This window comes from Anomalospiza imberbis, chromosome 12 (genome assembly GCF_031753505.1).
Source record: "Anomalospiza imberbis isolate Cuckoo-Finch-1a 21T00152 chromosome 12, ASM3175350v1, whole genome shotgun sequence".
NCBI classification, from domain to species: Eukaryota; Metazoa; Chordata; class Aves; order Passeriformes; family Viduidae; genus Anomalospiza; species Anomalospiza imberbis.
This window is the reverse complement of record NC_089692.1, coordinates 11,829,946-11,900,972: the sequence shown is the minus strand read 5'-3', so window position 1 is coordinate 11,900,972 and position 71,027 is coordinate 11,829,946. Positions and strand designations below refer to the sequence as shown.

The 71,027-nt window shown below is 40.1% G+C and overlaps 4 protein-coding genes across 8 annotated transcripts; 2 read left to right on the top strand and 2 right to left on the bottom strand.

The window, feature by feature from the left end:
* Positions 1-15,555: 15,555 nt before the first annotated feature.
* On the bottom strand, positions 15,556-31,979 carry DUS2 (dihydrouridine synthase 2). 4 transcript variants are annotated; one of them, XM_068202759.1, is made up of 16 exons: positions 31,863-31,979; positions 30,727-30,866; positions 29,767-29,812; positions 28,988-29,079; positions 28,093-28,136; positions 27,357-27,421; positions 26,229-26,272; positions 25,564-25,629; positions 23,857-23,927; positions 23,367-23,453; positions 23,093-23,261; positions 22,004-22,125; positions 19,210-19,353; positions 17,961-18,048; positions 17,256-17,329; positions 15,556-16,061 (listed from the first exon to the last, which is right to left on the bottom strand). In XM_068202759.1, the coding sequence occupies exons 2-16, from the start codon at positions 30,847-30,849 to the stop codon at positions 15,824-15,826; spliced, it is 1,473 nt and encodes a 490-aa protein (XP_068058860.1). In that variant the 5' UTR covers positions 30,850-30,866; positions 31,863-31,979; the 3' UTR covers positions 15,556-15,823. The 4 variants fall into 4 exon arrangements, with proteins under 4 accessions (XP_068058860.1, XP_068058857.1, XP_068058858.1 ...); XM_068202756.1 differs by lacking the exon at positions 31,863-31,979 and adding an exon at positions 31,191-31,316; XM_068202758.1 differs by lacking the exons at positions 15,556-16,061; positions 31,863-31,979 and adding exons at positions 16,931-17,176; positions 31,191-31,316.
* Positions 31,271-33,583, top strand: DDX28 (DEAD-box helicase 28). The gene has a single exon (XM_068202755.1). It carries the CDS (start codon positions 31,296-31,298, stop codon positions 32,928-32,930), a length of 1,635 nt encoding a protein of 544 aa, XP_068058856.1. The 5' UTR covers positions 31,271-31,295; the 3' UTR covers positions 32,931-33,583.
* A 1,724-nt stretch (positions 33,584-35,307) lies between these two features.
* LOC137481209 (galanin receptor type 1-like) lies at positions 35,308-47,993 on the bottom strand. Its single transcript, XM_068202754.1, has 3 exons — positions 47,100-47,993; positions 46,133-46,198; positions 35,308-35,732 (listed from the first exon to the last, which is right to left on the bottom strand). The coding sequence occupies exons 1-3, from the start codon at positions 47,805-47,807 to the stop codon at positions 35,415-35,417; spliced, it is 1,092 nt and encodes a 363-aa protein (XP_068058855.1). The 5' UTR covers positions 47,808-47,993; the 3' UTR covers positions 35,308-35,414.
* An 11,818-nt stretch (positions 47,994-59,811) lies between these two features.
* LOC137481208 (dipeptidase 2-like) lies at positions 59,812-68,003 on the top strand. Of its 2 annotated transcripts, none has more exons than XM_068202752.1 (10): positions 59,812-60,081; positions 60,877-61,003; positions 61,461-61,590; positions 61,910-62,051; positions 62,491-62,560; positions 63,068-63,244; positions 63,763-63,850; positions 64,434-64,509; positions 66,156-66,291; positions 67,549-68,003. In XM_068202752.1, exons 1-10 carry the CDS (start codon positions 59,948-59,950, stop codon positions 67,732-67,734), a joined length of 1,266 nt encoding a protein of 421 aa, XP_068058853.1. In that variant the 5' UTR covers positions 59,812-59,947; the 3' UTR covers positions 67,735-68,003. The 2 variants fall into 2 exon arrangements, with proteins under 2 accessions (XP_068058853.1, XP_068058854.1); XM_068202753.1 differs by having other exon boundaries at positions 59,943-60,081; positions 61,487-61,590.
* The last annotated feature ends 3,024 nt before the right edge of the window (positions 68,004-71,027 follow it).

Genomic DNA, 71,027 nt, shown 5'->3' with positions numbered 1-71,027 from the left:
GGGGTGTATTAACTACAGATTTTTCTCTAACAATGTTTTAATCAATTTGAATAAATAAATTAATTTAGGCTACAAGATAAGTTATAACACCTAAGTCTCAAAACCTCCTCCCTTAAAATCAGCAACCTAGCCATTAAGGTAGATTGCAGTTATAACCACAAGTATTAGGAAATAAATTTAATATTTACATCTGTTTGTACTCTGAGGCTTATAAGAATATGGTGTTAGGCAATGCCAGTGTAATGGTTTGCTCCTTCCCTCTGTGCCCTGCGAGCATCCCATCTGCTCAGCTGCCTCAGCAGAAGCATTTGTGAGACCACCCCGTGAGCCAGGCCAAGGGAACTGACCCAGCTTCAGGCTTTATTTGAGGGGAGAGGGGAGGATTGTTAGGGCTGGGTGAGTTCCCCGATCAGATCCACAGCGTGGCCCCACAAAGAGCTGCGTCAGCACCGCCACGCGGGGATGGGGCAGTGGCTGCAGCAAGAACACAGACCAAGGATGTCTAAAGTTAGTACTGCTGCCAAGTGCTGCGTGTCATGAGACAAAACCACAGGAGCAGCCCTGGTCACTGGCCATGCCCACGGCAGGCAGCAGCCCCAGAGAAACGCTCCAGCCCTGAGTCATCCATGCACCCCACAAACAGGAAAAACCCCCTGAACGAGCGTATGAAGGATGAACAGATGGTATCTCCAGGATAAATGCTGAGAATACATTGCTGTACAGTGGCTTTAGAAGGAAAGCTGTGATGAGGCTGATCAGTAGTGAAACTTGGAGAAAATGAATCTGAACAGTAAATAATAAGGCTTATTTGAAGTGATAAATACAGGGCTATTGAATTGTTTGCTATAGAATTTCCTCATGTTAACCTTTGTTTTAAAGACATTTTGCATGCAGTAAAGAAAAGGACAATCACTTTAAAGGATCATTGTCAGAAGCATGTATATGAAATAGTAAATCAGGAAAAACAGGCTAAAGCTTAGTTCAAATAAGAAAGAATCTTTAAAACACTCACTCAAAAATTCATCAACGTTTCCCTCCTCACAATTCATAGCAGTAACTCTGAAAACAAACAATTTATCCACTAGGGATGATTGTTATTCCAAGTCATGGCCCTGACGAATGTAGTTTTTAGTCTCAGATATAAGGAAAGCTACAAAAGGTTAAAAAATGTGGGTATAGTTTAGATAAACATCTAAGAGTTTGGAAATCCATCTGAATGCTTTCTATCAGAAAAATTGAGCTTTAAGTCTTGTGAGAAAAAGGCTTATTTGTGATGTTGGCTCTTTTATTTCTGGTCTCAGTTGGAATATGATGAGAGTAGTCAATCTCACACATGGTGTTTTGTCTTCAGGAGTTGTGGGGAAAAAGTTCAGTTCTAAAAATAGAAGATTATTGTGAGACTTTCATCCTACGAAAACTCACTTTGCCTCTTGTGAGAGGGAGAGACAATGGGATAGTAATGCAAAATGTTGCTTAACACTAAAAAGTTGCATGCAGTTAAAGAAGAGAGAATTGTTTTCATTTTACAGGATTAAAAAGTCCCCATATATTCAGCTGGAAATACAACTTTTGTTCTGATTTTTAGTTACATGGCACAAAATCAAAAATGCCTCTCAGCTGACTGTAACTCTGACACCCACCAAGTTCTTATGACAGTGCCTAGAGATGAAGCTTGACCATACACAGCAGTAGGACTGGGTGTTAACAACAAATGGAATAAGTAGTCTACCATCAATAAGTTACCTCCAAAAACTACATTTCATTTCCAAAATGCCTTAGATATTTTAATTTTTTTCATTTTAAGTCAGTTGGATGTAGCCTCTAATATTAGTCATGAAAATTAAACTTGAAATTTTAAATTACTTTGACTTGTTGAAATTTTTCTACCAACAGTTTTATATGACAAATACACATACATGCAGGGAAGGGCCATGGTGTACATGCAAATTTTGAATGCTCTGCCTCACCAGGGGCTGCTGAAGAAATCATGTCTTTCATAATGGTAATTCTCCCTTTCAACAGAGCAGGGGGTTTTTTGTCCTGAAACAAATGGGTTTGGTTTATATTTCCTTGGACTAGCTCTGCTGGGAAGTCTTTAATATTTCCAATGTCACAGACATCCACATCAACAAAGGTAGGTAATATCTACAGTCTGATAATGCTGCTTTTGCCAGCAGTTCTGTCTTAAACCATCCTTGTCTCCAAGCTCCTTGTTCCTTCCTTTTCTTTCTGCCTTGTTGCCCTCAAGTAACTGTTTGGAGGGGGCTGGCAGCGATGTGGAGTATACAGGTTTTAACCTGCAAAAGCTCCCTGATCCACCTATAAATCAGAATTGCACTAGTAGGACCAAGGAGATACCTACTTAAAAAGGGTCACACACAGCCCTCCATGGTGTCTCTTTCTCTCTCCCACCCTGGATAAGGTTGCAATTTCACACTGCTTCTGTATGAACAAGCTTGTTGTTACTGACTCTTGCAGTTTATTGGAAAATTAAAAACTGAATTATGCAGACTATTTTATAACCCCACATGAATGTACAAACTTCCAAGATTCAGTATGTTTGCTGTCCCCAAGGCAGATACACAATACAGCTATTCGTATGTAAAAATTCATAGACCGAATTTTAAAGGCTCTATAATACACAAAAAAGAGCTGTTAGGCAGCTGCTCATTCCCCACTTTTATGAATAGAGGGCTGAGTTATGACTCTATATAATAGAGTACTTGTTTTTCCATGAGGTAGGAGGTAATCCCTAACACTTAGTCTTTTTACAGGTCATATCTGCCTCCCCAGAGATACTTCCAGGGCCTGGTATATTTTCTGAAGGGCAGTGGGACTAGACTAAGTACCTTTCACATACTGACCAGGCTATATGCTCCCTATTTAGAACTCTATAAAGAGATTCCAAAGAATATGTTTTTGTTGTAGGGAACACAGGCACATTTTTGTTTTGCTCCTCCCCTCCCAAATATTTTCCTTCAGAAATGACTCTTGGTAATCCTTCATGCTTGTGTTTTTTTAATCTATAGACAAAAATCTAGAGCCAGAAGAAAACTCAAATGCATAAATCCTTTTAAAAGAGCTTATATCTTATCTAGGCTTTTATAGATGTGGTAGGAACGTGGAGACTGGAGCCAACTGTATTATTTTTGCCAATCTGCCTTCAAGTGTGAATAATGTCCCAAAAGTTTATATGCTTTCCTAGATATATGTTACATAGCTCACAGATAACTATGTAGTTTGTCTGCCACCTATCCCAGCAGCTGTGAGAAATACCTGGACTCCTCAGGAAGGCATATTGTTCAAGATGTCATCACCTCATTCATTTAGAAAATAATAAATTCTCAGGAGCAGCATCAAAGAGTAGTGAAAAAAGGTTACTGTGGGTCCTGGAACAACTTTTTTTTCAATTCTCTCCCCTGGACCTTTCTCTTCCCTTTGGCTTTTTCATCCCCTATGCTCTTCGGGACCAGTTCAGTACAGAGGATTGCTCTGCAAACCTTGGCTTCACTCACAGTTAAGTAAAGGCAAAGGATCAGACTCATCTGCCTGTCTAGAGCAATCAGAACTTCAAGTTTATCATGCAGAAATCATGCAGAGCGTAAGCTGAACATTTATTTGGCCTCTGTATCACAAGGGACTTTGAGAAGAGAATCTCCATCTCCCCTGCCTTGATCTGAGATAGAGCATTACTGAATTTGAGGACATGGTCAGAGTTGTGCAGCTGGTCTCTATTAAGAGACGAACTCCTTCACACCCCCTATAGCTGCCAGTCCTCTCAGATCTGCTAGTCTGACTATACATGGAGCCACTCCCTACTCCAGTTCTGTCAAAATAATCTGATTTTTGTGGCAAACTATCAGAGAACCATAGGAAAGAAAGGAAAGAAAAATGTTCCTTTTTGTTGGCTCCTGTTACTCCCAGGACTGGACAAGGTTCTCACTGACAGTTGGTTACCATGGCTATTAATACCTTGATAGAAAGTGAATGAATACCATGATTTAGAAGAAGAGTGAAATCTCACTAGGAATATCATAGGAGTAGGCAACTGTTTCTTTAAAGAGAGGAACTGATGGCCATTTAGAAAAAAGTATTTATATTTAATGATCTGCAAAGTTTAGCCTCTGGCAGTTCTATTTTAAAGATAATCTCTTACAATTAAAACCAGCTAACTCAAAAATTGCTGCAGGATGAAATATATTTGTTCTCTTGTCCACACTTTGAATTGGCACACCTTTTTTTTTTTTTTTTTCTTTTCTGCAGACTAACTTCCCTCCAAGTATTAAATGCTGCTACCTTCCATAGCATAGAGAAGAGGCACAGCATCTGTTACCCAGTCAAGAAACAAGTCTGAGCACCTTACTGCCAGGAAAGACAACTCACTTTGTACAAGAATGCTATTTATCTGTTAGACATACAAGAATCCACTTAGCTTCCATTTCAGCTCATTTGTAGTTGCCAATATCTACCCTTTAAATACTTCCAGCTGCCATTTCTGTCTTGAAAAGGTATCTGTTTTCATCTTTCATTTAAGACTGAGACATTGTCCAAAGCATCTGGAAATGTGAACTGTGGGGCCCTGGGCAGCCCATGAACTATATAACCTGGTTCAAAGGCATCCCAGAGGGGAATAAAGGAGGTTCCTGAGTGGTTCTTCTGGCAGCAGTGGTCCTTTGTTATCAAAAAATTCCACCTAACAAACCCACTTTCTTTTGCAGGCTTGTTTTTTTACCCTGCATCAGCTCCCCAGTCAAGCTGGCCAGATAGTTGTACACACAGCTGCACTTGCAGAACTGAGAGTGTGATGCAGGGGCAGGAGATTTCCACTCTACTCTTCTAGAATTTCACACATTAAACTTGTAAAACTGACTTGACTACAGTGCATCCAAATCATAGACAGAGGACTTCAGCCCATACAGACATTAACCCAAACCTCTTCCATAGCACTAATTCCTCAGGCAAACTTTTACAAATAGGCTGTGGATTCAAGAATGATTTCAAAATGTTTATTTTCAAGAAACAGTAGTGGGAGGATAAAGGAGGTAAAACAAGATATTTAATTTTAGATTCTACACTTGAGTGAATTGTTTATCAGCTGTCATGATCCCTAATGAGAGCTAGCAAGAAGTAATAAAATGATTAGGCCTTAAAAGATACAGTCTTCCCTAAAATCACTATCTAGGCTCAGAAATGCAGATTTCCATCACAAACTTGTATTGCTGCCATATGCATAAAAATCAATGGTTAGTCCACCTGAACTACAACTACTTTAACCACTCAATAAGGCAGATGCTGGCCCAACAACTCCCCAGTGTGTCTGAGAGTATATGGACACTGTAGGCATTTTTAGAGCTACAGCACATGAAAGCACAGCCAGCTTGGCTGTAGAGCAGCTGTTGTTAGCAGAACTCTTGCAGCAGAGATTTCATTGCAGGGGTGCATGATGTTCTACAAAACTGAACAAATACTTGAGAAGTATTATTAGCCAGCTCAGAGATTTGTTTCAGTCTAGCTCTTCTGCCAGTAGCCAGTCATTTTAACTGGTATTTTAACAATACAACTTCAATTACATGGAAATAACATTTGTCTTAACTGCTCCCAGAAATCACAGAACTTACAAAGCAAACTATCTCCCAATGTACCATATCCTTGTTCAGAAGGGCTCTTTTGCCATGACCCTCATCAACTGTAGGGATAATTTGATGCAAACAAGTTACAAGTCTCATTTGACTAATATGAATGCTGCTCATAAACTGCTGGGAGGTATTTCTCTGGGCCTGAAGCTAATGAGGCTCTGGCTGTACTGACCTTTCCTAGGTGACTAATACTGGCCAACAGTCTCCCTTTTCCCTCTTTAGGCATTCTCCATTCCCAGGTACCATTTCTCACTGAGGTGCCATCCTTGCTGTTGTGTCACCACTAAGACTCGTTTGGTCCCAGAGTGAATCAAATCAGGGAATTGATTCAGCTGAAAAATAAAAACAACCACAAGCATCTGGGCTGGCAAAAGGGAGGAGGTAAGAAGCAAAAGAAGCTGCAGTAAGAAGCAGAAGGCAAGGACATGATAGCTTGATTTGAACCACAGCCTATTATGTGAGCCTTGATAACATAGTGTATCTATTCTAACAGAGGATCTGGAACTGTAAAGGCATGAAATTACTGCTGAGTATGAAAAGGTCATTTAAAAAGCTCAGAACAGATGTCAAGTTAGCCTTCATAGTCCCTTGCCTTAGTCATATCTCCACTTCCCTTTCAAGAAAGAAATAGTTTAACAGGTTTGAATTCAATTCTACAAGAACTTATTTAGTAGCTTTCAGTGTCTCTGAGAAATGTGCATTGTTTCAAGAAAAAAATAGTCCAAGAATATAATGGCAACATAGTTCAAACACAGTGTCCTTCCAATACATTTACAAGACTCAAGGACAGGTAAGCAACTTCCTTAATTGATGGTCATTCAGCACCCCTTTCTGGCATTCTTCAGTTCACCTCCCATCTCAGTTAAATACAATACATTTCATGAAAAATCTCATGCAGTCCCCATTAATTACTGCATATCAGTTCCTTCTTCTTAAGCACACAATTAAAAAATTTCAAACAGGAAAGAGCTTGGAGCAAAATTCCTTGGCTAAATAGCTTTTAAGTTTGTGAGAACTTAGATCCAAAATATGTTTCTGTAATCCATCTAATTCAACCAGTATTTCATCCTTTTTAAGTAATTCAGTCTAAAGCTTTATATTCAACTAGTGAAACCTGAAAAAATGCTGATTTCCATGTTAAACAATCTCCTATCAACAATCATATATAAGAAAGTACATCAATACTTCTCATGTATATAGTAGGTAGATCTGAATTTAGGACATCATCCAGGATCTTGAAGTCATATCTAAATTCCCATAAAAGCACTCATGGAGATGACAAATAATTTTCCCCTGACATTAATATTGCTTCATGTGACCCCAGTTCCAGATCCCTGACTATTTTAACTTTCTGTTCACCAGTTCATTCACAACACATTCTTTACGCTGCTTTGTAAAATGGTTTTCTTTTTCCTTTGTCTTGATGATACCATGAGGCCATTCTGAGTCCCTCAGCTTCCTCCCCTACACCACATCCATCCTCTTCACAGAGCACAAAAGGTGCAAAAATATGTACTCCAGCTTCTCCTCTACTCTTGTGAAAAATGGGTCAGTCAGCTTTGTGCTCCTCCCTACCTTTCACCCTTCGTAGTTATATCCTGTCTGCTCTATTGTTCAGATTTGTTCTCTTAGATGGTAAATTCTTCACAGCAGACACTCCATATACTCTTAACACTTGGCCTATTTTGGATTTTGCTACATATACGGGATAAAACTATATTCCACACAGACCTGAACTTTGTCTCATGTGAACCAAAAAAAACCCAAACCCTGTGCAAAATTGCTGTTAAATTGCTAATGTTTTTGAGTCAGAAAAGTAATGTTGGTGTCTATTTTTAGACACTGTGTTAAGTTTCACTCACTTTTGATAATCTGCATTTTCCTTTTATGGAGCTATGTTTTGTTTATGGCTTAGAAATTGTGCATGAGATCTCACATGATGACCTTTAAAGTAAACCAAGTTTAACATCTTGATATCCACAGTGGCGTGGGAGTCTAAAGATGTGGTTGCAGATACCTGTTTCTCGTTAGAAGGAAGCTAATGGCAGATCATGCCACTTCCTCACTTATCAAGGAAGATCCTCTTGATGCAAGTTTTGTGTTAACTACAGCAGTTCACCGTGCACTGGGGGTGTATTTCTGTTATGGATAAAAGTTGTTGACAGAGCTCAATACTGTACATCATTCATCAATTGATTAATTCATAGAAATGAATAGAATAAGTTTAATACCTATGCAAAGCTTACAAACTCATCTGTACAATACTGAGCAGTCAATAAATATGAAGTATAGTAGATAGAATTTCCAGACTTTTTCGAGTTCCATCTCTTCAATCCCAAGGAAGCATAAGTAAAGTGCATCTGTTGGTCTGTATCTTCTGATGGCACTAATTTCTCTGCTAATTTGCATAGATGTGCCAAAGAATGAAAATTATTACATTCTTTTAGGAGATGAGCTACATTACAGACATTAACTGTACAAACTCCACAGATGCCCTTATCACTGACCTGAGTCCTGATCTGGACATACTGTACTTGAAAAGACTAAGAAGTATTTTAATTGCCCTTTTCTTTTTCTGCCACTGATGTTTGTGCTGAAGTTGTCAACAGGATATTTTGTACACACGTGTTCTTGAGGATCCCAGCTGCAGTGTGAGTAAGCAATGTAAGGAAAACCAACACTGGCAGCAGTTGGATGCTGCCAACTGTGCCCTACAAACCTCAAGGAAGAAGCTGTGTAATGATCTCTACTACAGAAACAATCTTTGCAGACCAAAGACTGGAAAATAACTGATGTACTTTTTTGTCACCCCAGCTAAAACCCTTCTTAAATGGAAGTCAATACCCGCACAACACTGTTCAGGTGTAACAGCTTCATCCCAAATACATTTTAGTTCACCCAGAGATGCAAGAAAGGCTTGCAATGGAAATTCCAGGATAAACAAGGTGACTATTTATGCTCAGCTAAAAAGACTGGTGAGCTTGACATGCCTACTCTAAATACTGAAGTGGAAGAAAATAAATGTGTTTAAAAAGCTAACTTCAGCTTAGTAAAGCTAAGAAAACAAGTAAGCAGAAGCTATCCTGAATTACCATTTGAAAACCCTCTTCCCAACCCACACAGACCTGAGTGAAGTGTACCATCAATATGCTAAGATCAGCTCTTGTCAATATCCCAAAATCTGTTAAAAAGTTGCAGATGGCTTCTTCTCTAAGGGCTGAGTTGTATTTGGTGAAAATCAATTAAAGTCCCAGTCCTAAAACCGCCAATAAAAATTCCTAATGCAAGAAGGAATACAATTAGCTGCTCACAGTGAGTCTGCACTGTCAGTACAGTGACATGGGGGGTTCTGAAGCACAGGGGAAGTGAGAGGAGTGAGCTGAGTAGGTGAAATGTTCTCTCCGACCAGGTGATCCCATGAACTCACAGGCTGGGCTGAGAGGAAAATGGTACAGAATAGCAGTCAGGCAGTGATAGGTGAAGATGCAAGTTGTTTTCTAACAGGATGAGGTTAGCTCTTCCTTTCATGAAAATATATAAACTTTTTCTGTAAAACCTCCTCTTCATCTAAATTGATTTTTTTTTTAATGAAGAGGTATGAAGAAAATAAAGTGTGGGTGGATCAAATCTGTTTGTCTTCAGTGAGTTCCTCTACGAAGTTAAATGGAAACTCTTCCCTCCATCTTACTATGAGCTGTGTTTGCCTCTGCAGCATAAGGCCTCACTTTCAATAAACCCTGTATTACACATTTTCCTCTAACAAAGCACAGAGAATCTTACTACAAATGTGAGTTTCAATACTAAAAACGAACACAAGAAAAAGGAGTAAATATTTATTCTATGGGTAGATGCTGTACCAGTACTACTGCACAGAAAGATAGCAGTGACTAATCTTCTACTTTTTCCTCTCTCTATCCCTTCAGCCAGCATCACTGCCATTTTGGGATATGCACTCTCAGGTCATGCTGCACAGTCATGCATGTTACCCACACCAGTGAGCAAACTACCACTGATTTTACAGTCTACATTGCAACACTTGGCATGCTAATAAAAGTTAAATGGGAGAGAAGGTAATTTATTAAATCCCTATTAATTCAACATTCATAATGCAGTATTTCTATAGCCTACAGGCTATAAACTTTCTAAGAACTACAACTGTTTTCCATGTTCAGGCACTGCAAAATATGAAAGCTGCTATTAGCTGTAATAAGAGAATGTCACAGGGCAGCATGACATAATTACCATGCCACTGATGTGACAGGTAGGCATCATGATCTAACTGTACAGTGATTTACTGCCTGAATCCTGCGGTCCCACTATTGCACCTCTCTGAAATCCTATCATTCTCATGCCCTTGTGAACACTCCACCTTCCATTCCCTTCCACCTACAGATCTGAACACACAATGTTAACTTAACTTCTAAAAAAAAAAACACCTTACAAACACCCCTTTTGTATGCCACACAGGGGAAATAAATGCACACTTCTGCTCAAGTGAAACTGCCTCATATTGTTTTTAACACCCTTCAGATCTCTTCAGAGGGTTTTGTGGCTCGTGTAGGTGCCTCTACTCACACGTTTACTTGTGTTCTGTCTGGTGTCCAGGATTTGGCTCTATTTCAGCACAAAAGAAAACAATGGCTTCAGCTTTTAAACTTTTTGTTGCCTGGGATTTAGTATGGGTATGTAACTAGAATGGATGCACAGATGGTCAGAAACTTTGCTTTCAATCTTATAGCAATTCAGAGAGCTAATAAAACAGTAAACTACCCCACAAATAACCAAAAAAAACCCTCCAAAAACCAAAAAACCCTTTTCACTGCCTGAAAAATAGGAGAGGTCCATTTCTTAAGTAACCAAACTAGGTAAGTCACTGAGAAGCTTCCCAATGAAGTTCAATTACAGCCTGATTTTTTTTACTCAAAAAGATAATCTTTTACAACACTTAAGATTAGAAAAGGTAAAAATGTACTAACTTTAGTTAAATATTTTTGTAACGCTCACTTTTCTTTGACCACAATGAGGGAAACCACTTTATCAGTTTCTGTTTAAAAAGTTTAACATGAAGGCCCATGACCAGCTTGTGAAATCCATGTTAACACCTGTGCACAGGCATGCACAGCATCCTAACACTGCTTAGAGAAGTTTGCAAACTAAAACGTATTAGAAAAGGGAATGTGTTTGTACCGTTTTAAACTAGCTAAAAAGTACATTGAAGAACTGTATTCAAATCCAGTTCTGCCAGCTCCATGCAACAGAATACTAATTAAAAAATGCAGGTTCACAACTGTACATAGATATCCATTGGTTGCAATCACCAAGAAATAATTTTTAAAGGTAGTTGAACAGGAACACAATGACATACTGAAACATTAACAAACGTATGGAATTTATCAAGGAAAATTAAGTAAAAATGAATAAAGTATCAGATTTGTACTACAGTGCTCTTGCAGACAATAATTTTCTAAAAACAGAAAACAGAGACTCTCCCACCACACCAGGGCAAGGGAAAAGTATTTATTTGTTCAACTGATAGATGTTTAACAGCTGATTCACGTTAGCTCCTGCAACACCGTTTCATTTGGGAGCTAAGTGAACACCACAAGTGAGGCATATTTTAAGCCTCCTCTCACAGACCCCACTGAGGCTGGAGCTCCTTGGAATACGGGTGACTGAACCAGACTCCCCCTGGAGCTCAGCAGTTCTTCTCCTTAACTGACCTAGACAACTGTTTTTTAACAATACATGATGCACTCCCTTCTCACCAAAGGCTTGCTTTCCATGTTAGCTTTTAATGGTTTTCATCAGCATCTCTGACTCAAAGCCTCAAGCCTCGGCATCCTGCACGGTGGCACAGATGGAACTTAAGCCTTACAGGCCATCTCATCACTCCTTGACTCAAGAGTCCAAATATAAGCAGGTTCCTGTTTAAAAAGGCAATAGCTCTCATTATGTTGAGCTCCTAGGTTTGAGTAAAGAATGGCAGTAAAATGCTTTTGTGAATGACGACTCTTTCCAGCTACCACCTGTGTGGGACCTCTCACAATCTTGCCAGTTGACGTGTTTGAAAAGCACGTTCTTCTGCGTGTCATAACGGGTGGTTAAGTGAAAACCAAACCAAAACAAAAACCACCCCACCTCCCCCTCCTTCCCCAGCAACCCGAGGCATGCTTATTCTTTGACTTGGAGAGCAGCTGAGCTGACATGTGGCTCACTTGCCAGTTTCTGAAACTGCAGTGCTGGGCAACTCTAGGATTTTGATATTCAAACTCTGTATTTGTACCGCCAACATTTAACCTCACATTCCAGGGCGGGGCTGGGCTCAGAGCCTGGGACATTCCAAAAAGCATTCCAGCCAGCAAGGCCCTGGAGGTAGACCCTCAATGAGTGCATCCATACTAAAGGATGGTAAAAATATCTCTGCATTCCCATTCACATTTCTAGTAAGCAGAATACAGGGAGGACAAGTTACAGTTCTCCCCATACCCATGGACCACACTTTGGCAGGTATCATCACAAATACTCTCCGCAGCATCGCTATCAAGTAAAAAAACTACAAATGCTCTTTTGTCGGCTGATGGTACCCCTGGGACAAAAACCCCTCCAGTTGCTTCACAGAGTTCCACAGGATTAATAGTGAAACATTTTCACTGAGCAAATACTTAAAATAGAACACAGCTTTCATCAGTATTGACCAAGTATCATATTCATACTACATTAAAATTAAAAAAAAAAAAGTTTCTGAAAAGTGAAGCTAAATATCCTCCAACCCAGCTGTGGTCTCAGTTGCCACCCTATGCAAGAATGCTGAAGTGCAATGGCTGGATTGGTAAATACTGCAGAAGACAGCGTATTTTTGTGACAACAGTAAAAAAACCTGCCACCTTCTGTTTCTGGAAGGTACAGCAGGGAAGAGCAGCACGGCAGAAACTCACACAGATGTGAATGTAACGATTCCTAGGAGAAAGCACTGATCCCTGGAGTAATTACTTTCCCAGCAGCGCTGAGAAGGGAACACACGTGATAAATACAGTTATCCTAGCGGTAGAAGTGGTTAGGATGAATTGAATGATCAAAGTCGGCACACATTAGTTGTAACAGAGTTACAAAGAATGAAAGTATGTAACAGAAAGTCATTAAATCACAACATTCTGGCAAGCACATACATATATATATATATACAAGTGCAACATTTCTTTGGTTCTTCCTGAAACTGATCAAAGGTGTCAAATGTTACACTTTCTAACCATTTGCCAGAATTACGGTCCTTCTATATTTAGCATTAAAAGCTCATTCCAACAGAGTGACTCCTCACTCTCATTTTCACAGGCTGTTTGGCCTGTCCATAGCTACAGCACAGACAACCCATTACCGTATACAACCACTGCAGAGAGCTAAGAGGACTAAGTGAAACATTGGCAACCATGCAATAATTTCAGGAAGGATTTGAAAACATGAAGGTTATTAGAAATAGAAACACCCTCCCAACACCCCCCCCCCCCCCCCCCCATTTACCATCTATTTGATTGAATAAACACACTTTGTGCAGGCTAGTGTTAACACAGAATTTGTTTCACTCATGGAAAACGATGCAGTCAGTTTTATCCAACTCTCTCCATCAAGCAAGCCAAGGCACGTATTCTGTAACATGAGTAGTAAAGCCCCTCCAGGCTGCTATTCATGCAACCTGTGTTAAGGTATCTATCTTCAACTACAGTTACATGTGAATATTTGACAGCAGAAATCCTGCAGAAATCTGCTCAACTGAACCCAAGATTTGCACCTTTTCAAGCAGCACAGGAACACCAACCTCTCACCACATACCTGAGCAGGGAGTCACTGGCTGGAAGGAAGCCTGCACAGGCTGTACCTCACTAAGGAGGCAGGAGGATGCACATTCACATCATATGACAAAATACCAGAAATAAAACCCCTCCAAGGTACAAATAGTGTTATGAAGGCCTTGGCTTCTAAATTGAATGATCCTATCTCACTTCTGTTAGAAGTTCAAGTCAGCAGTGACACACTTTCTCCTGAGTAATTTTTTGGGGTTTTTTCTGGGTCAAAAGAGAAATAACATCTTTCTCATAACCGACTTATGTAAAAATTCATCCCAATCCACCAGAACTTCCACTGATCCACAGTAACTGCTGCCATACAAGTCCACCCTGTACTTAGGCACTACCACCTGTGTTACCCAAAGATTCAGTTTTCCATTTAGACAGACAATGATTACGAGACTACGCCAGATCATTCTGTGTGGCAGGACAAGAGGCAATGGGCACAAATTGAAACACAGGTTATTCCATGTAGAAGAAGGAAAAAAACCCCACTTTTGCTTACCTTAAGGGTGCTCAAACACCGGAATGGATTGCCAAGAAAGGCTGTGGAGTGTCAGTCCTTGAAGATGTGCAAAACCCAGTTAGACACGGTCCTGGGAAACCTGCCCTAGTTCACCCTGCTTTGAGCACAGGGTTTGGACCACACAATCTCCAGAGGTCCTTTCCACACTCAAACATTCCATGCTTCTATTACATTAGACCCTGCAAATCACACTGGTAGCAGGACCTAAAAATTACTTTTTCTTTATTATTGTGGCTTCAAATAGTTCTGACCAAAGTAAGATGTCCAGATAGAACTTATAAAAGGAAAAGAGCTACTTCTTAAATTTCTGATTAATACTGCAATTTTTTTTAGTGCTTCAGAGTAAAATTGTAGCACTAAAATGATATCAAATGTAAACACATTAAAGTGCATTTACTACAATGTACAAATTGAACAAGAAAAACCTCCTTCTTCCTAGACTGTATAGATTTACTGTAAATTACTCTAGACAGCAGACATTTTAACTTCACAACCCTGAATATTATCTGATGAGATATTGTTCTTCCTTTTTGAAAGAATGGTTTAATGTGGCACTATCACTTGAGGAAAAGGATCAAATTTTTAAATAGAAAGATTCTTTATAAATTACAACCAAATTAATTATATCTTGTACGTTCTTTTTACAAAGTACTTTAGAGATCATGGCATGATACAACCCCATCATTTTGTTTTCAGACCAGAGCTGATAAGATCCCTCACACTGTTGAGGGAAACTAAGCCACTGTTTCAATCAATTATTAATAACAGAAATCTCTGAATTCTTTTGGCTCTCTTTTGAGGATTCAGAACTCTAATTTGAATCAGACAAGCTCAGCTGAGTTGCCATGAATTAGACAGGGTCTGTATCCTCTCCTGGCATACAGCATTTATTTACAGTTTACTTTAATAGGAAGTTGTGATGATGGAAAACAAAGAAGAGAACATGGGCCTTTGATCAAGACCCCTGTATCACCAACTGCTGAGTACCGAGACAAACAAGGTCACATTTCAAGAACATACAAGGCCTTATTTGGATGGCCATTACTGCAAGTAATCTACTTGTAGACATTTACGAGGACTTTCAAGTTCAAAAGACAAAAACTCAAAGGATCTTCATTCAACAAATTCAGTGCTACCAGGCTTGGCTCCAGTTCCTTACTGAAAAGACACAATTGTTAACACCTATGACCAGAAAAGGACAGTTAATTCTACTGTCATATTTCTGAAGGTAAAAAACGTAGTAGAAGTTATCACAGAAGAATATTATTTTAATGCTTGTCTTATAATTTTTAAGTCCTTATTTCTGAAAAAACCTTTTTCTTGATACACGAGCGGCATAAACTAAGCTTGCAAAACATGCATAAAACTCAGTTGACAAAACCATGTCTACTTTGCTATTAATTATTTTCCTACATTGATTTTTCTGATTAACTACACAGTTCCAATACACAGTTCCATTCCTCTGTTTGTGGATGATGTATTAATACATCTCTTACCAGTACACTGTAGACTTATTAAAAATTAAAAAAACAAGTAATGAAACCAATGACAAAAGTGCTTTGAAAATACCTGGTGTTTTAAAAAAGTTTATTATTGGGATTACCTTTTCCATGTTTTTTAAAATCAAGTTCCTAATTATCATCTCAAAGGCACCATAGGGACAGTGAATGGTGAGCAGTAAACATCTCAGTGGCGTTTTTCACAACTGGGAAATTTATCTGTCTCTGAGAGAATCCAAATGAAATGTGAACAGCAAGATATACAAACAGGAGCTTATTTGTAGCTGTATAGGCATGAAACCTCTAATTTCCATTAATTCCATGCTATCGTGGCATCTTTGGCTCATTCACGTTAGAAGTTTCTTCAATAAAATTGGCTTTTTTATGGGAAGGCTCAGCAAGGTCCTCTCCATGGTCTTTGCTAACCAAGCGCTCCTGGTCCCCCCTCTTGCGTTTGTTCATCAGGTGATTTTCTGCCTCACAGAGATTTCCCTCTTGGACACCCAATGTTCTGAGACAGACAATAGCTGCAGCCTGTTCTGCCAGTTTCTTGGACTTGTCCCTGAAGAGCAAGCACACAGAGCACATGTAAAAGTAGAAACTGAGGTCTCTACACTGCCAAGAGACAATTTCCTGTCTCTGATGCAACATCATGAAACAAACAGCACTTGTAGTCATCTCACAGCAGAGGAACAAAACAGGTCAGTTCCAGAAATTATTTCAATCTTGCTAGGTGTCAAGCGTTGATGCATCACTCCTGATGCAATACTCCTAGAAAATCTGTCTCTATCAGGTCTTGTCTCTTGAACACTCTCCATTTCGAAGGTACACAGCCAATGCGTGTTTGGCCCACACAATCCTCAGGAAGGTAACTTTTACAAATCTGATCACTAAACAAAACTGAGTTATGAAGGATCACTTTTATTGAAAGAGGCTCAGGCGTAAGTACATCTCTGACAGATGTACAAGTTCATCGATGCTGACAAAAGCAGGAACTGTTTCATAATAATAAAAATTGTAATTTCTGAGAAATACTGCCCATCACACATTTGTGGAAGTCAGTATTTGAAAACATTTTCCACTCAAAATTTCATATCAGCTGAGCATAACTTCCTGAAGTCTCTGAACAGGAAGGCTGCAAAGCAGTTGTGTGCACTTGTCCTGTTTAAAATGTTCAGTGCTGAGCTCTAGCTTTGCAGTTAAATGAAGATCACCTTAGGTGCAAATGCTTCAAATCAGCTCCAGTATTAATAGATGATTGTATAAAATACCATCATGAAACTTCAGAGCAGCTCTGGATGTAGCTGCTAATTAACTGTGATATCCAAGAATTCAGTGCACCATCCTCTGCTTCACTGAATATAGACACTTAGTCCTGACTTCTTATTGGGAATGGATCTGCTGCAGTGGCTGAAGATATTGCAATCTCCTCCCTTAGCTTCTTTCTGAACTCATCACATACAGAATGGAACTGGGTCACCTATTTGCTCCCCTTCCAATACAAGTTGTGGACTAAAACAAAGTGAATTAAAATCTGTAACTGTTTACTTGATTATGCCAGTGCTTACTTCCTCTTGTAGCATTCAATTCTCAGAAGTTTTTAATCCTTTCTCCCTCCTAGAAGTAGTTTTAAGAGGTAGCTTTTAGTTGACCTTTATCAAAGCCAACTGGAATAAACTGGAATATCCCTTTAATGGAAGTTTTTAAGCAACATTTCAGAAACAAAAATCCTTCTGAAAAATTAAAGATGGCTTACCACAGAGTTGAACGGTATTTTTGCTCAGCTACTGTCACTACTGAACAGAATAATCTATCCAGTGGTCTTTGAACCTGTAGAAAAAAGAATTAAAAGGGAAGGGGCTGTCAAAAACCAGTCATGTCATTCACAGAAGAAACAACATCATCAACATTCTTTCATAAGTATAAAGGCAAGAATAACAAGTAACATAACTTTAAAATTACTCTAATGCACACCACAAATTTCACCATACATATTCAACATTAAAAATTTAAGAAATTGTCCAAGCTACAAATATTTTTGCTCTACAAAAATAAAAAGTAATCAAATAATGTCCCCATGTAACCAAACAGGTGCTCCTGTCCCATACCATTCCTATCTGTAACAGAGTGCAACAACAGAGAAAACATTCCAAGACTTAATTCTTTACTTCACAGAAGTAGTAAAGTCAGTCATGGGATCCTATATAATGACAGAGAAATTACAGCAACTTCTTTCACAAATGAATCAAAAGCAGACTGGAGGTCTGACTCTGGATTTTTTACTTTCTAATAAAATAAGCTGCTGTTGTCATACCTGTGTGCATTACCATTTCTGCAGCTGCTTTCTGGAAGAGCTACACTGGACTGGGAAGCAGAATTTCTCATTACCTTGAGTTCTAAAATACTTAATTTCATATACAAGGCAGAGGAAGAGGTTTGAAAGGGTTTTTCATTGACTCACAGTTTCATAAACAGGTTGAGGATGCTTTTCTTTCCTACACCATTCCAGAAGATACATTTTTGGAGTGATCTGTGGCGGATATTCTCGCCTAGACAGAAAAATTTGTGGTCAACAACTGTGCACAAAGTTCCATATTAAAAAGACAGTTTCTGCTTATTGTATTACTTCTACCAGTTATTTGAAGTTTAATTTTACAGCTCAAATGATGAAAAAGATGCTTCTTCTTCATTAGATAACTCAAGTAAATAGGTGTGACAAGACATCTAAAATAAAATCTAAAGTTTTCCCAAACATTTGCATCCTGTAGTAATACAGCCAGAGAAGAGATACTCACCAGAAAGGAGATTCTAACTAAATATGTGACACAGAAGAGAGATACAGTTTGGTTCTGCTTATTATAAGCACCAATTAAACATTAGTAGAAAAAAGGAGAAGCTGCTTCTGTTACGAAGCAGTAATCAAATGAAAAAAGGGTAGAAAATGTAGGAATTTATTCAGTTATTGACAAAGAATTACAGACCCTCACATATGGCAGAAAAAAAACATTAAAAAATCTGTATTCAGTTCTCAAGGAGTTGGGTAATATATCCTCTAAATATTAAAGCATTATGACTGCATTTGTGGAGGATTTTACATATCACACTCTTCTTGAGCTGTTTGATAGGCCTATTAGCAAAAACAGCAAACACGAATGTACCATGGAAATAACAGCAATTCTATAGGCTTCAGAGATTATAATTAAAAATTATACAAAATACAATTCAATTCCATTAATTAATTTTTCAAGGAATAGCTTATGAATGGAACACATTTAGATGACAACACACTTCAGATGAGCAAGTTGTCTGTTTAGAAGAGTATTAAGAAGTTTGTTCAGGACTTCTTATAGAAAAATTTTGTTTTAGTCAAGTTTCACTAGAAATAACTGAACTCTAGATCTTTGTAATACACTTTTCTACATAGACATGTTCTTTTAAATTTTTTTTTTCAGAGCACTCAGCACTTTCAACAAGTTAAGTGAAGAATTAAGCAGTCTCAGGAAGCCTGGAACTAAAGAATATCCTACGACATCCAAACGGCACAGGGAAATGGTGATTATGCAATGATGTTCACTTACTGCTTCATAGGAATTCACTCAGTAAGTGCTGTATTGCAAATCATCATTTTCAAAAAACTGTTAAGACACTGTGAACCTGACAGGTATTATTCAGAGATGCAAGATAGTGAAAAACTTGATTTGCATGCTTACTTGTCAAATCTAACAGCCATTTTTATTACATCTGGATCTTCCATTTGGTCATCTTCATCTTGCGTCTTGGTTTCTAAAGATGTTTTTTTTGCTTCAAAAATAGCTGTGGTTTCTTCATAGAAGTCACCCATTTCAAAGGCTTCACTATTCAAACAGAATTCCTTTATATTAGAAATCAGTTTATAAATTTTTGTATCACATTATGACAGAGAAAGAAAATGTAGAAATCAATTGTGTTTACAGTATATGTTAAAAGGACAGAGAATTAAGTGCAAGTGTGGCTGTATTCTGCACATCATTTCTCTTTCAATTCTTACCAGACATTGTTCAGCTACAAGTAGGAAAAGGATGTCCTAATTTCCAGCACTACATATGCAATTTGTAGCCTGGGAGTGAAGGCAGAATCTGTCAGAAATACAGGTCCTGAGATGTTCAAGTTATTAGGTCATTTAATAACTTGCAGTTGGATGAATCAGCAAACAAACATCTCAGAGTGACTCCTGGTTCATCAGCTCCACAAGGGCAATATGAGCAAAAAGTAGGAAAAAGAATCTTCTTCTAATTATAGTGATTAAAAATAATATAAGCAATAAACACTACAGCATCCAAACCCCTCAAAATCTCAGGTTTTCTGTCTTCAGAGTATTATTCACAAGCCCAAATAAAGAGAAGAAGCAACCAGGATTTTAGTCAAAGGCAAAAGCCTCAAACCCTTTTAAATTTCAAATTCATGGCAGGCTGGATCTACTTTAAAAACTGAGACTATTGATTTTCTGCGGATGATAACGGCAATAAAACCTGCAGCATAAAAGAAACTTTAACTTTCTGTTATGAGGGTGCTGGTTGATATGGGGCTGTTCAATTACAAAATGAATTCTGCCCACAAAGCCATCTCCAATGCTCCAAGCAAAAAAGAAATGAAACTGAACAATACTAACTCATGCTTCTAAGGGAAGGCAATTTATTACATACTGCTATGCAAATGCTTTGTGGGAAGAGCAGCAGGCTGTTCTCTTGCATTCAGCACTGAGGTTAAAGCTCAAATGGCTGTAACCCATCTTCACCACGAGGAGACAGCAGAATCATGCTCTATTATTGTCTGAAGATAAACTAGTGCATTTTAAAAAAACTAAATGTTCCTCAGTTATCTAGACATGAAACAGGTAAGAACAGGGGTTAAAAGACCAGGTTTGCTAGCAGAAAGCAGTTTCATAAATTTTCAAATGGCCCTCTCTGTCCCCCTCTCCTGCACACACATTGCTTTAGCCCATTTTGAAGTTGGTATTGCATCACATGTACAGAACCAGTTTGATTTTGGAAGCCTGTGAAGAATTGTTAGGCATAGCACATAAACCCCACAGTTTTACACCAGATCTCTATCCAGTGTTTATCTGTATGAACTGTGACACCTCTAATTACCTGTGTAAAACTGTTACTTTACAGTATTTAGTTTACATGCTATGCATTGCTATTCATGAAGCAGAAAACACCACCACCCTCTGGGCTAAGACTTTATTGAAGTTGCAGAAGATTTGAGTTCCAATCTATACTTTATCTTTTTTCCTAAACTCAAAGTCTATAATCAAAATAGACAGTCTGTTAACATACTAAAGCTTGTTAAACTCTTTAAGTTGCCAAAGTGAAAAGTAACTTGCAAAGTTTAAATATTGTTCATGGATTCCACTGCTCCTTTAAGAACAATGAAGTCTAGCTTCCTTTATATATGCAATAAAAATTCCCTTCATTGTACTGTAATGGTACAATCATGGACAAAATTATTTCTAGAAAGTCAAAATTGGTAAAAGGCAATAAAATGGCAAAAGGATTGCAGACATTTCCATTCATTTTGAACATGAACAGAATGCTGATTAAGGTTTGCTAGAAACATTCCTTTTCAAAATAATTCAAGCTTTCAACATTTCCATCCATTTTCATACACATTAGATATCAAACAATTTCAGAGTGTTCATTTTACAAAAAACAAGGAGACTCCTCCCCTCCCTTTTATCAGAAGAATAATTATAACACACAACATGGATATGACACATGCAAGCTCAGAGCTTTATTTTGTTCAGTTTGAGATGTGTCCAAACCTGAATTCCCCTAATTCTGTGCAAATTCTTTATTCATCTGCCTATTTTATGGTTTCTCTAATAATTTTTATTTTTCATTTCTCTCTCTTCCACTGAGAAATCTCATCCAGTCTGTCTCTGATGTGCAGGATGACAAGATTCTTTAAAGCTACTATATTTCCTCAAAAAGATTGCCATCATTCATTAGGATACTACAGGAATGAAAAGCAGCACAAAAAATTACATTTAAGTACCATACAACCAGATAACCCTGATACATGTTTCTGAGTTTCTAAATATTCATTTAAAAACAATTACGTTATAAATATTCCAGTAACATTAAAAACCTCACATGCAAGTGGGAAAGCTAAGTCAAATAAGTATCATTGGAAGAAGACAAGTTCCACAAAATTTCAGACAAGCTGAAATTTTTCTTTATCACTTTATGCAAATATTGAATAAATGCTTGTTACTCAGTGAAGCACCACTCAAATTAGTGTGCTGAATATAGAGAGTTTTAGGGTTAAAGACTTAACATCTGAGCATGCAGGAAACCTGGAAAAGTTTACTCTGTTATTTCATGTCTCCAATATGGATTTTTTGGGTTATTTTTGGGGTTTTTGAAACTTCTTCTGATGGTGTGAAATGCCAGGCAGTGCTAGATAGAGAAGTGGTGTGCAAGTTTGACAGAGTACAACTCCTTTTCTGCAGTCCATGCTTACCAGATCTCCTGTGTGGACTGTGCAGCGTGCAGCTTCTTACCCTGAGTAGTTTCCAGCTGTTCTCTCAACATCTGACACAAGCAGTATTTAGTGTTGGTGTAGTGATTCTCATACCTCACTGCCTGAAGGAAAGAGACAAAGAATTCAAAAACACACCAAACAAATTTATCTTCTATACTGCACATGGTGTCCTGATGACTTCCACAATCATTTTTGAAAGGCAAACCACAGTGCAGTTTCCCCAGTAACATATTCAACACTACCCATGAATGTGACTATAATCTGATTATTTTGCCATGACTTCACCAACTAAAGTTCAACTGACTCATATACTTCTGAAGAAAGAGTTGACCTGTTTACATCATTGACTAGAAATGCACTGATATTTTAGTAAGTAACTCATTAATAGCAAGCTTAAATTAAGAAAAAAGAATTTGAATTGATGACATGATCAAGGTACAGATTTCTGACTAATTTCCTATTACATCATTAAAATGTTGTCTTTTGAATAATGGATAAAACTTTATATATTATTAGATGACTTAGCTAATGAAGCTACAGTACTACAATAATACAGCATTACTTTATTGGCATATCATTCCCTTTGCTTCCCTACTGCAAATACTTCTTGACAGTATTTGTGAAAAGAACTAATTTCTAAAAGTGAATCTAGGAGCAACTGATTTTTTTTTACTTCTTCACTTTTCTGCTCAATGTTGTAAATTCAATATTGTATACTGTATATAATAATCTGCTCAATTTGTACAACTGTGACTTTGAAAGAGTTGGACTACATATTTTTAGATTTCTTTACATTTTTTGATAGCCTGGTAAGCCTCATAGATGTTCCCAAGAAACTAGGGCTAAAAGGCATGTTTTCTGAATAGAGATTTCTGAACCCTTTTTTTTCTGAACAAAATCAAACAGAGGAAGCAGGGATTGATTTGCAAGGATCATGTAACATGCACTATGTTAAAATATCCCCAGAACCAAGTCTTTGAAATGAAGAGGAGTTAGATACTGCAGTAGGATTTGGATTGACAATTCTAAACAATGTTAATTACAAGTAAGATCTTCATAAAAACATACATATTTGATGTAATCTTGCATGACATCCTTCAAGGGGCAAAAGCCCTCTTTTCTGAAGACAGAGGGGTTCCACATGGCAGCACGAGCAATCATGACTGATGAGGCAGCTGTTGCTTTCTGGAAGGTCTCAATGTCTGCATATTCCTTAATGAAGTCATGAGATCCTCCACTAAAAATTAACAACACTAATATAATTAATCATGGTTCTTTTTCCTGCACTTGGAAATCTTAAGTACAGGCATCTGACCATAATGAGCTAATTAGTCCAACTTACTTTGCTATTACTGGAATGGAGACAGCTTCAGATATGGCCTTGATAACATCACAGTGGACAGGGTGCTGAGGCCTCTCCTCCTTCTTCCTTTCCAACAAACAAACAAACAAAAAAAAAAAAGACAAGGCCAAAGATTTCCTGTGGAATTTATAGATCTCTAACCCACAGCAGACATGACACAAGGATTATTGGGATATACTTGTTTCAGCTTATTTATTTTATATATTTAATTTTTTTAGATATAAAGTATGCAAGATAATTTTAGCTTTATTTGGTCTTTGAGAAAAAATATTTAGGAAAAGAGCAGCAAGCAGTTTAATTGCCTAATACTGACTTGATTTCTTAGAACACAATTCAGTTAACAGCTGAAATCAGAACTACGTATTACAATTAGAGTATAGAGTATACTCATATCAGTCATATCATACTGTGGTACAGTCATCAACAAATTAAAAAAAATCTAAGTCTTTCTTGCCTAAAATCAATTTACCTTCCATGGACTGCAATGGCAGCAATGCCAGTTTTCTCTATTCTCTTCACCAGATTCACAGTATCCTCCACCTGAGGGATAAGACAGTCTGACATGATTTTAATTCAAAGCAAAAGGAATAACTATCATGTGACCATTGTACAAACAAATGCTGGAAGTCTTCTTTTATCAAGAGGAATGTGATTCCTGTCTTTCATCAATAACATAACACGTACAACCATTTAATATATACTTCAATTAAAGAACCACCTGCTATGGCAAAAAAAAAAAAAAAAAAAAAAAAAAGAATCCATTTTCAATGCTTCCATGAACTTACAGATTACAAACTTTCTCAAACCAGGTAACATAATACTCTGTAGCAGGAGAATATTTTCCAAAGGTTTTCAGATTGTCAATTGAAAATGACTGGAACATTTGATTAGCAAGTCCTCTCTGATGACTACTCTGTAAATTGTAATTAAAATGCTTTTCAGTAAGAGGATGCCTTCTGAAATCAACCTACCATGCAATCACACAACTATAAATATTCCTCTCAGACGTGTCTTAAAAATGTTAACCAGCATCTAAAAAATTCTAAGGATATTCATACATGCCCAGTAAATCAAAAGGCCCAGTATGTCTTCAAAGAGGTAAAATGCTTTTAAAAAGCAGAAATAAAATTGACACACTGCTGCACTAGCTGTCTTATGCATCTTTAGGGAAAGGGAGAATGAAAAAAAGGCAAATTTTCCTTTCAAAAGCTGGAGGAATATCTGTGGCTCATCCCAAACATACCAGATTCAGTCTGAAAACTGCAACAGGTCCCAGCTGGCAGGGATGCAGAGACAGAAGCTCACCTGCTGTTCTGATTGATGACATTATGCAACAAAAGCTTGAAACAAAAAGGAAGAGGCTCTAGGATAAAGGTGCCAGGTCTCTAATTTAATACTTCAGAACCAAAATGATCTTAGACTGGGTTACTGATTCTTTTCACACAAGCTTCATTTGTTTATCCCAAAAAATAAATGACTTCTGAACAAAGCTGGCTCAGGTACAGTTCACCCATCTACTGAAATATCTGTTTAGGTCATATGCAATCAAAGTATCTAGGAAGTAATTAAATACCCAATTGCTAAATAATCAGTCTTTAAAAGAGAAGGCACATAATCTCTTGGAGGTTTAAAAATATGTAGAGAAGTCATGTGAAAAAAAAAAAAAAAAGAAAAAAAAAAAGCAGTAAGGAAGCAAAGAACTTCCCTGTAAGTTACAGGGAAAAAGACCCTGTAACTGCATTGGCTGTTCTAACTGCATGAACAGGAAAACAGTATGGAAGACAAATTAGTCTGAAAGAACAGAAAACAATCATGTATTGGCTACCCCATGTGAAAAACAGGAACTAACAGCATCTACTGGCTGCTCAAGGGGCGCTGCCCTACACCCTTTTGTACATCCATGATATAAAAAATGACCCCATTGAGAAATTCAGAGGATAAAAGCCTCTGTGCCCTTGCCTATCACAGAAACTGACAAGCCCACAATCACAGTCTCTGTGCACCTGCAGGTCAGATTTAGGCTGGGACCGCATCCCAAACCAAAATTCTAAGTTGCAAGTGCTATTTCACAGCAACAGGAGTACAGTGAAACATACTAGAACAACATATATTCTAACTGATAGTAAATCAGAGCAATAACAGCTGAACACTTCAGCACAACAATTTATGCGCTTACTGAGGGTAAAATGCGGATTTTGCAGGTTACTGGTTTACAAATTCCTTTAACAAGAGTGGTCAATATCTGAAAAAAAAAAAAAGACAAAAATCTGATCACAACAGTGGCTTTACTAAAACTTTCCTCCTTTCTCTCTTGAAAATAAATTAGAATAATGTAACACTGTTTACTACTCCTCTATAAAGAATCTTACATGCTAGACAGATATATACAATCTGTAACTGAATATACAATTTTATCCAATAGATACACAAGCCTACTTCTAGTCTAAGACACTTTTACTGCCACTTATTTGTTGATTTGAACTTGATTTTTAGAGAGAAATTAACTGCTGCTGGAGTTTCAACACTGCTTCTAACATGGCATGACCAGTGAACTCTGATTTCAAATTACACGCATAGACACGTAAAACTCACAAATACTGCACCACACTGAAAGTTTTTAAACTGAAAAAAACCCCCAAAGTAACAGTTTTATAGTCCAGATAATGGCAAGGAGAACCAAATCAGGAATATTTCTCTATAACCTTAACTCCACTGTCCTAAACTGAGTAGTCCACTCAACTGATCATAAATTTGTTGTCTGTGTAACTCATTCCTGCTGCCAGTAGAGCACAGTGCACAGTTCTTCCCAAGGCAGCTCCAACCCCACCAGGTGATACTTACAGACTCTATTTTGTCAGGATCAGACAGCAGCGCTGCTCCCATACCTCCCTGGCAAAACAGACAGAAGCTGTTACCCACTAGGCAAACACATTTTTCAACTCAATTGTTTTGCCTAATAGCAGACCACAACAAAAGCACAATGTTATATTAAGGAAAAACTGGCAAAATTTAAAATACAGGAGCATTACTGAACACCTTGGTGCTACATCTCTTAGACCTGCATCAGAATAATTAAGCAGTAATTCAGGGCATCAACTTGCTTTCATCACTTTATGGAGCAGACAGGATTTCAGAAATTTATTTTTAGCAAATATAATCATCCATTTTTCTATTTTTCATCCATAATTATGAACAATTTAATATTTTAGCGGTTCTTCCCACACCATTTCATCTGCATAAATAGATGCAGAGTCCAACAACTTTTTTGTACAAATATTTTTGACCCAGAACTATTGTTGGAGAATAAGCATTGACCAGCAGTTGTACTCCTGATCTTTCACCCTAGTACAAGATGGATATTTTGATGCTTTGTTCTTAATTATGGTTCTGTGGAGCATTTGAAATCAAAAAGGAGTTCCAAGGTTCAATTTATTGATCCTTTATCTCCACACCAAGTGGCTTAACAGTCCTAACAACCAGTTTGAATGCTCTGTTCTAGTCACATATACAGGACTAATTTAGAACTGCATATGCTGTATTACAAAACAAACAAACCAGGTTTTAAGTGATCCATTGTCCTCCCACTTAAAACTGACAAATAATTGAATTCAGCATTACTAAGATGTGACTGTTTTTTGCCATCTATTTGATCAGATGAAAAATTGTGATTGCAGGCTAGGCAGAACTTAATTCACTCAACCAACAAATTAAGGACTTCAGAAGAATATTAAAAAGCCCTAAACACCTCATTTTATCTAGCCTTTAAGAATTTCATTTACTAACAGCCTATTTTATTTTACTATATTAGGGCCACGACAACTTCTAGAGTGTTTTGTTTGCTACAAACAATTAAATTTAATTTTTCTCTTCATCAAAATTTTACTGCTTGAATTTGAAAACCAGACCATGTATTCCACACTCCATACCTCCAAGACAAAAAAGGCTCATTTAAGAGTAATCAAAATCCACTTGCCTTAGTAGAATATTCTTTTGGGCATCCCATGTTGATATCAATACCAGCCACATCACTCTCTCTGAAAGAGAAGGAAAAGTTAATATTTTTTTAGCAAACTATTAGAACAAGAAACATATCTTTCTGGGTAATTTGTTCCATCATCACTGAGGCTTAAATGAGAACTTAAAGTAAATTTGAACTTCTGAATTTTTAGCTTCTCCCTTATTTAAGTTAAATATATAAATCTTAATGATGGTCTGAAGATCAGATTGTTCAAAGGTTTCAATAACCAGTGCTGTGCAGAAGCTACAAATACTCATCTTAAATACTTTCTGTATACTTAATCCTATATAACGTATAATCCTATATAAATTCATCACTACAGAAGTCCTATTGAAACTTCCATCTATTTAAATGGAGGTTTAAAACCACCTTTCTAAGAGCCACTTTTCGTTTCTGCACAATACATTACTGGAGGCTTTAAACCACAAACAGTAAGGGACATTTTCAGATATATTGATCTTGCAGCTGTGCAATGCCCAGGGAAATTCATACTGGAGAGATCAAGGACACACTTGCACTAGCAAGAAGCCATCTCAGCACAGAATTTATGCAGCTGAATTTTTCCTGGTTCTATCAAGAGCTACCTTGATGCTCTCAAGCATAAAAAACTCCCTTCTACAATAATTCCTCTGTACAAAAAATCCCAGACAAACCCATGGTGGGAAGGGGTGAGAGAAGATGACTTACACAAGCTTAGCTACTGCCAGGGCTCTTTCAGCATCTGCTGAACCCTGTTGGTAAAAGAAGAGGGTTTGTAATTACAAAATATCATCAAATTACCAAAACCCAAGGTGCTTACTTGCACATGTGTACAACCATATTTGTTCTGAACATTTAGTACAGAGACCCACTCAGAGGCACACCAGATACTGAAAACATTTACCTATAGCACATAATGGAGTCAGCCACTGGATGATAAAAGGTGATACAAAAAAGGATCCAAAGAGGTCTGTCTGCCCTCTTCACCTACAGCAATATCAAATGTTCTGAGCCCCTCAGCAACAGATATATATTTTAATGTTCTTAAGAAGCTCCACTAATAACATTTCTACAGACTCTACAAGCAACTTATTTCAGGGTCACATTGCCACTGAAAAAGGTCTTTTCAGTGTCTAATGCAGTCCACTCATGCTTCCCCCTCCCTCCAAGCCCATCATCTCTTGTCCTACACAGAGCAGTCTCTTAAGAGCAAATTACTGTCTTTTTCTCTTCAGCAGGGAGAATCTTTGATTCATTTGTGCAATTCCAATGCACACATTATCTATACTAAACAATGCTGCTTCTTTCAGTCTTTCCAGTGAGACTGTTTACAGGACAGTGCAAAACTTCAGTGTGTGATCAGACATCAGCACAATTTATTTTCCACATCCATAAGTTCAGACATTTATGTAAGATACCTCTTACAAAACCAAGCTGCTAGAGACCACAGAGGTTATCTTAATCACCTTTTCTGAAAAGAGCTCTAAGGAGAGCTTACAATGTAGAATCTTTATTTGTACCAACAGCTCAGAAATACTGCAACACCTTTGGTGTGAAACCACCGCATTTAGCTATGTTCTCAGAAGAGTATCTGGTATCTTACCATTTGGAAGACAACACGTTCTCGCTCCCTTTCACAAGTTCTGAAAACAACTCTGTCGTTAGGTGCAACAAAGTCCACTGTTTCAAGTACTTCTGTATGAAATGAGAAACAGACAAAAATTCTGTACAAATGTAAAAATGTTTAAAAAGCCATATGACCACGTCATAAATGAAATGCCATCAAAGTAATTTGATGTTCTTTGAAAAATATCAAAGCCCAATGATGACTCAGCCAGAATGAATAGTACTATTTTTGGGAAGGGGCAGGAGGAGAGAGGAGATTTGTAGTGAACTTCTGTTTCCCAGCAGGGACACTGCAAACAACTGTTTCTATGCCACTAAACAGGGCCAGGTCTCAAAGATACCTTTTTAAGAGCTTGCAGTGACAATCATGTTATTGCAAGTCCAGCCCATGGACTTCAAGTTAATAAATGAATGATAAACAGCGAGGTCTCGTGTGTGTTGCTTCCTTATTGCAGTAGACTAAAAGGTGTGTATATTATCATGTCACAAACAGCTAACATTTAAAAAGACACATGATTGGAAACTGTCTCTACTGCAGTCCAAACAAACTGAAAGTTTGAAACTATAGAGCAGCAGACAAGTCTAATGTAGCACTTCAGAAGCTTACTGTAAGCTCCTAGACACAATTCAGTGAGATTGTATGTACTGATACATCCCTATAATCACTAGAAAGATGCTTCAGAGAAATAATTACCCTTTCTCTTAACTAGAAAAGTGACTTCTTCCAGGCATTATCAAAAGAAATGCCATACTTACCATTTATAACTCTCTTACACTGCAGCATCTTTATGTCAATCAGCTCCTGAGTAGAAAGAATAAAAAATTCTTCAATTCAGTGAGTTGAATTGTTTCAACCAATCAGCTCTTAACAGTTGCCCATTTTATTAAGTAATTATCTAGAGAGACCAACTTCTCTGAGCAACCTGTCTCAGTACCTCAGCACACTCTTAAAGAGTTAAAGAACTTCTTACTAGCATCTAATCTAAAGCTCGCCTCTCTTCAGTTTAAAACAGCTCCCCCTGTCCTATCACTATCTGTCCTTGTAAAATGTTCCTCTCCCTCTTTTTAAAAAGCCCCCTTTAAGTACTGGAAGGGCTCCATGAAGTCTTCTTAGAGCCTTCTCTTCTCCAGAGAGAACAATCCCAACTCTCTCAGCCTGTGTTTGTAGGAGAGATGCTCCAGCACTCTGATCAACACTGTGGCCTCCATGGATCCTCTGGAACAGGTCCACATAGCTCTTGTGCTGAGGACCCCACACCTCAATTTCAGGCAGCTTAAAAAAAAAGTGTTTGAGAAACAAGGAGAGCAATGCTATGAATGAAATACATGGAGGCACAGCAGAACTAACCAGATGAGACATGAAGTCAGTCTTTGAAGTTCCTTCAAAGTTCTGACTCTACTGAAACAAAATACAAAAACACCCCAACAACAACAAAACCTACCCCCCCAAATGCAAATAAAAGTACAACTTGAGGAAATTGTTATGCTGTTTGGTCTAAATTACTTGAAGTTACTGAACAGCCTCAAAATATGGATTTGCCATAACTTGGGAATGGCTCAGAGAAACGCCTCAAGACCTAGAGATTCTTCTTTCCTCGTTTTTAATGGAAAACTATGTGTAAAAAGAACAAGTCATACAATGAAACAAGTCCATTTGTACTTTCCTTAATAATAACGTTATCAGATAAAACCGCCTCATCTGCTCCTTCTCCATACCTCACAGTACACGATATCGGCACCATAGTCCAGAGCCAGCAGACGCATTGGCAGCGTCCCCACTCGCACCATTGGAGCCAGGATCTTCTTTCCTCTAAAGCACAGCGGGGTGTTCACCGTCATTCCTGTTGCCGTATCACCTGAAACAGAGAGCCGAGGGGGGCTGCCACGGACTGTCAATTCCCACCCGCAAACACAGGCGTGTCCTTTGCTGGGAAGAGGCGGCGGGTGCCCCGCCAGGTGTGACAGGGCTCGCCGGGCAGCGGGGACCGGGCTCACCCAGCGTGAGGGCGCCGGGGGATGCTCCCCGCCACACGGGCTCCTTCCCGGGCGAGGCGCCCCGCGCCGCCCCTGCCAGGGCCCCTCAGGGCCGCGGCTGCTCCCGCGGTGGCGGCGCGGGGAAGGCTCTCAGCCGGCAGCGGAGAAAGGCGAGAGAAGGGAGCGGCACCCCCCGCCGCACTCACCCTCCTCGCGTGGCTCTGCCGCGGCTCCGCGGGGCGGGGACAACCGGGGCCAGCGCCTCTTTCAGGCGTCATCGGCCAGCGCCGCCGCCGCACGTGGGGGCCGCGATGGCGCTGGGCCGGGCCGGGCCGGTGCTCGCCCTCCCGCTGCTGCTGCCGCGGCGGCCGGCGGGCAGCGGGGCGGCGGCGGCGGCGGCGGGGAGCCCGCAGCCCCCCGGGGCCGTGGTGCGCGTCCCCTGGGCCCTGCGGCAGCGCCTGCAGCGGGGCGCGCAGCGCCGGCGGCGCGAGCAGGGGGAGGCGGCGGCGCCGCGTTCCGGGAAGCTGCTGCTGCGGAGCCGGCGGCCGGAGCTGAGCCAGCCCCGCTGGCAGACGGTGGGGCGCTGGGAGCAGCCGCCGCTGGTGTCGGCGGGCTGGAAGCACCGGAAGGCGTACGGGGATTACTTCCAGCTGGAGCCCTCGCAGGAGGCGGCTCCCGCCTTGCAGGCGCCGCCGGCGGAGGCGGGACAGGGCCCGACCTTCGCCGAGCTGGGGCTGCAGCCGGTGCTGCTGGCCGGCCTGGAGCGGCTCTCCATCGGCCGGCCCACGGCCGTGCAGCGCCTCGCCATCCCCGCACTGCGCCGCGGCCGCAGCGCGCTGTGCGCCGCCGAGACGGGCAGCGGGAAGACTCTGGCGTACCTGCTGCCGCTGCTGGAGCGCCTGCTCGGCCGCCCCGAGGCGCCGGCGCAGGCGGCGGGGCCGGCGGCGCCCCGCGGGCTGGTGGTGCTGCCGTCGCGGGAGCTGGCGGCGCAGGTGGGCGCGGTGGCGGCGGCGCTGTGCGCGCCCGCGGGGCTGGCGGTGCGCGGCCTCACGGGCGGAGGGGCCGCGGGCGGCCTGAGGCGGCAGCTGCGGGCGCCGCCGCCGGGCCCCGCCGTGCTGCTGGGCACCCCCGGCGCGCTGCGGGAGGCGCTGCGGCGGCGCTTCCTGGCCCTGGAGAGGCTGCTCTGGATGGTGCTGGACGAGGCGGACTCGCTGATGGACGAGTCCTTCACGGAGCTGCTGGAGGAGATCATGGCACACGCGCCCCTGGCCGCAGGCGCTCCCGTGCCAGCCGGTCCCGACGAGGAGAGGACGCAGGTGGTGGTGGTCGGAGCCACCTTCCCCGCGGGGCTCAGCGAAACGCTGGCGAAGTTCACTGACGTGGGCCAGTTTGTCACCCTCAGCACCCAGAGCCTGCATCGCCTGCCGCCTCACGTCCAGCAGAAGTTTGTCCGCCTCAAAGGCCGGGACAAGCTGCCCGAACTGCTGCAGCTGCTCAAGGAGCGCCCATCATCTGGAGGGGCTGTTCTCATCTTCTGCAACAGTGCCAGCACCGTCAACTGGCTGGGCTATATCCTGGACGACCACAAAATCAAGCACCTGAGGCTGCAGGGGCAGATGTCGGCAGCTGCTAGAGCCGGCATCTTTGCCTCATTCCAGAAGGGTGACGTGTCTGTCCTTGTCTGCACTGACCTTGCCTCGCGGGGGCTGGACACCAGCAGTGTGCAGCTAGTGGTCAACTATGACTTCCCAGACACCCTGCAGGACTACCTGCACCGTGCCGGGAGAGTCGGCCGGGTTGGGAGCAAGGCACCTGGAGCTGTGGTTAGTTATGTCACCCATCGGTGGGACGTGGACCTGGTACGGAAAATAGAGACTGCAGCCCGGAAAAGGACAGGTCTCCCAGGAATGGACTCTATTAATAAACCTTCACCTAAAGGAGGTTGATTGGGGTTGCGAGGCATTCCCTGGTAGGGGCTTACCTTAAGGCTGCTAAGGCAGGGTGAATGAGCTGCTGTGTGTAAGGCAGATTGAAAGAATAGAGTTGAGTTTCAGAACCAGGTGATCAGGTTAACTTTGTGCACTGTTCTGGAAGCTGCAGTATTCATTTGCACAGCCATCACAACATGTGGCTTTCCCAAAGGAAACTAGTAAGTGAGTAACAGAATGCTTTTGGAGAATATTGAGGAATTACTTCATCAGTTGATTTGGTTTACTTATTTTGAGACATAATTTAAATTCAAATCCAAATGAAAGTATGCTTGTATGATACACAGTTCTATTTCATTACTGCCCATCACCATCAGCTAACATTAGTTATTAAAATTGAAGAATTGCTGCTGTGGCAGGAGAGAAAACATGACCAGTTACAGACACAAGGAACTAAAGGACAAATGATACTTTCTTTTCTTGTGATGTAGCGGTTCATTCAGAGAACTCTAGACTGGATACCTGTAAAGTACAGTGGGAATGAGAAGGCACAATAATGCTTGAGGCTCTTTCAAGGCCTTAATTTGTTATTTTATAGTTACCTTTCACTGAGAAATGGGATCTTGCTCCTTCATGTTATATTAAATAAAAAGTCCTAAAGTGTTTGCTGTGCATTTTTTTCTGCATACTGTGGTGATGTGTACAGTTTCTGAACTGACTGTAAAAAAAACAAAAAACCCCACCCCCAGCACACTGAAAGATGTCTTCTGTGTGTTGACTCACAGGTTCTAGTGACTCTCATGTAACAGAGTGAGTGTAGGATTTCTTTTGAATGTTATGCCTTTGTCCTGTTTTGCTTCAAACCAAGAGAGTTGAAATGAGGCTGAGGTTATTACATATCTCCCTGCTAGTTTGTATGCATGGTAAATAATCACACAAATAAGCATTTTAGCTCTGATTTCTGTTGCAGTGATTTGCCACAACCCTTCCTTTAGTGGCTGTTTTTCCCATGCTCTCCACTTTAGGCTGTGCAATCACTGGGAATGTAGAAATAATCCATTTCTACATTATGGTAAATGAGAAGATCACAGCATTTGATCTAAATTAATTCCTAAGGAGATAATTCACTGGAGCTATTCTCAGTATACTGAGAATAAAAGTTAAAGAGAAAACTAATGACTTTATCCTATTGTACATGTGCTCTGTTCATATTGCACAGTTAGGGGGCTCTTAAAGGAAGTTAGAAACTGCAGTGAAATTATTCAATACAATAGCTCCCAGGTTTTAGAAATATACTGAAAGAGCGATCCATTTGGAGACTGGAGACCCATTCATTGCAAGGACAGCAAATAATTTGTAGTTTAATGTCTGTAACTCACATTTTTGCAGTCTATAAACAGGTCAGTCTGGATTGCAGCACACAGAAATACTGAATTAGACAACACAGTGAAATAATTAAATTCAGCCATTTGCTTCCTACTTTTGAAGTAATATGCATTATATATAGTTACAAGTAGTAACCTTGAACTTAGTACAAATGCCCTTACCTGTTGCTAGAGCACTGTTGATCACAACAGTTTGTCAAAACTGTGATGAACTGTTGTGATCAAAAAAACAAAAAACCCAAACAAACCTTCATCACAAATTTCAGGCATTTATATACTAAAGTGGCTAATAAAAAGCCTTGGGTAGAGAGACTCAAGAGAACACTGTATTTACCAACAAAACCTTTTGTAGACAGTACTTTCAAACAAAATCACAGTTTTTTAAGCATACATTGAGAAATACCACAGTTGTATTGTTGCTCACCAAGACACAGTTGCTGGAGCTGGTGATTAACAGCAGTAATTACACACAGGAGCACACAGACACACTCTGACCCTGGGATGTATAAGCTGATACAGAGCCACCAAATGCAGACAGGTACACCACTGACACATCATGTGAAAGGTGTAATTGCCCAATAGTAAATGCTACAGCAAAGCCTTCAAGGAGGTTTAGAGACTCTACCCCCAGTAGTGAGCTAAATGTGTATGCAGCTCACACATGGTCAAATTTGTTGAAGAAACAAAGACATCCAAAGACTTTATTTTGACTTCTCCCAAACTGCTCTCTGAATGTCGCATCACTCATTGTTCACATCTCAATGACTGTCTACAGATGTAATTAACTGCTGTCTTCTTCTCTGTTCATATTCTACCTTCTGTGTAAATCTTACTTTAGATCCTATGGTCATAACTACAACTTCATTTGGCCTCTATCTTACGGGCATTCAGGTAATTCTGTTGCACATAGCCCAGTGTCTAGCAAGGTACCCTAGGACAGGCTCTGTCATATATCATCACAGTGAGAGGGAAATGTGTCTCCTGCCAGTCCAGTGATCTGGCACAGTGCACACTTTTGCAGACTCCACCGCTCCCTGGACTGCACTTGCATGCATCTTCTCCCCAGACAGAGCCCTCTTCCCTCCTCTTCCTCCTGAAATGTATTTGTGAGCCCAGCTTACACGTTTGTGGTGGAGTGTGTGGTAGAGAAGTTCTCCATGCGCACTCGGGCCAGTTTCTCAGCAGCCACCGGCCGCAGGAAGAGCTTGCAGGTAAAGACTTGGCGGCAGGCCTTGCGGAAATTCTCTGAGAGGAAAGCGTAAAGGATGGGGTTGATGCAAGAGTTCCCGTAGGCCAAGCAGTGAGAGATGATGCGGAAGGTGAAGGAGATGTTGTTCAGGGGAAAGTGCCCAAACTCTGCCCACATGGTGATGATGTGGTGTGGCAGCCAGGAAAGCAGGAACACAGCAACCACAAGAAGAACCGTCTGCGCCGTCTAGAGAAGAGAAGATTGTGTTAATACATGGTAATATAAAATAATGGTCACAGTGAGCAAGCGAGCGAGTGAATGGAATGAGTGAGTTTGCTTTCCTCTGTCAGTAGTGAAGGCAGCATAATACAGGCCACACTGACAACTACCAGGTGGGCAAATTGTGACAATATGAAAAAGGATGCTAAAAACCCTGGTAAACTTGGATTGACTGGTTTTGACTCAAACAAATAATTATAGACAATTGAGGTAGTGCCTGTAATATTTCAAACAGTTCAAAGGCTGCAACAATGCTACCTGTGTTACAAGGAAGAGTCGAAATAATATTCCCTAACATTTGGAGGATGAGGAACATTGAGGCTATTGAAAATAACTGCAGGGGAAAACAACTTGCAAGTAAGCATGCCACTGAGAGGAGTAACAAAGGCTGGCCTGAGGAGAAAGGCTTTTCCAGTATCTTCCCTATTACAAAAGAAACCCAGAAAACCAATGCATAGAGGGTTGTTTGTTTGTTTTTTTTTTTTTTTTTAATACACAGTGCTCATTGGTTAGACTTATTCCTAGCTGGGTGATGACCTGAGGGAGGCTCCCTGTGCCGGTGGGATCCCAGCCTGTGCTGCCTGGGTTAGAGGTGTGCCCCTGCAGTGCTTGCTCCCCAGTTAGCTGGACAGCCTCTGGCACAGTCTGTCATTTGTAAGTCCCAAAGCTTGACCTGAGGTAAAATTTTCCTGAAAAGAGTGTTCTTTGAAATCTCCATAAAAAATAAAGGTTAATGGTGACAGTAAATAAAATTAAGCTGCAATTCACTTCAGCTTTTTTTTTTTGTAAGACCCTGAGGCCTGTGGGAGCAGGACACTTTCCAAGTTTAGGAAAGCTGGTAGTGTTGCTTTTCTCTCACTTTCTACTTCTAGAACACTCAGTGAATGCCTAGCAAGTCTCTGAGATTACTGACCTGAGGGCCCTAAGATCCTTTCCTGGTATTTTTGTAGGGCTAATTCCACCTGACTTCATGAATTTTCAAAATTACAAATGGTAATTCAAGGTAAGCAATTGTTTTGTATTTAACCCCTCAGTTTTGGGGTTCTGTAGCTGATGCACAGCTGGTGACTTCCCTCCTCTTGCCCCACTTGGTTCTCTGCACAATGTCTGCTTTTTAACTTTTGTATTTAGTGTTTCTCATTTCTATTTGGTCATTTAATAAATGTAACAACTTGCAAACATGAAGATGATATCCTTCCCCTAAGGAAAATTGTTGTACAAGTAGCAGAAAAGCAATGGAGAAAAATTAAAATTCAGGTTTCATTTCAGGTCAAGATTTACAGCCTTACTAGTCTAGGTCAATGTTTCTGTCAATAATTCCCTTTCATGATTTCAAGTGAATAATGTAAAGTTACTTTCCTAGAAAAGGGATAATTTTCTAGTGAACAGAAATTCGTTTAGTCAGTGGTTATCATGGCTACATTTAGTTAAACCCATTAACCTCTCTAAGGAAGGTTGTTATTTTGTTAGATGAAGACTACAATACAAGTTAAAAAAAAGGATTTCTGTCAAATAGGTGTCTCAAATAAGGTTCTATTAGCTTTGAAGGGCAATAACCTGTAGGTTCATTGTGTACCTGGCATGCTCCAGGTGCTTCCTTGTTTCACCTACCAGAATGCTGTCAGACAGCTGAGCTAAGAAAGATATTCCCCCGAGAGTGAACAAACTACCCTGCCAATTGTCCTCAAACCAACCATGCTGGGGGCCAGATGGTGTCCTTAAAAATAGACTGGAATGATTAGAAGTTGATGAGACTGAAAGACACAGACCTAGTGGTCTTGTGGGGTCTAGCTCACCCACTGTGGTATGAGTACCAAAGAAATTATTCATAAACAGGTCCCATCATTAGCTTTCACCAGCAATAATGGTGCTACTTCTTTACCCTCTAGCAATGTGAAGCAGCTTAGGCTTGTTACCCAGGCAACCTTTCATAGCATCCATCTGCTTACATTAGGGGGCTACAAGCACTGAAATATTCTTTTGAATAAGGCTTATATACCTAGCTTCCCCCCCTTTTATTGTGAAATAACAAACTGTGCATGTAATGTAGGGCTGAGTATTAAACAATGGGTTTGCAGTTGCTGTGTAATAGCACAGAGCTGTTTCTGGGGTCCAGCTTTTTAGGATTTTGCAGATGGAAAACACAGACAATACTAGAGCACTAATGTACATAATTCATGACTCAAGAAACAGGTTTAGAAATGGAACTTGTGTCTGTTTTTTCAAGTTAGGGAATATGTAGTTAAGACAGAGGAAACTGAAACAAAACACTGTTTGGCTTTTAATATGGTAACTGCTGTAGCTTAAACTACTGTTACTGTAGACTGTGACCAGCTGTGGAGGACTGATCCAAATAGTTTGTGTACTGTTTGAGCTTCTTCCATGAGCTCAATGTGATAGTTTGCACAGTGAGCTTCCATGTGATAGCTTGCACAGTTACTGCATTACTGTTGATCCAGCTGTCCCCACTTAATGCAAACTTCTGGTTCTCCTCTGAAATTTTAGTGGGTCCCTAACAGACCTCTACAATGGCCACTACTGGCCACTTAAGTCTCTCTGACTACTCCTAGAAGTCTTTCAAGCAGCTCCAGGATGTAACTTACAGTGTATTTGTTGTGCAGGCAAAGTAAGCGTGTTTAAGCTGTACAGTGGATCAATAGCATGGTGACAAAGACAAGGAGATAGTTTTGTTTATCAGATAATTAGATGAACTTCTGTTATTCCTCCCCCTCTCCCCCCTCCATTTCTGTCATGTGCAGATTGTGTTGCATTTACTTGCTTATTCATTTGTTATCTTTGTAGGTCATCTGCCTCTGATGCTTTCCAGCATTTCTTTGTCTGTTTTGCCCTTTGATTACTTTCCCCCCTGGCCCTGGACAAGCTATTTTTTGCTTTTAGCCTTCCCCCATCCTTCAAAAAGCATTGGAAAATGTGTTTAAGAAACATTTTGGGTGAGATACCTCATTTACCTCATTTAGATGACGTCTTTAACACTTAATTGTGTTTAGAGCTGTTGTCCTTGATAAGCTTTTAATGACGTTTCTTGTTTCAACTTGTCAGGCATCTTGTCAAGGGCAAAATTAAGATTTCCTGTAATGAGTCAAATGCTTCAAGTATTCCATGGATTTACATATTTTAGGAAGAACCACCTGAATGTTAGATTAATAAACATTCCCAAGGTTAAAAATTAGAGTGGACAGGACAGTCTAGAGGGGTTGAGGGCTTGTCACTTTCCTAATTTAGTCCCAGTTGGAGACAGCCCAGCTGCACATCATTTTTCAGAGCTGATCATTCCATCCATTTCTACCGTGTACCTCAGGCACACAGAAATGGGAAAGAACATTCAATTAGGTTTTTATTAAACTGTACTGGCTTGCAGATAAACTGGGCTTCATTAGTGAGACAACTGCTGTCTCCTGAATATGGTGAGATTATTTTTCGTCCTTTTTTCTTTCATAATTCTAAATGAAGAAGCATAAAGAAGCCTATGCCAGTTCTTCCACACTGTCTTACCAGCAAATTACAATTGACACTTTCTTTATTACTGCTTTGTAGGAGGATATCTGATTATATGATTTACCGATAAATCTTTTCTTCTGATATGCTCATCTCTAACTTGTAGATTCTTTTCCTTAAAGTTTGAGAGACAATTGGTGCATATTTTTACTGCCCCAGACTTCATTATGGTAAACTACAGAGTTACAGACTTCACTATATATTGTAATTTACTGTAGTGAAGACTTGGAAAGTATGTAGTGACCCATGGTGCCTTAAGCTTTTGTTTTTAGATACTGCAGGTACCCAGTGTCAGTGCCCAGGAAAGACATGTGGCTTAGTGCAAGATACCATTGTACTGCTGAAGGAACTTACCAGCCTCAGAGGAAGACAGTTTTTGTGGCTTTACATTCAGGGATACCCAGTGGAGAACATCCCTTTGCTCAGAGTCCATCTGTGAGCCAACATGCAAAGTGAAAACTGCCAGTTCCTTCACTCCTGGTGCCACTTTCTTGTTTGCTGTGTTGGCAAATCTGACTGGCCCTGATGTATTTGCAAACATTCTTTTCCTTTTTGCACATAAAATTCTAACAGAAAGGTCCCAAGCACAGTCTGATCTCCGGAAACATGCCCATAGTTTAGTGATAAATGCAAAATGCTTAGAAAATGGCATACCTATTCTTAAATAACTTAAATGTTGGATAGCAGCTGTCTCTACTTCAGAGCACACACATCTTTTAATTACTACTGAAGCACTTCTGATTGCCTTTTGGTCTTTTTTTTTTTTTTTAATTACACTTGAGTCTAATTCTACTCTTCAGTGATATAAAAACCACACTGAAAGTATTATTTTTTATTGTTCCATCTTCTTTCTTGGAGCCAGAGATGGCAGTTGGATGTCATGAAGAAGAGGAGGGACTGAAGTAAATATATTTTCAGAAATTATCAGCTCATTTTGATTACTTGCTTTATGTGCTAAGAGGGACTCTTCATTTCCCAGCAGCTTGCTTGCACTGTTCCAGCTGCTCATCTGCACATCTCTCATTCTGGGATTATGCTACTAATCTCCTCTGTTGGTGCCCTTGAAATTTATTCACTTTCTATTCATAAATGCGTATGAGCATTGTGATATTTCTATTACTCCCTAATTGGTAATGATGCTCTTAATTCCTGCTGCCCTGGGTGCCTGTTAAGCAAACAATGTGCAGGATGACACTTCTGAATTATATTCTTCTGCTCGATGGATCCCAGGATCTTCCATGTTCCTTTGCTGTATATACTGTTGTTCAAATGCCAAGGCCTTGAACATCACATTCATTGTCTACATGAAAACCTTCAGTTTGCATGAACAATAGCCAAATAATTAGTTTAGCTACAGGAAAGCAGTCACAGAGCAACTTTTATCTGCTCTCTTGGCCAAGATGTTCAGGAATACCCATCTACCTTGAAGGAATTCTGTATCTTTTACCTCAGGCTCTTGTATGACCTTCAAAGTGCAGCACTCCAGGGAGTGTCCCAAAAAAACTCCACGTGTCTTTGTGTTTACTTAGCTCTGGAAGAAATGAACAGCTGATTTGCTTACCCACCAGGTAGGCACGGCTCACCTTTCTATTGTAGATAACCAATAGAAAAACATAGTACTAATTTTTATCTTTAAGTAGCTCATTTGGTCTGTTAATTGAAGCTTTTGGCCTCAAGGTCACACAATTCCTATCCTTTCAAGGGAGCTTGCAAAATAGCTGTGAAATTCACATCCCCAGACACATTCTTAAACTTGAAAAATAATTTCAGATTCTTCAGTTTGCTAAGCTTGTTATTTGTTCTTTAAAGATGCACAATACAGAACTGAGTAAACACTGAGAAACCCTGCTCCAGAGGCCAGTAAAATACCACAGGGCCATGCTAGACCTTAGTTTGCATTAATTTCCATCATTAAATCATCTTATTTAAGGCAGACGTAAGATCAGAGTTCCTGGGGCTGGGCTCTTATGAAACATTTTGCAACACTGTCAGACAGGGAATTAACTTTCTTTGGAGCCAAATTACAGACTTGCTGTACTCTGCATAGTTCAGAAAAGAGGTGACAGAACTGAAATGCACTTAATTGTCATAGAGGGGTGCACAGAATGTCTTAGCATGTGGTCCTGCTGGCTGGCCTCAAAAAACGATTAACCAAAACTTCAAAGGAGAATCCTGCAGCATCACACCATCTGATTTTCAAGGCTGGCAAACTTGTACAGCTACTATGGCATTAAATGGGAAAGCAGCCAGTCATGTCTCTGTTCTGCAGGCACAGTCTTATTTCTTCACGCAGAATTTCAGCCTAGGCACGCAAAAGATGTTCTAAACATCTTCCTATCTCTAATGCACAGATGATACAGATGGAAAAGCACTTTAAATTGAGCATGTCCAACATTTGACATGTAGATGGAAAAGTTATATAAAAATTTCAAAGTAGGAATCTGAATTAAGGTTCAAATTCTTCTGATAATGGAATGAAGTCAGGATGCAGCAAACTTGTGCAAGGGAAATTTTTGCAAAATTTCATGTGTGCATAAATTGGAAAGGTTCCTGTAGTTTGAACATAACCATCCTGTAACTTAAAAGCTTAAAGATCACAACCCAAGAGCAAAACTTTTGTTTTTTTGGTTGGTTTTTTTTTTTGGTGTTTTTTTCTGTGGGTGTTTTTGTTTGGTTTTGTGTTTGTTTTTGTTTTTGTTTTCATCTGTTTGTTTGTTTTGTTTTGTTTTTGGATTTTTTTGTGATATGTGCCTGTATGGCATCTGTAGGATTCTACTAAAGACAAACTTGTTCTTTTCACCAGGTGTTCGAACACTGACTTGGAGAGGGTGACAGCTGTCAGAGCTCTCTGGATTATTCATAAACTGCACCCATTCAAACAAAATCTGGTTGTAACTGACTTTACAATAGTGGGTCTAAACATTGCCCATGAGTCGTTTGTCTTAAAAACCAGGGCCCTCTTAAGCTGTCCTTTTAGCCCCTACATATCTTCAAATAACACACTTTGAGTACAATGTTGTGGCAAATGGGACAATGACAGACTGTAGAAAGACCAGTAATACAAGAGAAGGGAAAAGTGACTTTGCAAACATCGTACAGGAAATAAAATCCACGCTGAGAGCCCTGCTATATCTTGTGGCACTGTGGTCTGGCAGACAACAGCTGAGTCTTCAGATTCTGGTGAAATGAAGCCTGGTACTGGAGACTTTTGTTTAGAGAACAAAATGATGCTTCGTATAGCAGTGGGAACTTTCTGACAAGACCCCCTTGAGAGGCAATGGGGTGGCAGTGCCGCTCTGTAGGTGTATGTGTCAGAGTTCCTCTTGAGTGTGTGGATAGCCAAAACCCTCCCCCTGACTGAACTTTTAACTAGGTTTTGTTTCCATACTGTGATAACAGACAGAGTTATCACACACTGCCTGCTTGTGCAGCTCTGTGGGGCCCTGGGCAGCAGGTGCTGCTCTGCTGGGAGCAGGCAGCACACACCAGGGAGGGAAGGGAGCACAGCTGGGGGGAGCAGGCACTGGGAACCATGCTGTGTCACAAAAAGGCACAAAGGGGTAGAGAATCAAGCAAGAGACTTCCTGGAAAAACAAATTCCTAATACTGTAGTTCATTACACTTTTTTTCCCATTTCCATGGGTCTGATTTATTAAAAAAAAAAAAAGGTTTATATATATTTTTTTTATTTTAAATGTGTAGATACAAATTACTGATAAAGTATGACCTTTAAAGGGGGAGGTTGAGCTAGAGTATCAAGTACCTGGGCTTCAGTAATATGCTTCACATACTTAGAGTCAGTTAAATCCAGGATTATTTTGCTTTCGTTGCTACAGCAGTGCAGCTAGGAAAATCATGCATGTACTTGCACAACACTGGGACTGTTCATTTGGCCGTGCCATCATCATCTCTTTAGAAACCACCTTAGGTCTGGATCCAGCAGTGTCCCACTTGTTCTGTAAATGTTTGTCTTTTTGAGGTCCACATGCTGTTTCCAGATTTCCAGGGTGTGCTAATAGCAGATGAAATACCAGCTCCTCTATGACCTTTCAGGTGGCTTTAACTTGGATTTGTCCCAGTAGTGCTTCTTACTGTGTTCTATGGCTCAAACGACGTGAGTAAGAATGATATCTTTTCTGCCTGTTATCAGTGTTATAGGATCTGGGGCTGAGGAGGGACTGGTATTACACCAGGACTCCAGCAAGGTCAATGAAAGCTAAAGATCATGAAATAACTCTTGGCATTTAAAAAAAAATCTTACCTGGTAATACTGTTTTTTCAAAAGCAGCCTATAATGGAGAATAACAGCAATGTGTTTCCAGTCAGCATGTGGAATGCTGCTTATGGCAAGACCATTCCCTGAGCTCTGTGTCATTTGCTTTCTTTCTTAACTACGTTTTATCTTGAAGTGTTCAATCTGGTGGAGAGTTCTTATAGCTTCTGAAATGCTGAGTGACAGAGCAAACTGTTTGCAGTGGCAATGTTGGCAACTGTTTCACAGAAAATCTTGTTCAGCAAGGACTCTGAGTCTGCAATTTGATTCTTTTGAGACCTTTACTCATGTATGGAGCCCAGATGAGCATTGGGAGATTTAAACAAAAAGCTTTTTGCAAAAATTACTATTTAACTGTTTAAAAACAAAACAACACTAAACCCACAAACTAAACAGAAAAAACCCAAACCAAACCCAAAGGTTTGGAAAACCCAAAAAGAGCAAACCCAAACTCCATTCTCTTGGAGGTAGAAGGAGGATAGTATCTCAAATGCCCTGTTTTCTTGAAATTATAGGAGTGAAGCAGGAACTGCATGGTCATAGTTTCAGACTATCCTCTTTTTAATGAATATGACACCTTGTTTTCCATATCAGTTTGGTGAAGACACACACTGTGAATTAACAGATGTGACTCAGACAATTTTATCACCTCATGTGGGAAGACTTGGCTGTTGTACTACACTTTCTCTCATAGCTCAAGGCAATCAGGGTTTAGCCACTGAAGTCACACGTATTTCAGAACAAACTCAATGTTCTGTATGTACTAAATTAACCTTCCAAATGTGGATCAAGATTCATTTGTCAAATATTTTTCAGTTAAATAAACAAAAGCTGTTCACTTAACCCCTGATGAAGTTTATGAATTAAACTCAAACACAACTACTTGCACAAATGGACCAACTAAGTACATATGAAGGAAGCTAGGTTAACAGAACTGACAGCCGTCTTTGAGTTTCCCATTAGGCTCTAACATGAAGTGTTCTTAAGAAGGTGTGCTTTAAAAAACTGACTCTCACTCTTGTGTTTCAAGTATGCTTTGAAAGCATATACAAGAATTGAGTGTGTCTGCAACCAACCCAAGGAAGTCTCCCTAAGAAATGTTGAGTAGTGCTTGCAACAAAAAACCCCTCTAGGTAAGTACACTAAAGAAGATGTTTGGCATGCAGGAAGGCTAGATGGACAATTTCTACACAGACAGGGCTGGAAGATGACATATTGTGAAGGATGATGTGTGTGTGTAGAGGAATGTGTTTATTTTTTCTTCTATCTGAAAGGATCACCTATTTAACTCGGTCTGACTGTGCTACATGGAACAAGAATCGTTATTGGGTGTTTCATAATTATGGCCAGGGAAATACTTAAGGGGAGGGAGGAAGAAGTGCTGCACCACTAACTTGTTTGAGCAGCTAAAATCAAAGTTTTTTTTTTTTTTTTTTAATTGATCCTCTTGGCAATATCTAATAACTAAACCTGAGATTGAAGGAACCGTAGAGCTATTTTCTCATCAAAATCTACAGAGCAAATCTGAAAACAAAACAAATGGATACATTTGAAAAGTGTCATAAATTAAATTCTTAACTTTACAGGAAAGTAACAGTAGTTATTTTCAACCGTTGGTAGCATTCTCTTAAAAATTAGCAACAAAATAGGTAGTTTGCCATTCATACATAAGTAAGGAAATTCTGGAGGGAAATTTAAACCAACCAGTTTAGGGATTTTTGGTGATTTTGAGACCTAAAGCAATTTTTCAAACCTGTGAAACGATTCTATGTGGAATGACAGTGCTCCTTAGCACTTCATTTGCTGCATTTCACATTATCAAAATTGTCAACACATCCTGATTGCCTTTTCTCATAGTAGCTGCTAAACACACAAAACTCTGACTTTGCTTTCTGTTTGTAGTCTGCACTATTGATCCAGAAATTATACTCCTTGTTTTGACATTTTTATTCACAGTTTATCTGCAGCAGCATCAACATTTATCAAAAAGTCAGTAGGCAAAATAAGACACGGTGCTCTTCAAAGTAGTCTGTGCCATCTAGGTCTGGTGGTGTTCCTGCAGCAGGCAATACACAGCAGCTCATTGCTGCATAATGCGTTGCCTTAGAAAAGGTGGTGAAAAGAATGTTTATCAGAACCTACTTGAAGTTAGGTGAACACAGAAAATATGCTCAAAACACTCTGGAAGGAAAGGGTAAGTAACACCTGTCTAATAAATATTGCTTGTGGTGTATTATAACTTCGACAGTTATTGTGTTATGAGGTGATATTGCAAATACCCTTTGAATACCATCCTTACAGACTGTGAAGGTGCAAGAATTATGAACAACAATTATGAATTGGTCCTCATAAGTATATTGCAAACAAAACTGAGTGTATGCTAGTGAATGTAATGAACCAGTAGAAACTACATATAATCTGCAGTTAAGTCGGGTTAGGATTCATAGGCAAAAAGGACTGGCAGAAACTGCAACAGCTCTAAATCAGCTGGAATCAGCACAGACCAGGCTGATTACTTTATAAACCTGGTATATCTATTGTATATAGTCAATATACACATTAAACCAAAGATATTTACCTTCTTCTTTGATCTCTTTGACTTCTTGGAAATGTTCTTTACTTTCGTATGGAGATGGTATAAAACCTTGGGGGGAAAAAAGGAGCAATATATTGAATGGGAAATTAAAATTTGTGTATTAATACTCGTACTCCTCCTACAAGCACCAAAAATTTGAAGTAATTGTTTTATCATGACTTCAAAGATGAATTTGATGTTTCAGACTTTTAATTCTAAGCTCTCCAATTTCTCTTTCAAGAAACAAGGTTTGGAAAGAGCATTAAACCTGCTAGGCTTTCAGTAGTTCAGCATATATTAAAAGCTCAGTTGGCACAATGCTGAAATCCACAGGAGTTTTCAGATGGACTCTGAATTTTATATTGAGCCTCAGATTGTCTTCATTTATTCCCTAGGCTGATGATATATATGGGCAGAGAGCAGGCTGCCAGCCCTGTACCCTGGTCTGACTGTCCTATTGCTCCTGGAGGCAGCATAAACAAATGCAGTGGCAGGAGTGGGTCACCCTCCAGAGTGGGGGGGTCATAAGGAGTGTTAGAGCACTGTAGGCAATTCTCAATTAACAACATCTAGATATAGCTTTTGAAACCTGATTACAGCACAGCAGTAACCTGGAAATGTTTATCCCTTCATAGGTTTTTTTCTTGTCAGTAGCAAACATTTGTTCTTTAGAAAGAACAAAATAAAAATATGAAAAATAAAAAATATGAAAAATAAAAAATATGAAAAACAGCAAGAGTCTTTAGGGGGTTTGAGTGACAGGCTGGGTGTCATCTTGGTAGTTGTAATCCTTTTTGTGAGCTGGTGTAATATCATTCTCTGTTTTCCTTCCCTCCCCCCACCTCAAAAAAGTATTCTGTACCAGGAGAGGATTTGGAAAGGGTTGGCTGTGTAGTTGTGTACACACACAAGCCACAAGAGTCTGGGATCTTTCCCTCCATTTAAAATTATTCCCATCCCTGGCACCCACCTTGGCATAGCAGCAGGTGATGAGCAGCAGAGGCAAGAGGTATCCCACCAGCAGGATGGTAATCTTGTACATCTGCTTGGCTGTGGAGCCGTTTGCCCAGTGCTCCCAGCAGAAAGAGCTGTTGGGAGCCTGCTGATGGCCACTCATGAGGGCCTGGTGCTGGGCCACGGGGATGGCAATGAGGAGAGACAGCAGCCAGATGACAGCCACGCCGAGGACAGCATTGCGCTTGCTGCGGATGCAGGGCGAGCGTTTGGCATGGACCACGGCAATGTATCTGTCCACAGACATAGCCACTAGAGTGAAGATGCTGACCAGCATCGTTGCCATGGCCGAGTAGTGAACCCACTTGCAAAAGAAAGCACCGAAGATCCACTCTGGCAGGGAGTAGATGGTGGCCTGGAAGGGTACACAGAAGAGCAGAAAGGAGAAGTCTGCAATGCTTAAGTTCAGGATGAAGATGTTGGTGGCACTGCGGGATGGGCGTCCCCCAGGCCGGAGACGCCCCAAAACCACCAACACTAACGTGTTTCCCACCATACCCAGGAGAAAAATCAAACCAAAAAGCACTGGTACAATCACCACCTCTGGGCCACCCCTGGTTGCTCCTGCCCAGCATGCTGGGACCTCTGTTTGGTTGGTCTCAAGGCTGCACTTGCTGGTGTTGGCTCCAAAGGAAAGCACAAAGTTGTATTCCTGCTCCTCCATGGAGCCAGGCAAGGAACAGTCACTGCAGCCCTGACTGCTGACAGGTACGTCTGTGTTTGGTGGGGGGGCCAGAGGTGAACTTTTGCCTTTTCCAATGCCGTGTCTTTCCTTTGAGCGGTAATTTTCTTCAGATGATTCCTCCGAGTTCTCTCTGTCTCTGGTGCAGTTTGTTCCAGAGACTGGCAAAAAAAAGGAGTTGAGGAATTTGTGTCATCCAAGAGGTGACATTCAGGGTTGGCAGTTGGTGCTGGTGTGGCAGAGAAAAGTCTGTGCCAGAAGAGCAGAGGATGAGGCTGCCCTGGGAGCTTGGAGCAGCAGCGGAGCAGCAGCAGCTCAGCTTCCACATGCTCCTCCTCTTCTGCTTCCCTCCCACACTGCCTGGATCTGTGGCTGTCATACCTGCTTTCCCAGCTCCACCCTGAGCTGTGGCAGAGAGAACAAATGCTGTCTGTGACCTGAGCCCTTCAGAAAACAACCCCTGGCCAGCTTTGTCCCCATGCATTACTGCTCACGAGGGGGAAGAGCAAAGCAACAGCTCTCATCCAAAGGGATGGATAAGCAGCAGCTGCTGAACAATAGTGTGTGCAGTTCTGTGAGGGGCAGCACTGTTACTGGCTGCATAAGACCAAAAAAAAGCTAAAATACTTTATTTTAATCAACAGAGAATGACTTTAGCTGTTTATCTGTTTCATAGTCTTCAATGCTCCCATTAGAGCATAAAGCCATCTGAATAGTTGTGTTTCCAACACAAAAAGCTGGGAAAGCTTTAGATTCAGCACTGGGTCTTGCCACTTCTGGGATATCTGCCCAAATTCTTTAGTGCCTGAATATTCATGGTCCTTGTTGATATAGCTTCAAAGACATTTTGGTTCAGCCTAGTAGTGCCAACAGCATTTGCACTGGAAAAGGAAATGTTCAGTCTTAGTAGCTGTGAGCAGCTGAAATATTCCCTGCAAGGGAGCAGAGATAGGTTTGGGTTTTTTAAGAGAAGTTTTATTTAAGATTAATGGCTCAGTTACCTTGGTTTTAATGCTTACCTATAGAAACAGCACATATCTTTTCAAAGGTAATAAGCAGGTTAGTTCTAGTGGTTTGTTTCCTCACATTTCTTGAGGGATTCTGCAGGCAGTGAGGAGGGAACAAAGTTTAGGCAAACATTAACAGTACCTGCACACAGTGATTTATGGATGCAGCACAGCTGCCTGCAAAGCAGAGTACCCAGGTCTATTTTCAGTGGTGACAACGCCGGGCACTTGGTCAGAGTGGGGCGCTGCTGGCTCTTGTGAATGGGAGGGTTCGACTGGGGGGAGTCCCTTAATTCCAGGAATGAAGTTCAGGGACTGAGAGCTGCTCTGCCTTGTGATTTTTTCTTAAGCTCTTGTTGAGAGGTGACAGTGCTGCCTTCTGTAGCCTGCTCTGATTATACCCTTGCTTAAAACGCATCTGAAGCTCAATCCCTCATTTCCCTCACAACTTTGAGGTAGTTATGGGGTGATGCCAGGGAGGGAAACATGTCTGAGCTGCAGTGGAAAAAATTATCTCCCCTTGTCATGAGCAGATCACCGTGGCTGGACCTGACGCCACCTGCAGCTCCACAGCCTGGCCGCCTCAAGCGGCCCAGGACCTCAGACACCTTTCAGCGGCCCAGGACCTCAGACACCTTTCAGCGGCCCAGGGCCTCGGACACCTTTCAGCGGCCCAGGGCCTCGGACACCTTTCAGCGGCCCAGGGCCTCAGACACCTTTCAGCGGCCCAGGGCCTCGGACACCTTTCAGCGGCCCAGGGCCTCGGACACCTTTCAGCGGCCCAGGGCCTCAGACACCTTTCAGTCTTCCAGTTCCCGAATGTTTTGCGTGTTTGCTGGGACCTCTGCAAGCTGTGGGGCTGTGCTGCAGCCCGAGTGCCATCTGCTGACACTTTGCCTCCCTCGTTGCCTTCAGGCAGCTCCTGCTGCCCTCAGCCTTTCTTTCCCTCAAACCTTGTCAGCTCAGTGCTGACAAGCTGCCTGCTGTGGTTGTCCCTCGTCCTTATGCACACCCACGCCCCACCTCCTTAAATCATCAAACTTAAATATGTTTTCCTTTTTCCTTTTGTGATATGTGACCACTGTAAGGTTACTTCTTGTCATATTATCATGTAACTACATGTAGCATTTTAGAAAAGGCTATTGACAGTGATTTCAGTGGCTATCTTTGTATTTTTGATGCTTGGGGTTTTTGTGGTTTCGTTTTTTCGTCTTTTCTTTAGTGGACAGTCATACCAGAAATAATTATTTAAAAAGAACCTGTAACAATCACAGCAAATGAGAACGTGCATTTTAGTCTTTTAGTGGGTTTGGGAAAAATAATAAAAACTGCAGCATGTGTGGTTTCTACTGCAGGGGATTTGAGACAATGCATGCAGGAATTTAGGAATTGCTTGTATGTGTCACCTGCAGAACAAACACAGCTTTGCAGATCTGAAAGATCTCATGGCATGCTAAGCAGAATATGGGGAGAGAATAGCACAGTTTTGGCAATGAGGGGCAGATCATAGAATTGTTTAGATTTGTTAAAAAAATAAAATTCAGCAATTACCTAAATTCTTACAGAAGGACCATTCTAGTTCTGTGAAAGTGTTATAACTGGGGCAGGGGGAAGAAAGGTGAATATTCTGGATAGAAAGTGGCAGTCACCTGCTGAATTAGACATCCAGAAAACTATGTGCAGGAACTCAGCTCATTTTCATTAGGGAACTGAGATGCTGCAAATCTGATTTCAAATGGAGCTTGGCTGGTGTGGAAGTATTCCTGGCTGGCCTTACTCATGAGGAAGTAATTTCCAGTGTTAATTTACATGCTTTGCTGAAAACTTATCCTCAAAGTATGTTTACCATGGCAGTCAAAACTTTCACAAAGATAAAGATTCCTTCTTCTGTTTCTTTCATTGTGCCACTTCTCCACTGCTTTAAATCATGTGGTTTTGACAGTGAGAAATCTCCTGTCCCTGACAATTCCCAATCCAAATACAGTCAGAAGGGAACTGACCATCCCAAGACAAAGTGCTTGCCATAAGACCTGTTCATTAGTCCAACTAGCAGAAGGTCAAGTCTTGAATAAGTACAGGAGCATAAAGAGCAAGTGAACCTGTAGTGTCTAATTTGCTAGGAACACTCACATTATGTGTGGTATTTTAAAATCCACAGTGTTTCACTTGGAAACCAGAAACAATTAATGCCCTGTGGATTGAGCTGCATGAAATATCTCAGCTGTAAAAATTCTGCTGTTCTTTAGAAATTCTGTTGCTTCTTAGAGGAAAACAACAAATATTTAAACATGAGTGGGAGAACATAGCAAAAGGACACAGAATAATCTCTGTGAGAGGAAAAAAAAAGTAGAAGTCTGACAGCCATCACTAATGATCAAGATCAAGAATGAACTGGAAGCCAGATGCTGTTGCTTTTGTCTGAGTTGATTTGGGCTAAAAGCATTGGATTTTCATCCCTGACTAAACAGGCATTAGCTGTGTCTTGTTGAGAAAGGATAGTACTGGACCTCTATGAACAAATTTGCAATCCCAGAATAAGGAGAAGAGTGGGAGAATGTCAACCCTAAGAATAAGGGTGGGGGGAAAAAATCCAAAAGATTAAATAGTAGTATTTAAATGGTAGCATTTTTAGCTTGTCTAGGTACAAACTAATTTGTCCATTTTCTGATTGCTAATGGGTGCTTCAGCTCCTAATTGCACTGAATATCAGGTATGCTGTAAACCACTCCTACTGTTTTGATAGTCATGGTTCAGCTTTTTGATACTTGTGCATTAGCTCTCTAAGCCTCTTGACTTTGGAGTGGAAGGAGGGCACTGAAGCATAACAGCAAGCAAGAACCTTACTGTCACACTTTTCTGTCTCTCTGGGGAATATGGGTTACATCTCAGATTCAGATCCATTTAAAGAAAAACAAACATCCAGATCAAAAGCCTGTTTGTGCCTTTAGGTTCAGCAGCTCTTGGTGCTTTTGAAAGGCTGTTTCAGGCTGAAAAGCCCTTTAGGCTGACTAATGAGCTACCTAGATGTAACTGAGAAGCAAGCAGTGGTAGGTCAGAAATCTTTGCACATGGATCACACCAACCCTTTCCAGTTATGATCCCAAGTGGAAAGAGAAGGTGCAGTGGCCATTCCTCTTGAAGTATGACCCCAAGAGAGGCAGGAGGTCCTGTTGACTGCTCTGCATATTTGTCCCTAAAAATGAGAACCCAGATTCAATTCCTTTCCAACTCCACGTAATCCTTTTCCTGAGTTGCATCTAGATAGCTCCTGAAGAAACTGAAACCTTCATCCCCCTAGAAGTTACTTGTCCAGCAGGCCCCCAGCCCAGCTGTAAGAGGTAGCCTTGCTCATGGAGGAGATATCATGAAGTGCTACAGCAACTACAAAACTCGCAGGGCCAGAATAAAGTAAATCCTTTCACCTTTTGTGAGCTGTAACCTTTGAGTCTCTTCAGTGAAGGATCAAAATTGAATTTATGTATCTCACTCTGGCCATTAAGTCCTCGCAAGACTTTTCTGTGTCATCCTTACTGGACATGTATCTGGTTACAAATACCCTACAAGTTCCTTTTTCCTTACCTAGAATTTATAATAAAAATAGAACAGCTTCATTTAAAGAGCCAAAAACATTATATCCACACAGTTTCCAAACTTTTTTCTGCAGTATAATTTTTGATAAGGCAGGTAAAATTGTTTAACAAAGTTTGTTATTAATTTATGACCAACTGAGCAAAAAATCATAATTTTGGTTCTAACAGACATTATGTTGGAATCAAGTTACAAAAAGAAAAGTCTGTTTGGCATACAGTTTTGGCAGACACATATGAAATTACAACAGAAATATGTCAAAACCATAATAAATCTCAAAACAGAATGCTTGTAGATACTTGTTTAGTATTCTGTAGGGAATAAGGAACATATTCTGGCTTATGCCAGATTCCAGACAATGTATCTCTTCCTGTGTGCTCTTGTGGTTTTGTGCACAGCTCTTCTGTGAAGTCAGAGGAGACAAAGTGATGTGAGTGATCTCTCACAGTTTGGCCTTAACACAGTAGAACATGATGTCTTTTTCTGGGTCCGAATGTGATATATTTGTAAACACATCTGTACCCCTATACAAAGGGCAGTCAGATCCGACTGCAGAGTCTGAGACACACTTGTGCTGTGGAAGCCAGGAGCACAAAGTCACCCTGGAGAGGTGCTGCTCCCCTGTTCGGTACCAAACCTGATGTTTATCACAAGGAAGGTAAGGAGTCACTACAACTTCAATGGAGTGTGTGAGCTTGGCCCATCCTGGTTTGAAAACCAGATTGTTCTATGACAGCACCAGAACACTTAGTTAGCTCCTCATGGTGATAAACTGATTTAAGGCCAGTTCATAAATCTGTTTTTCCTGTGTGTGTGTCAACTTGACTTTACCAAACTTGGGTAAAATCACTTGTCCACTCGTCTCTTAACACTTTTCTATGTGTAACACAATCTGCTGTCAGCTGGCCAGCTCTGCAGCATAACAGAATCCTGCAACAGTTCTGGGAAAGTCCTGGTGCCTCATGTGCAAATAACCATTTTACTCAGTCACCCCAGACTGTATCACAAAATGCTGCCTATTACAAAAGGAGAGATCCAAGTGTACATGCTGTGCTTTAATACCATCTTAACAAAAAGTTTCCATGGTGATTTGCTCTCATTGCTGTGAGGGAGTTCTCTTTCCAATAGAACCACAGCAAATTTCTGTCTTCTGCCTCATTGAAATTACTGCTAAATTCCTCAATTAAAGAAACCTCTTCTTAAGCATCACAATATGTTGTGAAAAACACCTCAGAAATAATGGATCCTATGCTGATAAATTTTCTGGTCTAACAAAAAAATCCCAAAACAAAAGTACTTGGAAGTTTCTTAACCCTTATGTTAAATAATAATAATAATAAAAAAATTATACTTAGGATCTCTTATTTCCACACAGCTCTGAATGTTTAAGAGCATCTGATTGTTCTTCCTGTCAGATTCTGAGGCAGCTAACTCAAAACAATTGCAGCAATTGTAGATTTTTCTGAAAGTCTCTGACATGAATGAGTAACTTTACTTAGCTTCCAGTTTGTTCAATGTGATATGAACAAGAGACACAACCATCAGTTTATTTCCATGCTCCATTTAGCTTCATAATGCTTCTGAGGTAGGAAAATAAACACTACCTGTATGTGTGCCCAACACGGCTGTTTGCAGATACACAGCAAAGAGAAGTCATTGCTTAAGCCTTTCAGAATCGCTAAAGAAGAGACTGGCACACAACTGATCCTTTAGAAAGCTGGTATATCCTCTTCTAACATCCTAGCGTGTGGTGACAAGCTTGCAGTTAAAGGTGTTTGAGAGCTTCTACTCATAAGCATAGGAATGAATAGGAAATCAGGCCTTGCTCAAGGATTACCTGGATACCATCTGCACATCAGGCAAGGATGACAATTTTTAAACATCCCTCCAAAACTCAAAGCCAAGTATTTGAAACATGAATAAAATAAAATGGACCCATTATTAGGTGGCAAAAATGAAGCTAAGTGTACTTGCTCTAAATTGGATTTTCTCATTGATATCAAAATGAGTGGCTCTTCTCAGAAACCTGTGCAAAGCAGGAAACACAGGCATTCAGTGGAGCCCTACCTGGCTGTGGGTGTCTAATGCCACAAGGGCAGCAGCTGTTTAAATAGATATGAATGGCTTTGCTCTTCCTGAAAAATTGGAGTGGGAACTGGCAGAAATAGAGCTTTGAGTATTCTGCTTTTAAACAGGATTTTTTTTTTTTTTTTTTTTTTTGCTTTTCTTTAAGTTTTCTGGAAACCTTTTCAGATAAAATTCTCAAACTGAGTAGGCAACAATTTCTGTTGTCCTTGAGACTTTCATGACCTCTTCCACTACCTTTCAAAAAAGAAAATTTTTCTTTTTATTTCCTTCGGTGGGGGAACAACCTCCAAGCAAAAGAGCCCACCTGTCTGAAGCAAGCTAGTTTGTGTCCTGGTTCTCAGAAGTCATCTCCAGTCCTGCCAATTTGCAAGCTGTCATCAGATCACAGGCTTCGTATTATTTCAACGGGGAAGCTCCTGCCACCTCGTGGCAAGAACTTTCACCTTGCTTGAATGAAAAGAGTTAATCTGGATACCTGGTACCTCTGTAGATCAAATAGCTAAGCAAACAGAAGCCTTGCTTGGTTTGCTTTGCCATTTGGGCATTATCAATTGTAAATATTAATGCTATTTTAAATTAAATATAATATAAAATACTAGATAAGCTTATTGCAGCTATTTTTTTCCCACTGCCGCTTTCTCCACCTTTCTTTCCAAGAAAATACAGAAACTGATTCTGTCAGAGTATTGAGCCAGGAGAATCCACAGCAACTTTGGTGTTTTTAGAAAAACTTCTTGACAAGACACATTGAGGGGTGTCAGAATAGTACTAATTTGTGTTCATCCTGAAAGGTATCTGCATTCATTATGGACTATTTGCTTTCAGCTATAGGCAAAGTTCAACTCTAGATTCCTTCTAAGGATCTTCAGTGATATCTTTATGTGCTTCATGAAATCTTTCCTCTGTGAAAAGAACAACTTGTCTTGGTACTTCCTGTTTCTTTTGTGTTTAGTTACTTGTGCCAATTGATGTGGTTCTGTATGTTCATGTCCAGAGAGTGTATGGTGCCCTCTAAACCGCCTTCAGCATGTTGGCCAAATTAGTTGTGAAACTGGGGCAGCTTCAGGCACCCCCAAAGCAGAGCAACATGGCAAAAAGAATATTTTTACTGACTTGGTTTTTAACATCTTTGATCTCCCAAGATGAATATTTCTCATAAAGTCTCATCTAAGAAATATGTTGCAACCATGCTGATTTAAACAGATTAAAATTACCAAAGGACCTCCCATCACCACCCCCTCTGAGTGTGAACTCACTTCATTTTAGGACCTGCAACTAATGCTGAGATGAGTAGAAGAAACAGATGGAACTCAATTTGCAATAGTTAATTCTGCCTGTATTGCTATTTTTATGCAAACTGAAATCCTGATACACAGGATTTTATCTTCCTAACATGTTGTAACGGTTTCTAATTAAAACACTGATACCTGCCCTCAAGAAATGCCAAACTGACTGCCCTGGAGATTGCAATCTTCACACAGAAGTAGGAGAGCAAGTTTGAATACTTGATAAGCAGGACTTACAATACTATGTTAATGGGGCCTGTCCCTAAGCAATTGCAATGGGGTTTTGAAGCTGACTGACACACAAAACTATATCCATCCCAAATGCTGAAGTGCTGTTATGTAATGTAGCTGGTGCCAAGAGCTGGTAGCAGAGAAGAATTTTATAGAAAAGAAAATTGCAGTTGAAAATGGCTGCAATAGGCACCTGCCTGTACAAAGTCCTACTTTCCCAGCTGTAGTCATCTACAGTTCAGTCTGTGCTGACAGTAAAAACTATCAGTGGTTTGGACGTGGAAGTGCTGAAATTAATGAAGATGCTCTGGGCTGGAACAAGCCTTCCTAGTGGGAAAAGTACTTCCAACACATAATGTTATCCCTCTGCCTCCTGACAGCAGCTGATTTGAGTGTGAGTGCTGCAGTCATTTTACAGCTTCTCATCCTGCTCCAAAATCTGTGAGAGGTGAATAAAACATGCTATAAACATAGGGATAGCTATTATCAGGGAGAGACAGCTGTGTAGCAACATTCTGGACAATAAAGATAGCTCCTGGGATACTATCAAGAGACCAGTCCTGCCAGATGAACTCTGCAGGAAGGATGTACATCACAAATGCCACACTGTAAGAATTATACTACACAGACAGTTGCTAACACTAATCCAGGGCTATTGGAATAAAATTATAGAAGAAAGCTCACGATGAGCCAAAGGAAGCACTTGGCATTTGGCAGCTTTAAAAATCAGTTATGTTCTGAATCTGCAAAGAAGTGAGCTGTTAAAAGCTCAAGAAGGTGCTTAGTGGCTTGGCAAAAACTGCTGTTGAACAAGGAGTTGGTGAGCTTAGCTTTTCAGCAAGCATGTGGAAAAACAGTTTTAGGTAGAAATCAGATCAGAGATTTAACTTGAGTTTGTAAGGAGAGAAAATTCAGAAAATGGGAAAAGGAAATTGCAAGCTATCTGATATTTAATTACTCTGGAAGATAGAGATGAGAACCTGAAAACTTTAAAATTAACAATGAAATATGGGCTAGAACTAGACCACAAATGCAAAAGGAGTCTGAACCTGATAATTGCAGCTTCAATTTCAATATGAAAGATGGCTTCCTGTCATTGGCATAATAATGGCTCTGACCTGGATCAAACTTCAGATTAGAAAGAGAAACTATTTGTCTTTTCTCTTGTTACTTCATTTGTGTTGTTTAGGGTTCTGTAGTCCAGAGAAGTGGATAGTAAATGTTTATAAGTGAAGTTCAGCAAATTAGCAATGTGCATCAGAATTCCCAGGGATGTGGGGGTTTCTGTTTAAATTTTCCAGTTAGTGGGAACTAGAGGATTGATGATGAATGTGTGTTCACTTAAGACACGACTTGCACAACAGGTCTGTGGGAGATTTCATCATAAGACTTGGTCATTTCTCTGCAATGGAATCCTAAACAAAAGCATGATGCCCTTTTGGTTTCCGGTAAAAAAAATATGAAGTGAAATAAAAATTATGATAAACAAACCACTTCTTGTGAAACTCTAGCATCATGGTTTTTGCATATATTTCATTGTTCCCAAATTTTCATGTTTGAAAGGGAGTGAAAAGCCACAGTAGGTTCAGAGACATAATTATTTTTGGAAATGTCACATGTACCTTGTGACTATTTTGACCTTTGTAAATAAAATACAATGACACTGTGAGTCCTGAATAAAATACAGCAGGTATAATAACAAGAAGTAGATATTTATTGGCTTAGGTATAGTCAATGTGAATAAGCAAACACTGGAACAGGGGCCTGGAAAGGTTGTATGATCTTTTTCATTGAATATATCAAAGCTTCCACTGAGTGAGGTCCTGAGCAACCTGCTCTAACTTTGGAGTTACCTTACCTGGGACCAGGTGGCTGGACTAGATGACATTCCACCAAAAACCCCTTCCAACCTAAATTATTCTGTGGTGAGAGGCACCCATTTCTGAACCATACAAACACATCATCTGCTGGTGAACAGAGGCATTGTGGACTGCACAGCCAGGCTGCCACGAGAGGGAGGAAATGCTGGGTTTTTAACAAGGCACAGCAGGAACCTTGTGGGGCTCCCATGTGGGTGTAGCTGAGCTGAAAGCTCGTGCACAGACCTTGCATCTCAGAAAGTGGCAATTTCCAAATGCCTGCTGTGTGTGCAGCCTGTGACACGAGCTAAAGAAACACAGGAGGTGTCTTGGTTGCTGCTGTGATGCCAAGCAGGTCCAGTGCCAAGCTTTAGCTGCTGTATCCAGCACAGTGGAATGTGGATTTCGACTCGACTCTATTATCTGAAGAAGGTAACTGCTCCAAGGAGCCTCTAGATAAACAAAAGAAAAGCTATAAATCTTATTTCAGCTTCCACTTCTCAGCTCTGCTCAGTCAGCATGGGAAAAAGCTGTGTGGGTTTTGTATTTGAAATGTTGTTTAAGCAGGGATGCCAGTGTACCATGTTCTTAATTTTGTGTAGTGTTTGCAATACTCCTTCAATTTTCAAGTACTGATATACTTGATATAGCAAATTGATAGAAAATTCTTGTTGCTACAATGAACTGCATTTTTGTGGACATACACAGAAAGGGGATTTGGTAATGTATAGATGAAAAGAATTTATTTTAGCAGTCAAACCACTGGAAGAACACTTAGTTCCTGCTGAAAAATCTTCCTGAAAATCGCTGCTGAATTCAGGAAAAATTTGTAAATATTTGGACCAAAATTTACAGTGTATATCGGGTTTTATAGCCTCAGAACAGTTTTGTGTGAAAAATGTTTGTTACTTTCTCATTGAGCAGTTTGAACTGACACACTGTATGAACTTCTATGTGTATATGAAGAGCAGATAATAAGCTATAAAATCTTAGTTTTTCCTGTAGAGTCCTTTTGTCAGGATCTGGCACAGCTCTAGAGATTCAGGCTACAGATCTGTCCTGTATTTTAGCTTGAGGAATTTGCAGCCAAAACATGCTTACAGAAACTAATTTGCCTTTGTGGTACTAACTTGTCAGAATTCTTCAGCTTGGGCAGTTTTTTGACCTTGTCTTTTTAACATTTTGCATGCTGAGCTGCCACAAACCAATTTAACATTTTCTAGATTAGAGATACAAAGACTTTTTTCCCCTGTGGTAACAGAGTCTGCACTTGTGGTAAAAGGGTAAGTCTGTATTTTTGCTTTGACATTTGAGAGAAATCTCTATGGTTGCCACAGAGCAGAAAAGAAACAACTTCTGATTGCTCTCTAAACTTCATGGTTTTATAGAAGTGCTGTGCCACTAAAGTTTTTGGGTCTCACAATGCATGTATATTTCTAATGCATATTTATGGAAGAAAAACTTCTATTCTGAGACTGTACTGCTATCAGAGGAAGGATTTTGAGGATGGTTTTGTTTCTAGCAGTCACTGTTCCTCTCATCCCATCTGATGTTCTGTGTGTTTGAAGTTCACTTCTCAGCTTTCTCAGAAAACAGCTTCAGTGCTCATTTCAGTGTGAGATTTCCCACAGAAAGAGAACAAGTCAAAATAATGAAAAAACTATCTTCTTCTGCTGTTTTGGAAGCTGGTTTTGGGAGCTGTGAGTCCAGGGTGTAACGAGCTCAGCCTGCCAGCTCAGACTGAGCAATTGGTTTTCTTCAGCACTGAGATGGTGGCAGCAGCAGAGTTTAAGGAGTGGTCATATGTGCAAGAGCACAATTTGCCCTAAAATCTTTGGGAGAATGTAGCAGTTTCAGAGTTTCCAATGCTACCTTCCCCTCTGTTTACTATGGTTTTTTCTTTCCTCCTCCAGAATTGACAAGCAGCCTTATCAGAAGGAGGGGCATTCAAATTACCTGCACTGCTAAGCCTACAGTCTCTGCAGACTGGAAATTTTGCTGTTTCATTGTCATCAGTGAACAATTGTGGTATCCTTGTGCCCTAGCACTTTTTCCACTGGAAAATGGAAATTAAGAGAAATACCGCAAAGTTGTTGTGGCTGCTGATGTTCTTTTCTGATATTGTGCCATTCAGCTGTGGGAAATCAGTGAGAGAAAGAGCTATTGAGCTGATGCAAGATGCACGTTTGATCGATGGGTATATAAAATATTTTCATCTAAACCCTCTTTGTGAGTCTTGACAAGTAAGGAGGAAATGTTAAAGTGTCAGATTAGCAGAGACATGGTCTGTTACGAGCACACAGCACTGAGCTGTCATTGCAGGGATACATTGGGAAGGAATTTTGGTTCAGAGGGTACTTAGTGTCGGACTGTGTTACCCTAAACACCGTTTTGATTTTCTAGCTGGGTGTCACGGTTTAACCCCAGCTGGCACCTGAGCCCCATACAGCCCTTGCTCACTTGTCCCTCTGGTGGGATGAGGGAGAGGATCAGAAAAGTGAGAAAACTCGTGAGTTGAGACACAGAGAGCTTAATAAGGAAAGCAAAAGCTATGCACAAGCAAAGCAAAACAAGGAATTAATTCACTATTCCCCATGACTAAGTCTTTCAGCCATCCCCAGGAAGCAAGGCTCCATCACACATAACATTTTCTTAGAAAGATAAACATCATGATTCTGAATGCCCCAGCCTTCCTCCTTCTCCCAAGCTTTATATGCTGAGCATATGGTCTGGAAGATCCTTTGGCCAGCTGGGCTCAGCTGTTTCAGCTGTGTCCAGTCCCAACTTATTGTACACCCTCAACCTGCTCGCTGTTGGGATGGGGTTAGAAGCAGAAAAGGCAGAAAAGAACAGACACTTTTAGGCATCTATTGCTGGAAGGATTATTGGCAATTAATGGTCTAAGGGACTCCAAACAGTGGAAGAAATTACACTTGGGTTAGAAAGGGAACAACTTATTTCTATCACAAGCCCTATTTGTTTTCCATTCTAGCCACAATGACTTTGTACTGCAGCTGAGAATACTTTACCAAAATAGACTCAGTAGAGTCAACTTGAGGGAACTCAACATGACCCACACAAACCTTGTGAAACTTCAGGCTGGTTATGTGGGAGCTCAGGTATGTACTGATGTGGTGGTGGGGGTCAGAACATATTTCTACATTTGCTTCCTTCCCTGATTTTGGTTCTTTATGTTGAAAAAGAAAAAAAATAGAACTGAAAAGCCACAGACACTCTTTCATGACAGTTGTGTTTCAAATTGTTTGGGTTTTATAATTCAGGTACTCTTAATCAAAACAGCAGCATTTGTTTTGTGATATATAAATTAAAGAGAGCTTATATTTGCTTTCTTGCATGTATTGTGGAGTAGCTGAGTGTATCAGGAGGCCTTGATCATATCTGGAGTGGGTGCTCTTGCCTTGCAACACAACTCTTTCTTTGGGGAAAAACCTATAGTGACAACTCCCTTGTAAACTGCGGGAAGTTATTTTGATCTGTGCCCCTGAACTAGGAGCAAATGGAAGTTTCCAAGTCAAAACACAAGTTATCTGGTTTACTTGTCAATGTCTCTTTCAGTTTTGGTCAGTGTATGTTCTTTGCAGCGCTCAGAACAAGGATGCTGTGCGCCTGACCTTAGAGCAAATTGATGTTGTCAAGAGGATGTGTAACAGCTATGAAGAGCTGGAACTTGTGATGACTTCCCAAGGTGATGCTCCTTCTTGTAAAAGAATTTTTAAAAGTGTGATTGCAGGAGGTGTGTACAGAGAGATGCAAACAAACAAGTTATCCTGCTTTAAAGAGTAACTTTAATGTTTCCTCTGAACCACAGCCATTGACTGTGCACAGGCCTGTTCCACTGCAGTCATGAGAAAATCTGCCATATAAACATGTACTCTGTCAGCTCCAATTCTATCAAAATGTCTTTATTATTGCTTGCAATTTATACAGACAGCTGCTGCTCAGTAATGCTGGCTTCTTATCTGTCATAGAATTACTTTGGAAGTATCTCCCTTTGTGTTTTCCAGGTATCTCTGACAGCAGAAGGATTGCATGTTTGATTGGAATAGAAGGTGGCCACTCCATTGACAGCAGCTTGGCAACACTGAGGATGTACTATGACTTGGGTGTTCGTTACATGACTCTAACACACTCCTGCAACACTCCTTGGTAACTATTGTGCATATTTTTTGTGACTGTCTAATGCAAAGGAGTGGCAGCTGCATGATAGGAGAGCTATGGATTCGGACACAAACTTATCCTGTGAAAGACTTTGAACCAAGTCAAGGTGATGGGTTTTGGAGGTAAATAATTTTCCATGTGTACAGTGGGAGACTACATCCATTATGTAGTGCTTGTTATGATCATAATTTGGACACTTGACAATCTGCTTGTCTTAAATTCCTTCACAAAAATCAACATTAGTGAACCTGAAAGCAGTTATGAACATAAAAAGCACTGCCTGAACAAGATACGTATTATGTAGCTCATTATCCCCACATTTGGCTATGTGACATTTTTCTTGTGTGTAGTGTAAGCGTTTTCAGCTGCTGATACTGTATTCTTCAGAATAATATGTTGTTTCTTCTCCCTCACTCCCCTTTTCAAGGTCTGAATCATCATCTAAAGGAATACACAACTTTTATCCTAGTGTTATTGGTCTGACTGCATTTGGCCAAGTAAGGATCTCTTTCAAATGCTAATCTGGGCAATCTGTCATGCAACTAATAGCTTCTGGCCTTATCTTCTCAAAAGCCAACTGACATTAAAAATTAATTACTGGAAGTTCTTGATAGTTAGGAGGTGACCAATATTTACCAGTGACCAGTCAAACTAAATTCCCTGTGATGCTTCTTAGGGTAAAAGAAGTGTTAGATTTAATTACAATTGTTTTAATACAGATTAGATGTATGAATTCGTATGTGCAAGCAGTAAGATATGAATAACACTTCCAATGATTTATTTGAGATTGACTAAGTTTTCTAAGTTTTGTGCATGTGGTGGCATGCTGCCTAATTTTGAGTGAATAAATCACTAATGAATTAATAGGTGCATAGCAACTAGTACAGGCACAGCATGTTTTGACTAGCTGGCAGCTGCAGAATTAATCTGTTTCCATATACCAGCTAAACAGCTTCCTTTCAAGAAACTTAATACTGACACTGTTGTCTGTACATCTGTTTTAGGAAGTGGTAAAGGAGATGAATCGCCTGGGTATGCTGATAGATTTATCTCATACCTCATACTCCACTGTAAAGGCTGCACTCAATATCTCAAAAGCACCAGTAATTTTCAGCCACTCGGCAGCATTTTCTGTTTGTAATCACTCAAGAAATGTTCCTGATGATATCCTCCAGCAACTGGTGAGTGATATGGTTCTTGGGTTTGTTTTTGGAGAAAGGAATTTGTTGGTTTTGCTTCTTGGGGGTTTTGTTTTTTGTTTTAATGGCAATGTTTGCATGGGCTGCAGCAAACGTGCATTCAAATCATGATGTTTACTTTCCACCTCCTCATCCCTCAGTTTGATTCTTGAGCAGATCCTTGAACAGATCCTTGAGCAGCAGCTTACAGTTGCTTCTGAGGCATTTTCTTTGGGTTGTGTTTAGCCTTTGACGACAAAAATGAAGTGTTTGCAAATACTTTGAAATTCTGGTTGAGTTTTTTTGATGTAGTCACTGCACTTCTGCAGATTCAGTCTGCATGAAAGTAAAATGAACCCAGGGGAAAGGACAGGGAGGCAAAGCCTTGTGTTGTCATCTGAACTTTGACTTAGTGTTGCTGTTCTCACTGGTGGATGGGTGTAGAAGATTCTACATAGGAGGCCCATGAAGTTTGCAGGGCACAGGAGTTCACTTATCACCTGTCTCTTCATATCTTTCAGAAAAAGAACAAGGGAATTATCATGGTGACTTTCAATGCAGATGTACTGGCCTGTGGCAGAAAAGTTGTCAATATTTCTACCCTTGCAGGTTTGATGTTAATATACTGTAGTTTTTGTGGGTTCTATGAATTTGTATAAATTCTATGAATGTCCTGGGGCATGCATAATTTTCAAGGCCATGTAAATTAGACTGCTTGTTTATTCCATCCACACCTTAGCCCAGCTCTAGTGCTTTTTGACCTAATACTCACTAAACAATAACAAGAGGTACAGGATGTGTGTGTAGCTGGAGGACACGATGCTCACAAGCAGAGCCAACAACCATTAATCCCAAAGTAGTTGTTATTTTCTGGAAAACACCTTAAGCCTACGTAATTAAGAGTGGGAAACATAGGTATGTGATGGATAATGAAAATTCTGTTGGTATAATTGGGCTGCTTGTTAGGAATGAATGTGCTGTGATGATCGTGTCTCTTTCCTCATTTGCATTTAATCAGTGTAGTAATTTTGAAGGCTCCTGCCTGATGGGGTGTCTTTTGACTTTTTTAAAAAGGATTTTATCAAGAACCCACAATTAAGGATAGCTGTTACCTAGTGCCAATATGTGTGAACTGTAATATTTCTTTTTTTGCTAGGTGCTTAGATGGTGTTTTCTTGATACTTTCTTTCAGATCATTTCGACCATATAAAGGAAATTGCAGGCTCAGAATCGATAGGAATTGGTGGTGACTATGATGGAGTGGAACGGTGAGTAAAGCTGTACAAACATTGACATCTGCTCCTCAAATTATGTGGGGTTTGATTCATTTAAGGGAAAAAAGAAGGCAGACTTAAAAAACTGGTATCAGATTATCTTGTAATGAGACTAACCCAAGTTTTATGAAAGAGAGGCACAATAATTTCTTTTTAGAACTGCATGCAGCAGTGCTACAAATGTAGAAATTGATCCTCATGCCCTGTGAACTCTGAAGCTGTGTGTTCTAGGTGGTGGTTTGTGCATACAAAGCCAGTGATAGGGGGTGTTTTTCTCCAAAAGCCACTGATGAATGACAGAAAAGCTGCCTCAACCTTTATATGATAAATGGTTCAGAATCGAGAGATGCTGCAAAACTCTTTCCTCCACTGTCCCTGGGGAAAGCCCACAGAGTTTGGGTGCTGTGAAACCACTCCTGCTTTTGGGAAGCGTCTGAGGCAAGCAGAGCCTGGTGAGCAGCCTACCACAAAACCTCTCCTCATTCCTGGACTACTGCAGTTACAGCACAGGAAACAAATGCACATTGGGTGGCATTTGCTGCTGTAACCTTAAACTTTTTTTTTTTTTTTTTTTTCTTTTTATCTTTCTGTTAAATTATTATCTCCTTTTCCTTTTTTCTTTTTCTCCTGGAGTGAGGCCTGCTTGGGAATGAAAGTCAGTCAGGCTCCTATCTGTAAAGTACAAACACAAACGCATTGTGTCAGCACCTGTGATATCATAAATCTGAAACTATAATGTTCAAAATAAAAATACAGTTTGCAACAAAAGGACACATTTTATCATGCATTTTGTCAAAGACCATCAGTTAAACTGGTGGTGGAGTTGTTAAGGTCCTAATTCCTGCTAGTAATGCCACAGATATTTTTGAGATATGCTTATCACCATGCCTTCATGGAACAGAAAAGTAACAAAATATTAGTTATCTCAAAACCATGTCAAAATCTCATGGAAATACAATTTAAAACTGCTGTTGAATGCAGGTTTTGCAGCTTTTTGTTTCTAAATGCTTTTTATTCTGACAAGAATTAGCATAAGGCATAGATCAGTTTTGCTTTTTGTAATTTCTTCAGTAGAGGACTCTGAATTGGTTTCTTTACACTGCCTAAACAATTGGCTTAATCCAAGGCAATATTATTATTCTAATAGTTGTTTTTTTTTTTTTTTGTAAATACCTTGTAAACAACAGAGTTCACAAAATTGCCTCCAACTCCAGAGCTCATCATGTGCTTGTAGGTTTCCTTTTGTTCTCAGTTACATGAGTGGATTGCCCCAACTTCATTTATGATGCAGCTGTTTCCTCTTACTCTTAAGGCCAGATGGAAAGTGTGGATTACCATATACATGATTTCTGGTTATTTTTTCCCCTTTTGTTCTTATATCCTCCCATGCTGTTGTTTTGCCTCTATAGAAGTGCATCTTCATTCCAGTTGTTTTCTGTTTATTGGGTCCTATGTAAAGAAAAAGCCTTTTGTTGTATCCCAGTCCTGTTTCTGTTTGTCAGCTGAATTCTCAGAGGAAGAATTGGGTCCAAAGTCAGCTCACTTCAAAAGCCAATATGTGCAAAAGGCTAATTAAAATCCTTTTTCTCCAATTTGTCAGTGATGTATATTGAATGTTCTTGCGTCACTCTTGCCAACAGCTTTCCCAAGGGATTGGAAGATGTCTCTAAATACCCTTCTTTGATAGAGGAACTTCTTAGAAGAGGATGGAATGAAACTGAACTGAAAGGAGTCTTAAGGGAGAACTTTCTCCGTGTCTTCAGGGAAGTAGAAAATGTAAGATTAAAATCCAAACTGAATCTTGATTCTTACCAAGAGGGAAGGAGGAACTGCTGTTGTTTTGATGTTTATTTTTTGGGTGGGTTTTCTCTTTGTTTTTTTTTTTTTTTTTCCATTTATCTGTTTTGTTTTGGAGGTTTTTTTTTTTTTTTTTCAATGAGAGAAATATGACGGAATGTAAGCACCTAATTCAGTAAATCCAAATGCTGGGAAAGAAACCAAGATGGCAAGAGAGCGTTAGCAGCATAAAGGAAAATGAGAGAGAGCAGACAAAGCTCTTTAGAAGTTTTTCTCTCTGCAGTAATCTGATAAGCACACATCAGTGACTTCTAAATGGAATCACTCCATGGTTTGGAGAAACTGCGGATGTACCAGCATCACAGTCTGGCTGTGTTCGCTGGGGCAGGAAGGAATGTTGACTCCTGCAAATCAATTTAATTCTTGTCATGGGATTGGGCTGCTGCTCAAAAGGCTTCTGCCACCGCCAGATCACTAACAAGCCATAAATATAACAACCAGATCACAATGAGCTTTAAGTATAAACGGTGGAAATTAATCCAGAAGATGAGGGAGGAGAGGAGGAAAGGAGACTGGATAAGAGTAGGGTCCCCTCAATGGTAACTTTTCCAAATGCCTCTGCTGAAACTTCCAGACTGCTTGCCTCCTACTGCTTTTATTGACAGGTATTGATAGGTAAGCAGATATTACACACAAAGCCTTATAGACAACAGATATTTCACAGTGACCTTTCTTCCACTTGTCTTTTTTGGGCATGTTGGATGAACTGAAATTAGGGAAAATTGTACTATTCCAGTTAACCTGCCAAAATTTCTACATAATGCTGACTTCATTGTGTGGCAGACTGACATTATGAAGAGGCTCAAATTCACCACTCCTAACCAATCTGTGGGATCTAGCAGTGGTTTTTCCCTTCTAAATTAGAGATGTTGAAGCTCTGTCTTGAGAGTGTGAGCTCCCTTCAGGGAAGAAAGTTCATGAGTTTGTTTGCTCCATATGTGGACAAAGCCAAGACAAAGAACAGCCAGACCTATGACTCTTGCCTGTAATGTATCTGTGCTGAATTCTGGGAAGTGCTTCACAGGAATGCAAACAGCAGAATAATAATATTGTTTTCCTCCCATTCAGATGTGGTTTTGAGTTGGGTAACTTGAAATAGCATCGAATTTTCTAGCTGCATAAAGCTTTTTGTTGTGCCAGTCTGGCTTTCAGGGACAACATTTTGAATTTTTGTAGGTGCGGAACACTTTTGGAGTAATGGACATAGGTGAAAGTGAAATTCTGCAAGAAGCACAAAATTCCTGTCGCCTAGACCTACGTAAGCCTCAGCTACTGCCATCCAGGTCCTTTGGATTTCCTTCTGTGCGACAACCTTTTAGTCTGACATTTGTATCATGTTTAATGCTGTATTATGTATCATAAGATCTATGGAGTCTAGAGAGAGATTTATGGAATACTCTGCAATGCAACTACTTATCTTTCTGTGATTTGTTAATGGAAAACTATAATAAATTTTAAACATAATTACTATAAATTCACCTGCATACTTGAAAAATAATGTAAATTATAATTGATGTAGCAAAAGCGTTTAGAATTTGAAGTGATAAATTCTGTATCACCTTGGCTGGACCAGGACCAACACTGTTAATGGAAAATATTCACATTTAAAGAATAAATTCTGTAATACTTGATGCATGGTTTTGGTACCCATAATGTGGAATAAATACTGGAGTCCAGAACCAGCAGTTCCACACAGGAGCTAGAGATTATGAATAAGACATCAGTGCCAAGTAGTTTTCAAATATTACTTCTTGTTAAATCATACAACTTCCATCAACAGTTGAAGGTTTACTCAGAGAAGACCATCCCCTGCCATATGGAGAAGAGTGCTTTTTTGGTTTGCTTGGGATTTTGTTTTGTTTTTTAAGATGACAAGATGAGTGACAAGCCTGTTCCAGTTTGAATTGCATGCCTACAACTAGCTTTAGAGACCTATCCTGCAGCACTAAGCTCTTGTTTTTGAACCCTGACCAGGACAGTGGGCAACTGGACAATTACTGAAGGGTGGAGGTAGATCTCTTACATTTAGGTGCAGTCAACATTATAGGAACTTTTCTATAATTTGAGGACAGTTGTTTGCAGCATTTTCATGATGATGGGAACAAGAACAACAAGAGGGTTGTGGAAATCTTTTTGACATTTAAACAATTATCCTTATCAATAACATGTTTTATTATTTCATTTTTATTCTAGCTGGCCAAAATCAGACCATGGCCAGTGGATTCACAGACATGAGATTAGACAGAGATATTTTTATTATAAATCTGCTGTTTTGGCCTTTGGAATATGTTTTGAAATACACAAGGTATGTGGGGTTAGAAGCTCCTGCTGCAGAGAAGAGCATATATTGACATAGACCTGCACTTTGTAGGCTCAAAATGGACATTTTAGTCAAATATACTGAGATTTATTATGAAATTATAAGATGGCAGCACCACATCTTTGTATGGTCAGTTCCCAGTGCTTGCTGGTAAATGCTTTCCCATGATACTTGCTCTTAATGGTGATTTATGATACCAATTTTTATTTACTGATATGACATCTACAGAATTTAGCCTTAGTGTAAAATAAAAGTCCTGTAATTGATCTAAGGAAAGCATTTGTAAACACACAAAGTATTTAACAACTGAAAGAGAAGGCTGAGCATGAACAAGATGAAAAAACATGAGCTTTTTTCTAGAGGAATTTGAGACTGTTCCTATCATCCATTTCTGCACTCTGCGTACAAGTAGGGTTTCTGGAAGGACCCTGTTCTTTTATAGCTTCAAAGTTAAGCTTCATTAATTCTTTTGATAAAATGGTCTCCTTGATAAATATATTCTAATTATACTCCTGTACATTACCAAATTCTTTACCAATCATGTTGAACAATCTAGTTGCACACAAGCCAACTTTAAAAGAATAGTTTCTCACTAAATACTGATCCCGGATATGCATGTAGAAAGGGGAATTACTGATTCAGAAGTCTGGCTCTTTGATATTGTTTGACTGTAATGAGAACATGTTTTACTGGTAAAATGATTAATTCAATAGGGCAAACATTTAATTCCCATCAGTACTTCTTATAATAGGTTCATAAGTTATTGGAAAATTGCCATCCATGGTCTCTTTTCTCAGAACTAGTGCTCTGATATTTGCTTTGTTACACAAAATGTAAGATGCTTCTTTATTCCTTCCAGCTGCTTTCTTTATACTGTGTTGTCACTAAAACTATATATTCCTTTTCTTAAAGATACATAAAATACTTTTCTATGACTTCTTATCTATAATGTATTGCACTTGTTTGTTGATTGTGCAACGAGTAATTTGTAACCTTGCGGCAAAACAGAGACGTGAAATTTCAATAAAATATTGTTTAAAATTGTGTAAGGATACTGGTGTAATCTCACTAAACAATGTAGATGTTCAGAGGCCCATGAGACCCTGAAAGAACCACACACCCCTGTGGCAGAAAGAAGGCCAGAGTAACATGAGGACTCTGGGTCGATAACAGAGGGAAGGGTTGCCCTTCGAGCCCCTACTTGAAATTCAAGTAGGTTTAATCCTGGATGTAGGCAGTCAGCCTCATCTAAATTCAGATACTGCTAAACCCATCCAAGTAAGTGCCCATGGGAAGGGACCAGTCACTGCAGTGAGTCCATGAGGACAGTGTTACCTGCAGCAAATCCCTGCTCAAGCTGTTAAGGCATAGAGAACAAGGCAAAAGGGGAACCAGATGGGGTGCCTGCATCAGGATTAGGATAACCTCTGCCTCACAGCACTTCTCCTAGGTATGTTGTGATCTAAAAGTCCTTTTTCCATTAATACCAGTTACAATGTTAATCCAAAATGCTTCAATTAAGCTACTTGTGTGAAACAAAATCAGAAGGCAAAATCAACAGATGAAATCTTGTGCACTGATTATCCATGTTATCTAGCTTATTTAATAGATGTAGCTAATTTATTTTTCTTAAACAATCAAAACCACACAACTTGAAGCATGATAGGAAGCCATCTTATTAGAAATTAATTTCAAAAGTAAAATCATGTAAGATACAGCTGTGACTGCTCTCACACTAGTGACCCTTCACTCTGGTGCTAGTGTCTCCAGCCCTGACAGCAACTTGTAGTATTCACAACTCTGCATTTGTAAGAACACAAGCATAAAATGATTGTACTCTGTTTTCTGCCTCCCAATGGGAGGATGATTCGTGCTGCAACTGAATGCCTTTGCCCTGCCCCAATTAATAACAGCCATTTGCATTGGTAATTCAAATACATTCAAGTTCAGCTGACAGATTCTATTATGGCTGCTGGTATCAGTGAAGTACCAGATATACCAGAGACACACACTGTAATAATCTCTGCTGGCTGCCAAATGAAAGAATACAAGTCATGACTTACCTCTTCTAAATAATGAGTTATTCTAACATGAATTCTGAAAATATTTATTAATATTTCTGTAAATCTCAAAATCTATCATCTTAGGCTGATTTTTCAAAAGACCCAAAGCTGAAGGCATCTTAAACAATCAAAGGTTCATGCTGTAACATATGTGATATGAGCAGCCAAGAACTACAGGCATAATATTGATGCAGACTATTGATTTGGTTCTAAAAGGTTGGTGCCAGGGCCCTTCCCCCAGTACTATCCCTTTCCTGACTAATGGACTGTAG

Coding starts and splice junctions, on each gene's coding strand:
- DUS2 (XM_068202759.1), bottom strand. CDS start 30,849: ATGACGGTGAACACCCCGCTGTGCTTTAGAGGAAAGAAGATCCTGGCT. Junction 29,813..30,726: donor CCGATATCGTGTACTGTGAG/GTATGGAGAAGG, acceptor CTTTCTACTCAG/GAGCTGATTGACATAAAGAT. Junction 19,354..22,003: donor CAGTCCACACAGGAGATCTG/GTAAGCATGGAC, acceptor CTGTTTGAATAG/TGAAGCCTTTGAAATGGGTG.
- DDX28 (XM_068202755.1), top strand. CDS start 31,296: ATGGCGCTGGGCCGGGCCGGGCCGGTGCTCGCCCTCCCGCTGCTGCTG.
- LOC137481209 (XM_068202754.1), bottom strand. CDS start 47,807: ATGGAGGAGCAGGAATACAACTTTGTGCTTTCCTTTGGAGCCAACACC. Junction 46,199..47,099: donor TCACCTGCTGCTATGCCAAG/GTGGGTGCCAGG, acceptor TTTCCCCCCAAG/GTTTTATACCATCTCCATAC. Junction 35,733..46,132: donor CAAAGAGATCAAAGAAGAAG/GTAAATATCTTT, acceptor TCTCTTCTCTAG/ACGGCGCAGACGGTTCTTCT.
- LOC137481208 (XM_068202752.1), top strand. CDS start 59,948: ATGGAAATTAAGAGAAATACCGCAAAGTTGTTGTGGCTGCTGATGTTC. Junction 60,082..60,876: donor GATGCACGTTTGATCGATGG/GTATATAAAATA, acceptor TTTCCATTCTAG/CCACAATGACTTTGTACTGC. Junction 63,245..63,762: donor ATGATATCCTCCAGCAACTG/GTGAGTGATATG, acceptor CATATCTTTCAG/AAAAAGAACAAGGGAATTAT.